Here is a 72,089-nt window from a genome sequence, read left to right on the forward strand (position 1 = left end):
ACTAACCTGAGTGTTTGAAATGGAAAGATCGTCACACTGTCATGCTGTTAATAACATTCTGAACTACAGAAGAGTCGGGTTCAGAACAAGAAACAGTGGAACATATATTCAACAAAGAAACACATTAAACAGAAAGTTAAGGGAAATACAAACTGAAGTAGCAACATTTCCATTTTAGATGGCATGCACCAACAAACCCTAAAAATAAGTAATTTGTTCTTTGTTTCTTCTTTTGTTCTGTGCTGTTTGATGTTGTGCAGTGTCTACAAACTGAAAGCCTCAAGGCTGTGTGTCGAAACCAAGGTGAGTGAACCGAAGATACAACCACTGTGTGTTTAAACGGGGCTTGTGACCAAAACCAAGGACCACTGAAGAACGACTGTGTGTACACCAGGATTCTTTGTTTGCAGATTATTACTGTGTGTTTAACCTGGATAACTGCCATGTTTAGGTAGGGATTAATTTCGGTGATTTTAATCCTACCAAAGTTTATTTAGTTTATGTTAGGAAGGTTCCTGGTGCAGGACCTCCCTGTGTAGTGGGAGTTGCACAGGGCCCAGAGTGGCCACCTTTTATTTCTTAGCTGTTTTTGAACTGTTTTATTTTGACTTTTTGGTTTATGTGTTTGTATATGTACTTCTGCACTAGGGCGACTATTGCTAAAACCATAGTGGCGACCACCAACCACTGCAACTGCCTGTGATTTGTAATAAAACCTGGATGCTTGAGCGGCGTTTTCAATTACACACTCTCTGTGTCTCTCATTTCTAAGCAGATACCCACACAGTAACAGTACACCCCTGTTAGTTGGAAATTCATAATGTAACATGTTATCAGGTGCAGATTTCCTTAATGGTTGACCTTGTGATTGTCTAAGAGGAACTGAGGAAGATAGCTGACAAGGGAAGCTGGGTCCTTAGCCAAAACTGGTTTAAATTATGATAATACTGACATGCACATTGTTTTCCATCTTGCATTTCTGCTTGTTGGCTTTAAAGAACATTCAGATACAATATTTTCCTTACATAGCTATTGTTAATTAGTTTCCACTACTGTTTTATCACCCATTTATCAGTGCTCTTGGCTAGGGCTTTTCTGGCATGGCTAGTTGTGAAGGTAATTTTAATCTCCAAGGATCTTTTACACATTGCCTCCACCCTGTTAAACAGTAAACTCTGGAGAACATTTAGTATGCTCAAGTTATTCATAACAGTTTGTAACTTGTAATACATTTCTTTGACAAAGGCATTGAAAAAAAACACTTACTTTGTTTGTTTGTCTTAGTTACTAAAGGTCTTACTAAGCACAATTTATTGATGATTGCATTAGTTTTATTTGGCTATGGTGAAGAGACAGTTATGGATGTAGGATGATTCCACTCTTAACACCTATGCTTTCTATTTTCCGTATATGAGATCATTTTATAAAGTTGATACCTTTTATTGGACCCACAATTTAATTCATCCTTTTGATTGTCTTCTCATATTAGCAGAAAAAAGGTGACTACAGAATCATCTAATGATGTCAAGATTTGCTTTGGTATGAAATGGGAGTATAATATCTTGGAAACTAAAATGCTGGTTTAGAGGTTTCTAAGTGTTCTGCTTAACTTAATTTAGTTACACTCATACAAGTTACAGTTCAGAACTGACCTCACAGCTGCATATATATATATATATATATATATATATATATATATATATATATTGTGACAAAGTTAGTCCTTCTTTGCGTACTTTTTTCACAAGTATGAGCGGAGACAACACAATAGACACAACGAGTGTAAGTTTATTTTAAACAGGATGTTACCTGCATGTTTATTTTCAAGGGAAGTCCAATAATCAGAGTTGTAATGTTAATCCAGAGTGTGCCAACAATCAGCTAGTCATCCAAAATAGGGTCAAAACAGCCAACAGGGTTATCCAAACAGTCCAGGGCCATACACAAAATTGCAATCCAGAAATCAATAGAACACACCAAAATCTTCTCAAAACACAACACCAAACTCCTTCTACTCCCCTCTCACTATGGTGCTGTCAGTTTGCTCATTTTATAGGGCTGGTCATTACCCTTGATCACCTGCAGGTGTGCTGACATACCTTAATTACCTGGTAAGGATCCTGGGTAGTGTAGTTTGTGGTGGGCGACCATTTTGGGAACTGTAGTCCTATTGGGACCTCCATTTTGTGAAAGGACAAAGTCCTAACAAAATCTCTGCCCTCACATATCTCCCATTCAGGACCATGCCCTGAGGTTTATCACAATATATATATATATTGTGAGCGAGCTTGCCACTCACTCGGGTTCGTGCCCCTTTAAAAACTGCGACCCAGGACAGAGAAATGGAGGTTTAAAGCGCGGCGGCGCTATTTTTATTAAACAGAAACAAAATAAACACAAAACAAAAACCTAACTCCGTTTTGGAGCGCTTACTAAACAGGTACTTTCCCTGGCTAACTTGCAGGACGGCTAAGCCGTTTACCTGGCACCACAGAACACACACGCTAACACAGCACTTACTTTTCTGACTGCTCAGAAGCAGAGCACCTCATCTGCCTCCTTCTACTCAGCAGCCTTGAGCAGACTGACTGCTCCTCTTAAATACCCTGCACCTGGCTCTAATTTACAATAGCTACCAGGTGCAGGGGATAATTAATAATAAAACAATTAACAAAACTAATTAACTAAATACAAAAAAGGTGCCATTTTTCCTTCAGGGAGGTTTTAACCCCCTCCCTGCTGTCTCACACAACACACTGCCTTACAATATATATATATATATATATATATATATATATATATACTATGACAGAACAGGGGGAGAAAGAGGAAAATTGTAGTCCAAGGTGGGAGCTGCAGGACTACAACCCCCAGAATGCCATGGGAGGGAGCCAGGATGGGGTTCACCTGGCTCCAGTCTGTAATGATTATCATCTGCCTGCAATTAGCAGACAGGTATTTAAACCAGAAGAAATGCTTGTTATAGGTAGTCTCTAGCCTGTGTGAAACAAGGCTGTCACAGTGAAGAAAGGTACTGTATGAACCGTTGTAGTTTTGGTTTATTATCAATGATCAGTTTCCTTTACTCATATACTGATGTTTTTCATTGCTGTTTAAATAATAATATTTTTAAATTTTCTTTTTAAATAACTTGAAATTGCTGACATATAACAAAACATTCCCTGAGTAATGGTTATACCCTCCATAATTGTAAATAATATCATTTAAAAATATATGTGGTTATTGAAATAAAACAAAGCTACAATGTTACGGGTCTGCAGTCGCTAGCTATCCAACAGCACATAGTATCGTACTTGCAGCGATCCTGAATTTCAAAGAGTGCTCAGTCGAAACCGACGGGTTTCATTTCTTGTTGTATTGTTGTTGGCTGTAGCAGAAAAACTACAAGAGTGTATTTTGAGAAGTGAAAACATGTTTAGCACACAGGTGGTACAGTACAGCAGAGTAGATGCACTTCTGTGATACTGGAACTCATTTTGACAGTAGATACAAGCAGTGGTGTAGTGGTAATAAAATAAGTGGGTAAACTCCCCTGTTTGGTGGAGTTGAAGAGATAGATTGAAAAGATAAACATGAACAGATACATTGTTATTGACTCTCAGCCAACCAGAGACCCCCTGTAACAGGGCGAGCAGCCCTGTACATTGTTTTGTTTATTTTTAGAACGGAGTCCCCTCCGCCCCTGTGCAGATTATTGTTTTTTGTTTATTATGATTTATTGTATTTATGTCGGCGAGCGCCGTATGTTTTATTGTTTGTATTTTGACGGCGTAGCCGATTTGTTTTGTTCAGCGTGGATGGGTAGCCCCATCCACAACATAATTAAAACTCGTGCAGAAGGTGGCCATCTCCCGAATTAATTAGGTGATTTAATTTGTTGCTAATCAGGAGATGGTCACCTGTTATAAAAAGCCTGCAGCTCTCTAGATCGGGGTGGGTGTTGTAGGAGAGAGCGAGAGCGATCGTGTGAAAACAAAACTAAATTATAACATACAGGAACAGTGACAGCGACTGCCCAGCCTGACCTGTATGGTTTATTTATTATTTATTGTGATTTTGTGTTCGAGATTTGTGTTTGTTTACTCTTTTATTTTGCTCGGTGAGCAAGTGTTTGTGTTTAAATATTTTATTTATTTTTGAATTAAAACGGCGCAAGCCTTTTGAACTGCAGTTCTTCCCTGGTGTCAGTTTTTGTTCCTGCTTCTGCCTGACGTCAGACCACTCGTCATCCCTGTCACACCCCCATACAGTTATTTCCCCTCTCAAGTGCTGTTCACGTGTGAACAGTCACAGACCCGATGGTGCGCTTCACTGAACAGTTCTGTGAACGTCCTTTCGCAGGCAAGGATGAAGGCAACTAGCACCACCCTACAGGTCCAGTGTGCCTAACAACAGAACATTGACAGAACATAATCAACCAATCACAGAACACGCAGTCCAGTGGCCATGCCCCCTTGCTCATGCCACAGTTCTGTCTGAGAGCTCTTAGCTGTCAGTCTCGCGAACAGCAACACAACAAAGACGTTCACCATTAAAATATCTTGTCTAACCCATGATTTGCATATCACAGGAGAGTAGAAATGAGTAAACTCTGTATCCCTTAAATGGAAGTGGGTAAACACTATATTGCCCAAACTGGATACAGGTAACCCTCTTTCTATCCAATGACCTGTGCAACCAAGCCTCCCGGCTCAGGTTCGTTTGGGCTCTTTTAAAGTACTGACCCAGACATAGAATTGCATTTGTAGAGCAGTTGCGCACTTTTATTAAACACCAAAACAAATAAACAAACAAAAACCTAACTCCCCTCGGAGTACTAACTAAACATTTGGTTCTCGTAACTAAAGGGTTGGGACAGCTAAGCCGTTTTTCCCCAAGAAAACCACTCTAACCAGGCTGGGCAAAGCCTTTCAGCACTTCCTCTGTTATCAGCTCCCTGGTGGTCGTTTCCAATGGAGCTTCAAGCTCCCATTTATTCTGTGTGACTCTTCCCAATCAACACCAATGACCTTGTTTGAGACCAGCTACATTCTGTATTTTGGCAGGTTGGGGATTAATCCCATCCCTACCAACCACCACCAAAACACACATAAACCCCACATTTACATCCTGCCACATATCCTCCCCCTTGTGCGCAACAGACCTGGCCATTCCAAGGCCACCTTCCTCCCCTTTTCTTTTAAAACCACAACCATCCCTCTTTATGTCCACCATTGTCCATCTCTTTCCTGTTATGGGGGTGGATTAAAGGGTGGGTTGTCCCACATTGTGGCACATCCACAAAGGGACCGCAAACCAGTGACAGGGGACCCAAACAGGGTGTCAGGGGTGACTGAAGCACAGGCCGGTGACCGGGAGGATGCAGCACCTGGCTGAGGTTGGAGCCCTCAAGCCGTCGCAGCAAAGTCTGATCCTCCAGGGGGAACGAAGAAGCAGAAAGCAGGGGGGAGTGCAGTAGGAGTCAGTGCGAACGACTGTGCCTGGTGGTGCATCGACCTAGGAACTAGGTCCAGCGTCACGAGGTCCCGACACAACGGCAGGGTGTCTAGAATGACCACGTTTCTAGGCATACCTAGAACAACCATAACACATCTACACAACCGAAACATTGTAAATAAACGGACATTAAATTAAATTAACTAATATTTGAATATAAATTTGTGTATATACAGGTATATCATATACATACAAAACTGTACAACTGAAACAATGTACATAAAAAATAATTGGGTTTCTATTGCCTACATAACAAAGCACATATACGCAACTGAAACTATGCGTTTATATACAGACATACTATAATCGAAAAGACATGAATAAATAAACATTTGAACAGAATGGGCTTCATTGATAATAGTTTACAAAGTCTAAGTGCTGGCACACAGAACCTGCATTTTTCAAAATATGCAGTGCACTTACCGCAGACTGTCTTTGTGCATTTGGCACAGCTATCAACAGTAACCCAGGCTTCTGGCACCAAATGCTCCACAGGCATATAGTAGTACAATGAAAGCGTCTAATTACTCCAAGGGCATTGACCACGGATCATGTTGGTGTCCCGTCTGCTTCAGGGCCAGATTGTCATTGTAATCTTTGCTGCCACAGAATCGATGTTTAGTAAAATGTGCAGTAATTCCAAACACTGCTTTGCTGTCCTGTGTCTTAGCAATCCATTTGGAATGTGTATTGGGGTAACAGTTAATTTCTTAGATAAACAAGTGACATAGTAACCAGTGCAGACAGACAGCCTGGTGCCGTGAGCTATCAGGCTGATTGATGGGCTATGAGGAGGCTCATTGAAACAACAGAATTAACAGACCGCTCACTTGAGGAATGCAGACTGATGTAATCAAACTTCAATACATGGCTGCCAATCCTGACTGATAAATACAAATAATAATATGTTTTATATGTATTGGTCAATTTGACCGCTCCAGGTCAGAATAGGCATGACAGTGTTTTATCTCACTAATTTTTGTAGCTATGTGATTCTTTCTTTGTCAGGGTAATTGATACATATATTTAGGAAAAGTCAGGAAAGCATAGCTCTGTATCTTAAACACAGGCTCCGCAATTTAAATTTAAATTTCAAAAATGGTCATATATATATATATATATATATATATATATATATATATATATATATATATATATATATATATATATAATCATTGCTTATAATATTTAATAATAATAATAATAATAATAATAATAATAATAATAATAATAATTGTAATACTACGACGACTTATACAACTACGTATTTTTGTCTCAGTAAGATGATGATTGTTCAATTTTCCCCTTAAATTTGATGTTTTATTTAGCATTGGAACAATGGTGGCGTTTACATGCACAAGTCATTCCTCACGTTTTCCTCACGACATGTTTGCCGTACTTTTCAGGAAATGCGTTGCATTTGCATTTTTACATACATTTACCCATTTATACAGTTGGGTTTTTACTGGCGCAATCTAGGTAAAGTACCTTGCTCAAGGGTACAGCAGCAGTGTCCCCCACCTGGGATTGAACCCACGACCCTCTGGTCAAGAGTCCAGAGCCCTAACCACTATTCCACACTGCTGCCCTATGACTCTGTGATACAATAATTCCTGGCACCTGCGAAGTGTCGATTAAGTTGAGTTGATAGCAACCGAAAACGCTAAAATATATTACGTCTAGTCATTAGTGGGCTCAGAAAAAAAAAAAAAGGACTCTGGGTTAGGCCCCCCCAAAGGCCGGGCCTGGGTGCAGTTGCAGCCCTTGCACCCCCCTCCCCACCCCACCCCACCCCACTCTCCTGACGCCAGCCAAAATTGCTATGCATATTCATTGCATTCAAATTAAATACGTAATTCATATTTTTAGTGTGTAAAATACCCATTACGTAGCTTATCTGGAGCGGTGCCTATAGTACTAGATTTAAAATACTGCACTAGATAGAAACCAGAAAATGCTATATTATAATAGTAAACAATGGCTTGTTTTACATGCACTTGAAAACCGACTCTACAGTCAGGATGTCCTTTTGGCAGCGTGACTTTAAGGGCAAGGTCAATCGCTTTCTCACGATACAAATAGCTGTAAAAACCCATGTAAACTGGAGCAGGAATCGTGCTCACCAGGTTTCAGCAGTCAAGATCCCGTTTTTCTGACAATATCACGTAATCTCCAGCAGAAAGGCTGTACAAAATATAGACCCCCCCCCCCCCAACACAGACACAGACACACACACACACACTTTATCTTGCGTGTGTGTCACTTGCAGCACAGAATCCAGGTCGAGCTGCTGCAGCCTGCAGCTTTGCAGTTTTCTAATCGAAATGTTTCTGCTGAAGCGCTGTGGCTAGCTTCAAGATGAAGTCTCTCCTACCATGTACAAACCTAAGGAATTGATGGCTGTCAGGTACAGTGTGTGTGTGTGTGTGTATGTGTGTGTGTGTATATATATATATATATATATATATATATATATATATATATATATATATATATATAATGGAATGTTGTAGGTTATATTCTAAATAAAAACATGTATTGTAAAAGGCGGTTCTAGTGTTAATGAAATGTAACTTTTAGATGTCCCACAAACACACTCACACAAATATAAATTCTAAGTAGTAAAACTTGTAGAAATTATATTTTATATAATTGTGTGTGTGTGTGTTTGTGTGTGTGTGTGTTGGAAAGGTAACCAGACAAACAAGTTAATGCGTGGCGTAATTCAGAATGTGCGTGACAACATGTGAATTAATTTCTCTTGTTAAATGTTTTTTTTCTTCATGGCAAAGCATGAAGCTCTCCTCACGATATTCAGAGTCGTTCTTTTCCTACTTAGTAAGCAGACACAGACATTTAAATATCCTCTCCCCAAAATGACTAAGAATTGAGTAATCTGCATTGGTAAGGCCGATTTTTTTCCCCTAAATCAGAACTGCATAGCAACGCATTTTCTGAAAAGTAAGGCAAACGTGAGGAAAATTGCAATGTTGATTGTCTAAACCAGAATTAAACCTTTCATAGCCATGTTTAATGTAAAATTCACACATACTTTTTTCCCCTTCATTATTTCATGTTTGGCAACCAGAACAAACTGGAAACTTCAAGACACACCTGCATCTATAAACCTCACAACCCTCGACTATGTGGCACCGAGTTGTATCAGTACTTGCGTCACCTTGTATTTGCACTTAACTGTGCCACACTTTGCTGTATTCTACTACTGCTCTCAATTATAACTATTTTTGTATCTTGTACTTGATTTTACTCTTATAGGTAACCGTATTCACATTTTTTTGTAATTGCTCTTAATTGAAATTGTACTTACTAATGCTCTTAATGTAATTTACTCTTATAAGCAAATATTTTTTACAATAAATGTAACTGCTCTTAGTCAAAATTGCTCTCAAACGTAATTATTTACTGTATTTTTATTCTTATTTGAATTTGCTCCTGACTTTATTGTATTTTATAACTGCTCTTATCTGTAATGTGATATTTCATAATGTGATATTTTGCAATGCGATATTTTGTAAAAAACTGTAAGTTGCCCTGGATAAGGATGTCTGCTAATAAATAAATAAATAAATAAATAAATAAATAAATAAATAATAATAATAATAATAATAATAATAATAATAATAATAATAATAATAATAATAATGTGCTGCCCTTTGGTTTCAAATCCAGTTTTACTTTCTGGTAGACGATAATATGATAAAACCACCCTTGTTAACCATTTGTTTGTCGGCCAGAAAAGACACATAAACTGACTACAAAGCACATTATGAATTTTAAAATGAAATAAAAGTTTAATGTTAGCACTAGAGGCGTGAAATAATAATACAAAAATTATACAGTAATAAAGTTACATACCTTGCATACAGTATTGCTGGCTGCAAACATTTTATACAAATGTGTCTGTACTTCTGGTTTTACAGGTACATTGGTAGTCCCCCAGGGAAACCATCACAGCATCTTTCTGATAATGCCTTTTAGTGCAAATTCCAACATCAAGAGAAATGTTTTTAAAAAATCCACTTAAGCACCCAAGAATTGTAACCATTGAAAAACATCCGCTGTTTTATTTTGTGTGATATCTAAAAAATAGAAGTACTGTGACAAATATGTTGCTATGTGTTTAATGTGGTAAGAATAAATGACATACATTTCTGTAATATACCTAACAGAAATCATGTCTTCATTTCTGAAGATTAGTGTAGTGTTTGAATCTAAAGATCCAAAGTGTAGTTAATTGTGATTCAGATCATTGCCAGAATGCAGTTAGATTTGTGTTTTATGTTGATAAAATAAAAATGAGCAGAAAGCTGAGACCGTCTCAGGATGTTTGACTATGTATACAGTAGATCTCATCTGTAGTGGTTTCCATAGCACTTTATTGTAATTCTTTCTTTCCTGAGCTAACTGGGCTTCACCCACATCCCTGACCTTGTAGTGGCAGTTAAATAACTCACAGCCCGGTTGAACATCTCCGTAACAATGATCCATAGCAAAATGTGTTCCTTATAAACATCTTTTTGTGCAGATAATAGATATATTTGAATTAAAAATAGCAAACAATTGCACGTCAAAAAAATATTTTACTATACATTGTAATAACTAAACTCAGTGTGTCAGTATGTTTGAAGATATAGTGTTATTTTTGAATAATACAATAGTACATAATCCTTCAGTATGGTAACAACCTTTTTTCTTCAAATAATTTAGTGTGATTTTGCAATCTGATGTATGCTCATAGATTTGTGTTGGGCACATCTTTACTAATAAACCCACTGGGTAGGTAAAATGGGTAGGTAAATCTGAATTCTCACTGCAGACTCATGTGTAATACAGGCCAGAGTACACAGTGTATTGATTGAAATATGCTTTTTTGCAGTTGGAGAAAAGGATATCAGTTGATGCCACCATATTTAACTTGCTTCCACAAAACACATAAAATAAGTTTTATTTCAATGCATGGGTTGAAAATATTTTCTCTTATAGAAATGTGTGAATTTTGCATTTTAGGCATTAGTGTTCATTTCTTGTGCTTTCTTAGGTCAGAAAAGGAATTCGTTGGGTAATTTCCTCTCAGAAGATCATCTTTGGTATTGAATCATCATTACCATTTGCCTGGAATAGGTACTCCACACTCATACCAGCCCACATAGTAATGAGGGGTTCTACTGCCAATAAGTCCAAAGTGTACTGGCTCCTGCCGATAAGCACGGTAAAAACCTACAACATGAATTTGGCTGTTAGATACAGGAGGACTCAGCAATATGCAATGACGTATAGCGAGGCTTTATCAGCATGACACTCTGGTTTATTACCTTTCCATTATATTTATTTGCCATGTGCCAGAATGTATATGACTATGCTGAATACCATATATACAGTAGACATAAAATCAGTAAAGGAAGGGTATACAAAGATATTATCTGTTTGAAACTAGCATGGTTATATACTGTTGTGCTTTCAGACTTTTTATTTAAGATATAGAAATGCAAAGTTATATACAGGTACTGTACCAGCAACCACAACATTTTACCTGGGATAGTAGGCAGTAAGTTTGAAGTATAACGAGGCCCTGTCCTTCCCTCCATGTGTGAATCTACAAACTGACAGTGATCTTCACCTCGCCCATAGGTATCTCCAATGCTGTAGAATGTATCTGCAAAAAGTCAGGTTATATACAAGTTATGTAAATAGTAGAAATATGTATAAATTAAATAGTTTTTTTAGAGAAAATAAAGCACAGTCCATTATATTAACACAAAATATACAAACACTCAAATGAAATACTATTTAAAAATATTAAAACAAACTAAAATTCAACAACACTTATTAGGGTCCTTATTAAAAAAATTGGGAATCCTTATACACTGTCTTGCCGTCCGTTGCTTACGCTGTACCAGGTGAACATGGTAACTGTCTTAATTTTGCACCAGTCTTCACACACTTCTGTCATACACTCCTTTCAGATTTCATTTGGCTATAATCTGATAAACGTTCGAGTTTATGAATATTTTAAACCTGTACATTCACTCATTCACTTTCTTATCTTAAACAGTCTGTCACACTCCCTAAATTGTTAACAAGATAACTATTGATTTTGCACCAATCTACAACAAAGTTTGATATTATTTTACTCGCCTGCCCTCCTATGAAAGTTTCAGAATACATTTCACAATGACCTTGCGCCTGTTTTGGAATTATATGGACCCTCTATATGTGCCTTCACTGCTTTTATTTCATTTAATATGTCTAAATTCAGCACTATAGAGTGTTTAATAATTAAGGATGAAATGCTATTTATGCATATTCTTCTGTGACTTCAGAAAGTTCAAAGGAAAAACATGTAGACACATATTTTTGTACAGAATGTGCATATTTCTATTGCATAGTATTAGTAAGCTGGAGAGCAAATGCATTCTTTAATGCTCAAAAGCCCAAGCTTCCTTAAACTTTTACTCACGCTTTATTTAGTATGTATGTAAACTTTACAGATCTTATAAGACTGGTTAAATATAATTCAAAGTTTAACATCACCCTACCTTTCAAACCGTCTCCCATGAAGATTTTGTACCGTAATGAGTTGCAAAGGACAACACCAACAAATTTTTTGTACCAGGTACGCTTCACATATTGACTCCCTTTACATTCGCTGCCGGTCGAGGTATACTTGAAGGAGAAAGGAATCCAAATAGGTTCTCCTCCTACAAATTATACATATATTGCCATTCAGTATACTGTATATAGATACAATGCATTGGTATTACAGAAACTAGTCTTTACAAATTCAGTCAGAAAAAACAAATGTGATAGAAGAACAATATTTAAGGCTTAGACAATACTATGTTATACATATTTTCATTACATCTTTGGCATTTGACCTCGCCCTTCAAGGTACCCCTGCCCATAATTGGGCTTGCTGATAATGGAGAGGCTAACTGTAGGGAAGCCATGGGACGGGCGGAGCGGGGCTAGCTGCCCTCCATCTTCAACAAAGCTGAAAAACATGTGAAGGCTGGGGAGGAGGAGAACTCCGACACACAACAGGGACGAATGGATTGAGGTAAAATATAAAGCCCTTTCTATCTGATCATTGGGCGTGTTGTTTATGGAATGACGAATGAATGCTCTCAGAGGAGCCTTCTACACAGAATGAATATATGCTGTTGAAATTCCATTTAATTATTCTTTGTTGGATCAAAAAAGAAAAGAAATACTGCCTGTACTGTAGATACTTACCAGGAGGCCTGACTATCAGCAGTGGGTCATCTGTAAAATAAACAAATCCCAAATATTTTATTAGTTTCAGATGAAACTTTTCTGTCACCTATGCTCAGTTCCAATTCAATTTCAGGTAATATGACAAAGTAAGTCAAAGCTGGTCACACCAACACCATTTAGCATCTCATAACTAATGCTCATGCTTAGTCTGAATATCTGTCTATCTTCCTAAAGTCTTGCCTGGTTCAAGAGACCATGAGATTAAGCTCTACTTGTTTACTAAAAGGTAGTATTTTGCATTATTTGTTTATTATTTTCTTCAGCATGCAAGGTATTCAAATGTATTCAGTTGTATCTGTGTATGTACAAGACAAAATGTATCAAGCAAAATGATTATGGAAAATGTGAAAACTTGATTTTCAGATTAAAGTTGGGGTTGCTCGATCAGGGCCATCTATACAGCAGAATCTGATTGATTATGAAAAAAAATAAAGCCTCATACCAATATTATGAATATAAGGGTGAAATTATACCACATTGAACATATTTAATTTGCCCTTTTCTCTTAAAGGCTTATCTAGACCTTACAATGAAAATGCCTTACAATAAATAGACACTGTACTTACCTGATTCAGTTACGTATGTAAATGTGTCACTGATAGGTCCAAGACCAAAATTGTTCTTTGCCTGAACTTTGAAGTAATACCTAAAAAAAGATTAGACATTTAGTCTCTTTTTCATATAAATTAAAAATAAGTCCTAATTTAACGACTTTCTTTCCAAAACTGTGGTCAGGATGATATAAAAATCTAACATTTGATTTCAGTGCCCATAGAACAGACTGCTTGTTTTTCAAGCAGACCTGTAATGGGGCTTTAATAGAATATGGGTAACTAAATTAATTTGAAAATGTTGGCAAGAATGATTAGGTACAAAATGTAATCCCCTCAATGATATTTCATACTATATGATAGTATGAAGCCAAATCAACAGTGCAGCTCAGTTGTCATGAAAAAATATTCAAAATACACATTAAAGACCATATTTGTTTCATGACCTATTACTGTGAGTGTTGTTACTCATGGCTTGTTTGAGGTGTTAAAACACAGGCTAACGGCCCTATTGCCACCCATGTGCCCATGCACCCATGTAGCAACATGGAATGCAGTTTTAAAAAGATAGAACCTTATAATAACTTCTGGGACAAACAAAAAGGACCAACTGAATGCATGAAACTGGGTCACTGTCCAATATCAAGGAAAGGCTTTCATTTACAATGGATGGACAAGTAATAAAATGGAAGAAACTACTGTGCCTATTCCCAAAGGGCATCAACTTTATTTATTTATATAACTAGAGCTTTGTAAACATGGCTCCAGTCTGAAGTGTTAACAATCTTTTCTGCTGTGCAGTGTTAGCTGGGCTCATGCTGTGGTGAGATAATAATACTATATACATTTTAGTTCACTACATTTTATTACTAGCACAAATTAAATAAAGTCAACAATTCTGGATTTAAATTGAAAGCACATTACTGAAACTCCAGGAACCCAGTAAGAAACAGTCCAAACTAACAATAATATAAACATTCTTTTTTATAAAATCTTTTAAAATGATATTTGTTTGGGGCAAAGTAACCACTTCTAAGGTATTTAGTTCAATTGGAAAAGAATTGCCTCTGTTGGCTCCATCTAGTGTGCTGGCTTAGCTTTTTCAAACCACACCTTTCAAGGCTGACTTGAATTCATGGTTTGTCTTTATTGTGCAGCTCCGTGTAGATACATTACATTGGGTTTAGTTCCTACTTAGAACTCTGCAACACACATTAAACTGGTTTCATAGGCTTGTTTAACAACATGCGACAAGCCAAATGGAAACAGCTGATTTTGGTAAATAAGGACATAGTTTTGATGGGAAACGCATTGTGCATTTTTTGGTTGAGATTCCCACACGATGCATAATGAATATGCAGACATTTATCGAAGACGGGGGAAAAAATAGAAACAGGCTAGCGTGCAATTTTCTTTCTGTACTTTGGATTTTTATGCAAAAAAGTCTCCATCACACCAGAAGCTCCAACCTACAGATGATCTTGCCCAGAGGTCTGCTTGCCAAAAATAAGAAGCTTGGTTTACAAAGTCAAAAGTTAGAATGACAAATTAAAGTGTCGTGGTGTTTAAAACAATGCATTACTTTTGCTAGCTTTCTGCTTTATTCCACATATCCACTTAATATCTTTTTCAACATAATCATGATTGTTTTGATAATTGTATTTACATATCCATGGTCATAAATCAGTTTTGACCAGTTATTTTCATTTCACATCGGTTATGCATCGGGTCTTCCTGTCAAAATGTCTTCTGAATTCACATCATCAGCTGTTTCAATCCAACCTGCTCAATCAGAAACATTTAATTGGTTCAGCATTTTGAATAAGTAATAAGGACATAATAGTGTCTCAGTGATCTAATGCTTAATATTGTAATTAAGAATTTAGGGGGAAAAAAAATCATGCTTAAATGATTTGCTGTATAGCTCGGTTTATCTGGCATGCAGTTAGCAAATGTATCATACAGGTGGCGATGTCGGATGGAAAATCGGCACGGAATATACATGGGTAGCATATGTATAATTATATGATCCGGAAGTTTGGAATCTTAAGACACCCAGAAGGGTAGGGGCATCTGCCATTATGTCATCACAATGGTCAAATACTACACTAAAAATAGGTTTTAATGGAAACCTGTTTCTTTCCTGATTATGCGCACAAGCTTTGCTGATGTTTTTTGATTTGCATAACTGCTAATTTGCATTTATGTTTTAACTGAAAATTATTCAACAATGTGCCATCCTGCTTTACTGGAACTGTTGAACAGGTACATGTGAAATATTGCGAGGGAAAATAATGCAGTACTTGCAGAAAAATACAGTAGAAGAGAGTGCAGCTATACAGTAGTTTTACTTTTGTCAGTTTTCATTTTAATGTGGATTATCTGTAATTAGAAATGACAAGTTGAACTAAATAATCTTAAGGAGTGATGAAAAGGGCACATTTTTTATTCTTGGACAGCTATATGTTTTTCTCTGCCATTTTTATCTTAATTAACAAAACTGACCTGTTTCTGACATGTGCCATCAATTTGAGCTCTTATCTGTTCAAGTTAGTATACAATTAACTGCGTTGTTGGTTTGAAAAGTAAAATAAAATCAAAGTTACAAATGCATTTTCATCATTAAGTTCTTTCAAATTGTTCTACAGTTTCATGATAAGAAAGTCCAGACATACTATAATTCACTCATTATATCGAAAGTCCACAAACTTCAGTACATCAGGTTTCAATCTTAGACCTCTTCTCGGATCATGCTTTCTAGATTGAAAATAATGTGCATGTTCAACAATAATGAATTCCGTTAAATAAATCACCATAATAGGGATCAGACTGTGGGAATTGGTTTTATTACCGTGTGTGCGCTATTTGAAGAAATACAATCTTCTAAATCTTATTGTTGTCACTTGCTGATTCATACTGTATGTTCTAAGGTTCATCTTTCCTTGCTCTTGCAGGGTATCAAACAAACATATTGTGGAAACCTATTATCATGGAGACTCTCCAGCTTCATTTTTTCTGTCTCACAAAATATAGTAGTTCACCACACACTACAGTATGATTGGTTTAGCCACAATCTACACAAGGAAAACTGCTTAAAGCTTGGTTTTGCATTTGTCATTTTTTCTACAATTCTCAAACACATTTTTAACTAATTATTTGCAGAATAACTGCACAACTTCACCTTAATTTGAAGTACCCCAGTCATTCTGATCTTGAAAAACAATACCCTCTGAGGAGAGTACAGTAGCTTTACTACTGGACAACTGTATGACTGCAAAATATGATCTAATTTCTTAAATATGAAGAGGTGCTGTGGTGTATATGGGCAGCTCACTCCTATGTTGCAAACAGGATCAAGCTGTTCATAGTTTCAATTCATGTTTGTTTTGCTTTGGAAACAAGGACACGTTGCACATTTTCAGAAAGGACTAAATATTAAATAAAAATAAAAATGTAACTGCCCCTTCTTGTAAGAAGTTGTTTCTTGCTAGTTTTTACAATGACTTAATTCCTCTTCTGACTTTGATTTTGGTTTAGATGGACATCCTATGGGAAGAAGTTGACAGTTTCAGGTAAGAAAATAACAGTCACTATATTATTATGGGTGATGAATGCCAGACCTGTTTGTGTTTAGTCCATATTGGGCAACATCAAAGCACACCCATTTATCTTCCGTTTTTCACCTCGGGATGAATCTCCTGTATTTGGTTAACTATTTTTCATGGTCCATGCATCGTAACTACCTTCTCCTAAACATGACTCTGCCTTAGATTGGGGCTTGGCAGCATCACATGTGCTTGTGCTCTCCATGATTACATACAGCTGCTAAATTCATCACTGGATCAGACCGCCATGAGTATAAATATAGCTATATAATCCACTTTATTGGTATCATACATTTATCTGCCAACGTTAGTCTCATCGTCCAACATTTTTCACTGTGGGCAAATTGCCCACTCCATAGTAAATGTACTGCATGACGTGGGCAATTTCCCACTGTGTAAAATGGGGCCCATTGTCTCTTTGCAACCCAAAGCCTTTTCATATTATGACATGCTGTTGTTTAGCATGTTTATTTTATTGTAAACTGTTTCAAATGTGTTCATGAAGTAGATAAGGCATTGCAACAAACCTTGAGTTTGGCTTCAAGTTCTCCACAGCTAAATGGGTCTCATTGGAGTTTTTGGTTGACCACCTGTTATTCAGAATGTCATCATAGGAGGCGCTGTGTACCATATACCCTGTTGATTGAAAAAAATGGAAGTCAGACTTTGCATTTGTTTCTAATGAAGTGTAGAAACAATAACTGCTTTAACTATATCAAACATCAGGAAACATTTTCTATCAGGTAAGAAAATCAACTTTCATCATATGAATAGTTTAAGCAACAGCAATATCCCTAATTTGAGAAAATTCTTTAAAAATGAGTTACTTGTAAAGTCGCCTTGTAGGTTGTGTCGACCAATGAAATGCATCCAACTTAAACACATAGCAGTATTAAGGTTGAAAGGTTGCAATACGTTTACGGGTAAAGTAAGTTTTAATGGACATTAGGTAATATCTTGTTTAGATGGTAACCTTATTAAATAATGGAAAATACAGGAATTAGCATGACATAATAAATCTCATCACGTAATACATTATCTAGAAAGTTTTGCATGACATTTTTCCACTTATCTAGATCAATCAATGTTTTAGGCTGGCTCGAATCCAACACACCTGGCTATGTTAGTTTAAGTTTAAATACCATTCTAAACCCAGTAAAAGACAGCTTTACTAATTGGGACATGTTGGCTTTAAAATATAGACAACGCATCAACACTCGGTTTATCAAGAATGGTAACAGCATCTGGAAAAGCTTTGCACCTTCCACTAACATTACTTAGATGGGTAATAAATACAAATAAATACAAGACTCTGGATCAAAAGCTTTTTTGCCTTTGTGTGAACTTCTTTTCATCTGCCAAAGAAAATATGTTGCACCATTACTGCTGTATGAACTGTGCATTCCATAGTCTGTGTTGCTGTTTTTGTAGTGTGGAAAGACATATGTACTGTGGGATCTCACCTGGTTCTGTGAAAAGTTTTGTAGAAGGGTATTTATTACCATTGTTGTTTATAGTAGGTATTAAGAACTACATTTATTTTTACCATTCTCATCTCAGTCATAAGTATTACACAATGGAGCAGGTTGAGTCTCACAGCTAAAGGAAGGAATTGGGAGCCAAGAGAGCCTAGTGTAGCTATAGGAGCAAGTCTTTTGGTCCTCCAGGCTGCAAAACTGTGTAATATTATGCATTCAACCAAAGCAAAGCCTGGTTACATTTGCACTCCTCATAAAGAAGAAGTCTGAAGACACTGAGAAAGACTTCTAGTCAAAATGTTTGTCATTGAATGGATTATGTTTTTTTTAGTATTTCTAAATTCAGCACTTGAGTGTTTGTTAGTTATGAAGAAGACTGAAACCAACAAAATGATTGTCTTGGTCATTGTACCTGATACCATGTCGCCTTTCACAGGGCGTGCCCAGTCCAGGATGACGAAGGAGTGGCAGCCTTCCATGGCTACCACAGTGATATTGTGGGGCTTATTTTTGGGTGGCTGATTATTCCTATCTTTTGAAAAGAGATCTTCCAGGATATCCACTTGAAGGTATTCCAATGCCTCAGTTAATGAGCAGGGGGCCCCAGGGTCCTTACGGATGTAGTTCACATATGGAGCTGGAAGAATGGAAAAAACAACGAGTTCTTTCCAGTGTATTAGTGGAACCAATTATATGCCTCCTATGTATGAATGCGGTAGATGATGCTATTATGTTACAAAACTAGTGTGAAAAATCAGAGGGTTAATTCAGTTGTTTTACAATGTTTAAACATAAGCAGTATTTTTTATATAAGATAAATATGGACCTTTAGGAAATCATTGAACTTTCATCACATTTGACTTGTAATACAATTGCACTTGTGCCAAAAAACTGTTATTACTTAAAACATAAACTAACAAGTGTGAATAACTGGAATTTTAAAAATGTTTATTATCTGAGACCTAGCATTGACACCAGAAAGTCTTGGCCTTGTTTCGGAGCTCGAAATTACATTGTTATGAATGTCAGACACATGTCGGCAGATCTGACATTTACCATAACAAACAGTTTATAAGTCGCACATGTGTAATCTCCCGTTCCATTTTTTTCCTGGAAAATAACAGCTTGTTCAAAACACATTATAAGCAATACTGATACACCAAAAAAAAAAACCAAAAACACTTGATTGCATTGGTTTGCATGATACACAAATATATAAATAGGACCATCATTTTCAATAGCTGCACATTTGTTTCATTATTAAGCACCTGGATGCTTCATTCAGAAACTTCAGAATTACACTATGTACAATAGCCTGACTCATGTCTTCTAAAGTCTTCTGAAAATCCATGGGTCGTACTTAATGTAGGATGAAGCAAATTGGTAAATGCAGGATTTACACCTACTTTCTGAAACGCCGATGCAATATGATTATTTGTTTCCATATTGTCTCCATACAAAAAGTTGATTTAATAAACACACTATGTAAGAAGTGTAGCCTAATAAAAGGTTCACAAACCAAAATAATCCCAACACATATGTTTCATCAAAATAATACATTAGTCTGATACAGTACTGTAGTTTCTGAATTCTTTTTTTTTCAGTGTTTTCAAATACAAAATCAACCAAATACACTTTTTCTTTCAATCAGCCGGGATAAAGAAACTGAATGTGACCTGTTTTTGATTACTGAGACACTCAATAGATCTTTCTGTCTTTCTGTGAACTATGCCTGCAACCTGTTTCAGATATGCACATGCTGACAGGATTTACTGCTGAGAGGAGCCACTAGAAATAATCTAGTAGTCTGACCTGGCACTTTTCAGCAGCATGCATTGATTTTCACAGGTTGAAATTCCTTTTATCTATTTTAAGATGAATTTATTTGTTGCTTCTGTGGCTGAGCAGAACCCTGTGTCTAAATAATGTTAGATTTGTGTGTTGGTGGTGGTGGTTGGCAGGGATGGGTTTAATTCCTATCCCTGCCAATGTGAGAATGTGGCATGGAGAAAATGCGGAACACTATTTATACTGCAGAACTGGTTACGAAATGGTATGATCTTCACTGTATGATCAACATCCAGTTGTTATTCCCACAAAAACACAGGTGTGCATTTATTTATTTGATTAAACATTAAGAAGATGGTCTCCTCACCTATAACAAGTGCATAGAGACTGAAATAAAACATGTACACTAATAAGATACTGTTGTTCCAATCACCAATCAGACTGTTTAAAGTAGACTATGATAAGGAGACCCTGTTGCTGGTTCTTGTGTGCACGTGTGCCTTTATGGAAGCAGCTGGGATGTGCAACAGGAGACGCGTTGCGAAGGAAGTAAAGAAGCAGCTGTAATTGAGCAGGTATGCTCGTCTGGTGCTGAGCTGATCGGGAGGTCAGGATTAGCTGGGAGGCGTGCCCGAAGCTCAAAAAACTGTGCCACAGTTTGAGGCTACTTCATGGCCATAGCCATACAGACGGGTGCTGAGTGAATGATGGTTGTGTTTTGTTTCATGTTGTGTTGCAAACTCATATCAACCCGGCAGCTGAAGCTGGAGCCAGCACTAACCCTTGGAGCATCTACCCTTGCACACGTTACCACAACCCAGGAGAGTGTCCGCTCTGCAGTATTAACTACTACGAAATGCTTCAACTGCAAGGCGGTGCTTGTGAAGGCATTGCCCAGCCGAGGCCATGTGAAGAAGCAGGAGTTGCCGTGAGAAGGCTGGGACTCCAGGGGCCCAGAAGTAGGTCAGTTTGGAGGAGGCTGATCCCAAACAGTGTATAGAATGAAAGCGGGATGTTTCTTCTAGCGGTCACCATTTGACTGCTTGATTTGTTTTGTTTTGTTTTCTTTATTAAATGTGACACTAGGGCTACCATTGCTGGTACCCTAGTGTCAGCACTTGTATCAAAATTAAATCTGCGCACCTGTGCGGCGTGTCAACACCCAATGCTCTGTGTCTGACTCAGTATTATTCAGTGACGCCCACGTATGTAACATCTCCCTATTACATAGACAAATAAAAATCCACTGAGAAATTTAACCACTCTTTTCTGTCTGTGATTGTTTTAAGTCTGACCTCTAAAACAGGGTTCAGATTCCAGACTGACAGAATTAGCACAAGAAAACATCTACATGAAGGATGTTGCACCACTGCAACTGTTTCTACAAATTACAGAAACCTGAATGCACAGATTTTCAGATATTTGTTCTCAGTCAATGGAAAATTGCTGCTTTTATTCAAATATTTTAATTAATTTCAGATGTGTGGAATGTAGTAGCTACATTTATGTGAATCGTAGGAGCAATCGATCATCTCAGGAGGCTGTGTGGTCCAGTGGTTAAAGAAAAGGGCTTGTAACTAGGAGGTCCCCAGTTCAAATCCCACCTCAGCCACTGACTCATTGTGTGACCCTGAGCAAGTCACTTCACCTCCTTGTGCTCTGTCTTTCAGGTGAGACGTAGTTGTAAGTGACTCTGCAGCGGATGCATAGTTCACACACCCTAGTCACTGTAAGTCACCTTGGATAAAGGTGCCTGCTATATAAACAAATAATAATAATGATTCCTTGCCAACTTGTTTTGTCTACATGCTGGTTTTCTTTGACATACTGAACAGCAAATCAGAGCAAAAAAAAAAAATAATAATAAAATGTTCCTGAAATTACTTCAAATTGTAGTTTTAGGTGCACTTGCCTCTTTTAGTGAGCCAGACTATTTTTATCTTAAGGTTTTTTTTATCTGTTTTGCTAATTCATGAAATGGGTTTGGACCAGTTAATTTATGCTTGTAGTATCCATTTAACCAGGTCACCAGATTCATCAGTCATTTTTTATATTTTTAAAATGTAATCATTAGGAAATTTATATTAACTCTTAAAACTCGCACTGAACATTACATGTATATTACCCAGGCACCATAAAAGCCACTAGCACTTGTTTAAAAGTACAGACTCTGGGCTTACCTACAGTGGCCCAAAAGTGCAAGTCAGTGACATGTTAAAAAGTGCAGGCGAATCTACAAAGATGCATGTCAAATTCACAGAGAAGGGTGGCGAATACAGAAAAATGTATGACGGAAATAAAAATGGGCAGTATCTTCCATCATACATTTTCATTTCATTTTATTTCTTTTCTGTATTTGCCACCCTTTTAAGATGCTGCCCATTTCTATTTCCGTCATACATGTTTTTTTGAGCCATCTATGATTACAATATATATATATATATATATATATATATATATATATATATATATATATATATATATATATATATATATATATATAGCAGTGACCAAACATGATTTTTCTGGAAAAGCATTTATTTATTTATTTATTTATTTATTTATTTATACCTATATTCTCATCTCTACCACATATAGTATGCCTGATCCTGCTGAAACATGAAAGGACATTTTGTGGCCTTTCATTTGATATGTTACATGCATGCAGTACAAACTAACCAGTAGTTAAACATACGTAAACGAAAACAGTGAAAAACAGGCGGAAATAGGACAGAGTGTAAAGAGTTTTTTAAAAAATTGTCGCTATTCCCTAGTTCTAAAGCAGAAAATAAAACAGTGGCACAGAACCTAGTAAGGGAGACTGGGCTAGTTCAGATATGGGCCTTAAGGGATGTCAGGGGTAAACTGAAGCATTGCTATTGGGGAAAGTTGAGCCATGAGGCAAAAGGGTTTTAAAGTTTGCTAAGACTGTACTCAGAAACAACTATTAAACATAGTAAATAAGTGTTGTTGATTTTTTCATAAGTTCTATGCACAGGATGACATCTATATATAGGAAGTGAAGTACTGGAATTTAGACAAATTGGTTGATTTCTTACCTACATTTGTTAAACACAAAACAATGATTGATAAACAGAATTGAAGTAGTATTTGGATTTTTAATTATTTACTTTGAAGCCTATTTATACCCTTCTAAATCCATAAATCCAGGATTTATCAGGCCAGAAATAGGCTTTCAAGTTAATATTTGTAGTATATTTCTCTAATAGTGTGCCTTAGTATATTTCACTGGTAGGGTACTATATTTAGCTAGGTCTCTATATAACATATTCTACAATTTAAGTTGATACGCAACACAACAGTTTTAAGAACATTCTAACCAATACAATACATTTAATGATAAAGCAGTTGTTATAATCCAAAATAGAAACGCCTGACACAATCCTAAATCAAGATTAGAACCTACAAATTCAGGGGATCATCCATCGTGTTACGTATTCAATACATGTATAACAAATACCTTGGTGCAAAGCTTAACAATCATTACTGTTGTGGCTTTCTGGTAAATGAGATTGCATAATACCTTTCCTCATATCTCCTAAAAAACAGACATGCCAAGACCAATGTACTGAGTCATTCTGAACATACCTGTAAATCGTCTTTTCCCAGCTAGATCAAACTCTGACGAAGGACTTGTGTTAAATGGTCTGGTTTCTGGATATCCTTCCTCAGCTTCAGTTGTGGGGGCTTCTGTTGTTGGAAGGAGAGTGGTCTGGGCCTCTGCAAGGGAAAAATGAATCTGTCTGGTCTTTTAGAAATATTAGCATTTTTTAAATAGGGGATGCATTTTCAATTATTGATAAAAAAAGATCATTCTGCACCTTTAAAGGTACTAATACAAGATAGCACCTAAACCCTGTGGATCTATGAAAATGGTTTTACCCATTCCACTTCCCCCAGAGATTATGGACACCATCTAATATGTGTACATTTTATCATTTCATAGCTATAGCCTTAGCACCAAGATCAATACAAAAAAGCATTTGAAGCACGAGCTGTGCTGTAATATAGCGGATTTCCCCTATTCCAAACACCACAGGCACTGATAAAATGAGAGAGAACCTGATGTCAGTATTTAGTTGGTGCCTATGTGTTTGACTAAATACAAAAACCATTTTTTCATTACATTTTTTTTTACATTTTAGAAACACAAATATTTTTAAAATACTTTTAATTAACCAACCATCGTTTACCCTCAGCTATTTTAAGACTACAGACACAAAAAATAAAAGCCAAAGGCATAGAAAAAAAAAACTGTACCAACACGCCAATTAATTCCTTAATCTACTTGCAGAAGAACAGTTTTTTGTGAATAAACAATAATGGCACAATCTTATTCGCAAAATTAAATTCACATAAATTAAACGGATCTTAAGTTGTTGTTCATTATCCTTCGCTGTTTATTTTTAATTCCCTTGATACGTTTGTACTCAACTAAATATAATATTGGACACGATGTGATTCTTCTCAGTTCATGATGAGACAATGCACTGAGTATCAGTTAAATCAAAGAGTTCTAACACACTTCAATTTCTAGCCAAAGCACTTAGCTGCTGCCAAACCCCATTACTCACGCACATCTATATATTATATAACCATCTGCACTTTTAAAAATATCATGGACATAACAGCAACTTGATGTCAAATTTCCATCCACTAATGACTGCTTTATATGGCAGAGCTGCTGAACTGAAGGGTTCTAAAATAATAAAATAAAAGTTAAATGAAGATTCTTTAAGAGTAGTTTACACATTAGAGCACTTCAATACTACTGTATTTCAAGTTTCTGTTTTCAAAACACACAACTATATGTACAACAGTCTGCACTAACTGAAGCAAGTGGCAGAAATCTCAAAGCAGTGTGAAAATAGGCAAATCAGAGGCCAGTCTGAACCATGAAACCAAACAAAATTGTGCGTCTCCGTGATACCAGAGGGCAATAACAGGCAGAGAAGCATCACAAAGCCATACCCAGCCAGTGCCTTATTCAGTAACTAAAGGAGCCATTCAGCAAACCTCAGTTGAGGTTGTTACCATCGATTCAATCTCCCTGAGGAGCTCTCTGTTGAAGAAGCAGCAGAGCCATTGCACATATTGCAGTGCTCCTATTCGCATTCTAAAATAACAAATTATATAGAAATAAAGATTCCAAAGCCTGCTAAAACTAAAATAAATATGATACACAGTTTGTTGGTTTAAGTTTTGTGTCTCAGAGGAAAATGTTTATCAAGATAATTCTAGTTTGTTAGCATGAATACTGACAGGCAGTGAAAAAGACCCCATCAAAGCTTCTCCTTCCACATTGTTTTGGATCACAAAAAGTCATGAATGAGTTAATGAAATGCAATTGCTTTTGCATCTGAGTAGATGCTTTGGTGCTCATTTTGGAGGTGACAATACCAGATCAATTTTACAGTTGCACAATTCATTATTACTATTACAGATACAGCAGCACAAGCTATGGTACTGCAGCAAGCAGTGACCTAGTCTTGATCCGCTTGCTTTCACCACTGGGGTATCAATGGTTCACAGGAAACAGGAAGCTCATTATAGCATAGCTCTACTGAAAGTCATGTGTCAAGTATACATCTATGTCTTCGTTTGAAAGTATATAAATTCCAAAGACGAGTGATTTCAACTGAAGAAACAATTAATTGTCACCTGTACAAAGATCTAACACATGCCAGGAAATTATTATGTAGATGGGGTTTGTTGTTGTAGGATCATGACCCAAATACATATTTATTTTACTGGTTCAGTAAAATGTTGTGTGATAGATTGGCATGCCATTCACTGACATCAGGGTGTTTAAGGAACATATTGCTTAGGAGTAAGTCAAGTTAAGAATGGTTTTGTGCCAGAAGTACTGTATATGTGGTCCATTTGTTCAAGGCAGCAGGACGCACACATGCATTACTCATAGATGTAAACTTTGACACAGACCAGTTTCATTTTATATCGTACTGTATCAAAATAACAAATCATAACAATAGTTTGTTATAACAAGTCAGTGGTAACGCTTATAAAAAATTGAGTTGATGGAGGGGGATAAATTTATTATTACCAAGGAAAGTATAGAGTTATTATTATACTTGTGATATTACAGAATTCATGTGCAAATACAGCTTGTTGACCAAAATCTTTCCTCCCGGTAGCTAATACAATTCTACATTGTGTTTCCCCATCAACCTCAGGTCTGTGTCAACCTTGGTTTTCTTCCAAACCGCTTGAACAGCTTACTTTTTAAAAGAGCCAGGGTATAAAAAAACATGGTCAAACAATAGATATAGTATAAAGACATGTAGGGGAATCAAATGTACATTTTCAATGTGTTTCAATATGTTTTAGTCATACTACAGGATTAGGGGTTCAGATTAGATAGAAAAAAAAAAAAAACCCTACAAACTTTTCATTCCTACCTTCTGGGTAGCAATTCAGTATGCCCTGTCCTCCAAATACAGGTTTTCCATCTTCATCTACTTTATAATAGGTGCCTGGAGGGCATTCGGGTAATGCAGGCGTTGTAGGGACATCTGTGGTTATCTCAATTGTAGTTGGAATAATAGTTGGCTCAGGAGTAGTTGTGGTAGTAGCTGTAGTCGTAGTTGTGGTGGTTGTTGGTGGAATTGTTGTTGTTATGCGAAGTTCCAAACCAACCAGTGGCTTGCCTCCTACTGACAGTACAGACTTCCCCTTAGGACTAATCACAGGACTGCTATCGCGCCGATGCCCAAACAACGGGAGCCCATCAGGGTTTAGCAATGGAGTTCCTTCATGATCTTAATAGCAGAAAGAAACACATGAGCACAACATTGGCAGTAATCCATTTCCAAGATGCTGCTGGGAAGACATGGGGCTGATGTGATTAGTCCTTGTAATATATCATAAATATTTTTTATGGTATGTATGGTAATGCCTTGCTGAAAAAATAAATACATGGTGAATCTGGGGGAAAAAATCTGGATTTAGCATTAAGCTTTTTCAATAAAATGGATAACAAAGATAATTTAGATGATGATAGATGGAGGAAATCTGAGATATACTGTACACATATCTATATATGTATAGGGTTACTTTAGAAGAAACATTACTACTAAATTAACAGATGAAATCTTTAGGTGTGTTAGTGGCAGAAAGTCAATCCATTTTACTCTGGATCATCTCTTAAAATACCAGTACAAACCGATAACACTACGCCCATCTGCTCCAAGCTGTACTCTGAGGGGGTTGCCGTGTGAGTCTTGGAGAATTTTTTCTTCCTGATTCATTAGCACCCCACGGTCCAAGTCTACTATCTGTCACAAACATAATCGAGAGCATTAGTATACGATTTAGCTGAACTGAAACTGTCTAATCTTTATTGCATTTAAAACAATCTTTCATTAAATACTGGGAAACATTTTCATACAGTACATTTTTAAGTGGTATTTCGTAATAGAATTAACAAATATAGAATAATTTTAAGAAAATTCATTCCAGGGGGCCCCAATTAGTAAAACTGTAGTAGTTGCTCCAAACTTCCCAGTGTAATGTTCTAAACATTTGCACATTAACTTTACATTCACACATAAAGGGATAGGGAAAAAACCCTACCCTTTAAAGTGTTCACATCATGAAGGTATAGAGTATGCTTCTTTAAGAAAATCATCATGTCTACTTTCGCAAAGTGTCACATGTGTTCAAGTGTATTAGCAGTACAAAAATAGAAAATACCTGAATTATAAATTAACCTTGTGTTGCTCACTTAATAATTTCCCCTGTCCTATTTATCTTCAAAGTATGTCTGTATTTGTAGTTGTTTTAAATATACTTTGCTTTCCAACTCTGTGTTAAGAAACTATAGCCCCTACTGTTTGTGGAATATATTTTTGTTATAGTGCTTAGCATTTACATGCAACAAATGATTTTAACTCTATATATAGAACAAAGAAAATAAAGCCCAGATGTTGCTATGAACATGCTAAGGTCTTCCAAATGGCCAATTGGAAAGCCTTGCTCTACAGGGCTAATCTTGTTCAGGGCTTTAAACCAGCTGATTTCACAAGAAGGGAACTCAGATCAAGTTCAAGCACCAATACATGTTTTAGGAACAAAAGAAAACTCTTGCTGCTTACTAGTTTTTATCACACTGAAACTTAATTTCGCATGCAACACGAGAGCCCAGCTGCACAATATGCCAGGGACCTGCAGTGCAGCAGTGAGAACAAACAAAGAGCTATAAAAAGTAAAGGTAAACATGCCTTTCAGATATTTTAATTGTGATTGCTAAATGCATATGTTGTACATTTATAATTCATCTTTCAAAGCCCCAATGAGACTAAATTTAATGCTCTGCTATGCATTACACTTCCCAATTACCGTCATTTACTGAGTTTTTTCACATTACATGGTTATTACAGAAAATATTTGTACTGATTATTAATACATTTAGATTGTTGTTTAAGTGGCAAGATTGCAGTCATGGAATTACTGAATGTTAGTTGATGTGGAGTTTTGTTTGTATTTTTGAAGTTTGAAACCTCAAGAAATTAGTTTATTATAAAATAGCCATAATGTACGGTATGGTTTTAACTGCCTAAATGAGGAATAGCAACCCACCCATTTTGCACCTTGAGGGCCAGTTATTAATCTGCGACCTGTTTGTTTGACTTTGTCTTCGGGTGTAGAAGAAACTTTTCCATTTGCATCTGTAAGATTTGGTCTACCATTTTTACCTGAAATACATATGTTTATGTTTATTATATATATTAAAAACAAGAATCTTTCATTTTATATGTCATAAAAACAATATATGGAAACATATTTTGCCTGAAACGGTATACAACTATGGGAATGTTATTAAACATCTGTAACTGAAAGAGATGATTCATATATCATGGCACTGTACCAGGCAAATTAGAGTTATTTTTGTATAAACTTGCCAACTGATAACTCAATATAGATAACACCTAAAAAGAATTAGACATAAGCCTTTTTTTTAATTATTCCACAATAAGTAGATAAACCAACATTAATCAAAAAGTGGACATTTGAACTAAAAATTCTAATGTAATAATAAGCTGTTTTAAAATGCTCAATGAGTTATATTGGACTTCAGGTACTTTTACTGATCTACTTACAAAAACAACAACATATTACCTTGATTATAACTGGGTTTCACAAATGTGCCAGGTCTTTTCTCTCGTGTAGCGATATCCACTCGGCCAGGGTATCGGGTCCTTGTCCCTTGTATTGGTTGCCGAGATGAATGCAAAGATGGTAGAGAGGAAGAAGAGGTCTGACTGGAAGAAGAATGAGTCAACTGAGAAGATGGGACCCGGGAAGAGCCTCTATTTGTAGATGAAGCAGACTGAGAAGCACTGGAAGAAGGGGAGCTTGAAGAGACAGAGGACCCACCCAGCTTTGTGTTTTGAGATGGTAGGACCCTGCTGGAAATCCTAGGACCAAATTGACGGTTTGTTAGTTGAGAGGAATGGGACCATCCATTGGAGCCTGAAGTAGGCAGCTGGGAGGATGACTGCACAGAAGGGGAACTTGATTTACTGTGTGCATCATCTTCCTCTCTGTTCTCAGTAATACTAGAGCTTGTCTGTTTAACTGAAGGTGAGGTAGTTGGATCAGGTGCCACAGACTTCGATAACGCAGAACTCAGTTTATCAACTTTATCATACAATTCTTTGCTTCCATAATACTGATAGTCATAGTCATCATCCTCTGAAACAGTTTCTGGTAGACTGGGAGTATGTGAACCTCCTTGGGAAGATGAGGGTGAAGTATTGAAGTGTGAAGAGGTAACAGGCTTTCTGGAGCCACTTGAAACAGAATGACGGTTTGGCAAAGAGGATTGAGAACTTGATAATCCATGGTCATACTTTGATGGTGAAGAGGAAATTGGTGTTTTTTCTTTTTCATCAGTCTCTTGGTTTACAGAATCAACAAAACCTGATTGTGTGTGTTTTGGTGTTAGTGACTGTGAGCCACTAGACCGTGCTGAAGGAGTTGCTATGTTTTGTTGGGTAGAAGAAGAACTTAGTTTTGTTTCCTGTCTGGGCCTACTGAACCTGTGGTTACGGTTTGTTGTCAAAGACGAATGATTACGCCCAGAAGGAAGTCGTTTCGTTGAAGAAGGGTTAACACGAGATGTTGGGGATAAACTATGTTTATTAACAGAATCATCAATTTTTTTGCTGCTGCTAACACCAATGTGTGAGTTTCGGGGACTCCCTTTAGAAACTTCTGTCTCGCTACTTTCATGATCATAATCCTCATAATCATAATCCTCATCTTGTGGTTTAGACGACTGCTGTCTAGTTGATGGCTGAGCTATTGTGGGCAGAACAGACTGAGGCCTGACTAAAGAAATACCAGGTTTTTGTTGACCACCTACTACCCTGGTAGATCCTGGTTGATTTGGTACACCTTTTTGATGGACAGAACTTGTAGAATCGGTAGAACCAGTTCCTGCTGTTCTGCGGCCATTAGTAAAGCCAGTACTTGAATGACGGTTGGATGAAACAGGTAACCGTGTCCCTCCTGAAGTCAACACTGAAGAAGAAGGGTGAGTCCCTGATTTAGATGCTGTGGATTTGCTGTTAACACCAAGGTGTGAGTTTCGGGGACTACCTTTAGGAACAGAGGAAGAAGGTAAGTTTGACAAAGCATAGTTTAGTTTTGAAGAAAGAGTTGGCTTCTCCGCCTCAACTTCTGTCTCACTACTTTCATAATCATAATCCTCATAATTATAATCCTCATCTTGTGGTTTAGATGACTGCTGTCTAGTTGATGGCTGAGCAATTGTGGGCAGGACAGACTGAGACCTGACTAAAGAAGTACCAGGTTTTTGCTTACCACCTACTACCCTCGTAGATCCTGGTTGATCTGGTATGCCTTTTTGATGGACAGAACTTGTGGAATCGGTAGAACCAGTTCCTGCTGTTCTGCGGCCATTAGTAAAGCCAGTACTTGAATGACGGTTGGATGAAACAGGTAATCGTGCCCCACCTGAAGTCAACACTGAAGAAGAAGGGCGAGTCCCTGATTTAGATACTGTGGATTTGCTGCTAACACCAAGATGTGAGTTTTGGGGACTCCCTTTAGGAACAGCGGCGGAAGGTAAGTTTGACAGAGCATGGTTTGGTTTTGAAGAAAGAGTTGGCTTCTCCGCCTCAACTTCTGTCTCACTACTTTCATAATCATAATCCTCATAATTATAATCCGCATCTTGTGGTTTAGACGACTGCTGTCTAGTTGATGGCTGAGCAATTGTGGGCAGGACAGACTGAGACCTGACTAAAGAAGTACCAGGTTTTTGCTTACCACCTACTACCCTCGTAGATCCTGGTTGATCTGGTATGCCTTTTTGATGGACAGAACTTGCAGAATCGGTAGAACCAGTTCCTGCTGTTCTGCGGCCATTAGTAAAGCCAGTACTTGAATGACGGTTAGATGAAACAGGTAATCGTGCCCCACCTGAAGTCAACACTGAAGAAGAAGGGTGAGTCCCTGATTTAGATGCTGTGGATTTGCTGCTAACACCAAGGTGTGAGTTTTGGGGACTCCCTTTAGGAACAGCGGAGGAAGGTAAGTTTGACAGAGCATGGTTTGGTTTTGAAGAGAGAGTTGGCTTCTCCTCCTCAGCTTCTGTCTCACTACTTTCATAATCATAATCCTCATCATGTGGTTTAGACAACTGCTGTCTAGTTGATGGCTGAGCAATTGTGGGCAGAACCGACTGAGACCTGACTAAAGAAGTACCAGGTTTTTGCTGACCACCTACTACCCTGGTAGATCCTGGTTGATCTGGTACACCTTTCTGATGGACAGAACTTGTGGAATCAGTCGAACTAGTTCCTGCTGTTCTGCGGCCATTAGTAAAGCCAGTACTTGAATGACGGTTGGATGAAACAGGTAATCGTGCCCCTCCTGAAGTCAACACTGAAGAAGAAGGGTGAGTCCCTGATTTAGATGCTGTGGATTTGCTGTTAACACCAAGGTGTGAGTTTCGGGGACTCCCTTTAGGAACAGCGGAGGAAGGTAAGTTTGACAAAGCATGGTTTAGTTTTGAAGAAAGAGTTGGCTTCTCCTCCTCAACTTCTGTCTCACTACTTTCATAATCATAATCCTCATAATTATAATCCTCATCTTGTGGTTTAGACGACTGCTGTCTAGTTGATGGCTGAACAACTGTGGGCAGAACAGACTGAGACCTGACTAAAGAAGTACCAGGTTTTTGCTGACCACCTACTACCCTGGTAGATCCTGGTTGATCTGGTGCACCTTTTTGATGGACAGAACTTGTGGAATCAGTAGAACTAGTTCCTGTTGTTCTGCGGCCATTAGTAAAGCCAGTACTTGAATGACGGTTGGATGAAACAGGTAATCGTGCCCCACCTGAAGTCAACACTGAAGAAGAAGGGCGAGTCCCTGATTTAGATACTGTGGATTTGGAAGAAGAGGAAGATGAGCCATTTTTCAAATCAATGTATGTTTCCTTTATATTAGGAAAGCTACGTGCTGAATGTTCATTCTTTAAAGCAGTCGACTCCTGATTGCCGGATAAGGTGGAGGAGGACACACCTGATGAGGAAGACTGAGTAACTGATGAGGGTGATACAGATTTTCTGTTGGAAAAGGATATTGGTCTTCTTGGCTTACTGGTCTCTGAATTAGGAAATGTGTGAGGCTTTTGAATAGAAGACACTGATCTATTTCCTGATGTTCTGGAGAATTTGGGCTGGGATGACCCAGAAGATGTTTCTGGAACTACTGATAGGGAACCAGTTTTATGATTTGGACTTTTAGAATGTTTTTTATTTGCAATATCACTGTGTCCATCATCCTTCAATTTTGAATGCACTGTATTTTTTTGTCTTAGAAGTTCCTTGTGTTTCTCCTCAGTATCTTCATCAAGTTCCTCATCTAACTCCTCATTCAAATCTGTCTGTCTTGAAGAGGAAGTATGTTGTCTGCCATTTAAATCTTTGTCTTTAAAATAGGGAGATGATGTAGTTGTGTCTGGTCTTTGTTTGATGGCTGATTGGCCAATCCTAACAGGAGATCTAGAAATAGGATGATTTTTTCTCCTGGAGTTCAAAGTGGTGGCTTTTGATGGTGAGGGAAGCACAGGTTCAGAAGGATATAGTTCAGACTCATCAGGTTCCTCCTTAGACTGAAAAGCTGTCTCCAATTGTGACCTATCATGAACAACTTCATGTGAAAATGTGTTTGTTGTTTTGGAAGCAGGATGCTTTAGATCTTTGGAGGTAGGACTAGATGAAGGCAACTTTGCCGAAGATGTTAAAGATGTCCTAGATGGTGGTACAGCGCTCTGGTCATTGTTGCCAAAATCAGGATTCCTGGATTGCTGATGTGAACTTGATGCAACAGTACTAGCTGGCAAAAAAAAGGACATTTTGTTAAGTTTGCAATGCATTTAATTAAACATTACCATCATAGGAATAAACCATTTTATTAAACATTTTGTCTCATCATGCAGCACCACTATAAGAAAAGACAGATGAGTGATATAAATGGAATACAAGGCAGTCATTAAAAAGAAATTGAGAAGGGTGATAGCAACAGAGCAAGCACTGAACCACACAAGACAACTTTTTAAAAAATATAAATAATACTAAATGGATAGTCCAAAGATTGACTTAATTTACAAACATGCATTAAATTGTTACATTTGCACGTGTCACATAAACTAAAAAAATAAATATACTTACATAAAAAATGGGGAAGGTTCAATAGTGTATTTTTAAAATGAAAATTACCAGTCAAATCATTTGCTAAAGCTGGAAATAATTCCAAGAGTTCATTGTATCAGCATTAGTTGTGTTGTTCTGTGGTCAGTAAGGCTTTATGATGCAGCCAAGGAATGCAATAAAGAAGTTACATGAAGCAATGAGAAATTCTGAAGTTATAGAAAGCAGGTCTAATGCTTACTTGTTGGCATATTGACACTGAAGGCTTTAGACTGAGGACCTTGTCCTCTCCTGTTTGCTGCACGAATTTTGAAAATATACCGGTCCCCAGGCTGCAGACCTTCAATTATGGCAGAAGTAGTATCTCCACGATAGGTAATGGACTTTGCTCCAAATGGTTTGAGAGCCGGGGCGTATGAAAGAATGTATTCTGAAATGATTTGGCAGACGGTTGGAAGGAGGAGACTGTATGGGTAGGATGAATTAGAGCGTGCATTACTAACAGTTATAAATTAGCAATGCACGTCAACAGATGGAATCTAGTATAAGACATGTTGTAAGCTGGCAAAACCTCAACCCAACTATGAGACAAAACTGTTCAAATAATTAAAAAGCCCCAATTAATGCAAATTAATGTGTTATATTCTGTTAACCCATACAAACCATTCTTGAAAAGCTTCCTCCAATACAGTATGTTTGACAGCTGAAAACAAAACCACATTAAACACTAGGAATAATTCACATAAGTAGCATTTTGCATGCTTGTGCAAAAGATATAGATGAACTCCGACATGCTGAAAGGGATGAACAGAACTATTTACAGGGCTACTCAGAAGCTGTGAAAACAGGACCCCGCGTTAGTACACATGTTCAATGTGTTTGTCCAATGAACGTAAACCATCTGAAATCCTCCGAATCCAGTTGTCTGTATCGAAGGCGGTAATGTAGGAAATGTCACCTTGTATAACATAAAGCCACTGGACATTATTCTAGAAAACTGAAACAATACACTATAAATAATGTGCCTATAATGACAGCGTGTGAAAAAAATGTCCTGAAATGAAATCAGCTAAGTCACGGGTTAGAGTACAGTAATTAAGATTAAGTATATTAAAACTGAAAATCCAAATCTACAGAGCACTGTGCTTTTGAACATTCTAGAAGTGTGGTTGGCACTGTAAGTATTAGATTTATGGGTTGCAGTCACTCCCTCAAACATAAGGCTAATTTCTCATTTGAAAATAAATATTATTCATCTGACATGGTCATTTTTTAAATGATAATAATTATACAAAAGCCAAATCAAATAAGTACGTCTTTAAGACGAGTTTTAAAAATCACTAAAGTGTCTGAATTTCTTACAATATTTGGGAGGGAATTCCAAAGTTTGTAAGCATAGACACTGAAAGCCCTATACCCTTGAGTGCGCAGCCTAGATTTGCGAACAACCAACAAACCAGCCTCTGAAGAACGTATTTCGAGAGGGAGTGTAGGAGACAATCAAGTCAGCAGCGTATGCAGGTGCCATGCCATGTAAGGCATAAAGCAAACATAGATTTTTAAATTTGGAGGTTTATACAAAAAATACTTTAATAAATATTTGCAATCGTAGTTGTCAAAGCTCAGCCATTAACATAAACACGGTCTGAAGGGAAACAGAAGCTCTGACTAGCACTTGCGCAGATGTATAATTTGGAGCGAGTTGTTTGGGAATTAAAATTGGAAGAGAAGACATGTTTGTTTCTAATATGCCTAAACTGCGCATAACACTTAGACAACGCAGCAAAGAATCTGAGCATGAGGGGATGTATGCAGCTGGAATGGGAGTGGAACGATACCGTCGTTAAGCATTGTCACTCAGTTGGTCACATTGAAAAGAAAATTCAATCAGCCGCTGTTACAAGCAAAAGAACCATCCAAGCTATAATCGGTGAAACACTGCAACGAGCCAAGAAAGTTTGGGCTCAAATGCCAGAATGCTAGTTTTTCCAATACCGTGATTTATTGTCTCATGAACCCTGTGGTTTCCGTTGACTGTGAAGGTTTTTTTTTTTTTTTTGTTTTTTTTTTTTATTCACCGATTGTAAGTGACAGACTACAAACCATGAAAACGGAATTTGTGAAAAATAAAACGAAAAATTATAAAAAATTAAAATAATCATAGGTTATTGTTTAACACAAGGAGCCTATTTTTTTTTTTTTTAAAAAAAAGAAAAACAATCTAAAATGGCATTTCTATTTGCTCATCCAGTATTTACAGTAAGCACTGTTTTAATATACTGACACACTTATTATTTCAGAATCATGACTAACTTTCAATTATATACGGTACACCTGCAATTCTCTAGTCCTAGTGGATGGATTAAATACCACATTTGTTTTCATCCCCATTCCAAGCTCTTTAAGTCACATTCTTCATGAACACAAAACAAAATTGACTTATTTTCGTATTATTTTCATTATTTATTATGGCACAGATACTAAGATTAGGTTCAAGGTATTAAAGAGAATTGAAATAATCAGAGTTTTAGGCTTGATCTTTTTTTGTTGTTTCATGTACGAGTCCTTAAGAGAAATACCATATGCATGATGAAGCCAAGTCATACTAAGGTGAATCACTGAAACTGTCAAAATAGTTTTTAACACCTGTATCCATCTGTGAGTGATCGCCATTTCTTTATATTCTTTTTTTGGGATGTATTAACACAGCATTTTAGAATTACAGTAAAAACAATTCTTTATTATTTAGAACAGACAATATACATTTCGAACCCAATCTTTCTTATAGCAGTTATATTTTAAAACATGTTTTATTTTATAGAAATACTTCTATTATATTAAATATGAATATTAATCAAGCAATGTACATAACTAGGACAAGATTAATGGGACACACTTTAAAATACAGGTACTTTAACTGCTTGTAATTACACTACTGTCACCATTGACAGATAATTACACGCATTTCCGTAGCACACACTTATGTGCTTTTCAGGATGGCACTTCATACAATAACTGCATAGCCAATATTTTCCTCATTATTTTATTTTGTTTTAAGTACCAGTACATGCTTTATTCACCCTACCTCTAATTTTTCCATTTGTGTCTAAAGGTGGCTCCCATGTTGCAGTGACAGCGGTTCCTTTCCCTTTCAATGGCTGTACTTCAAAGTTTTCAGGTGAACCTGTGGGAGCTGTACAATACAATGCAATACAAGGTAATTAACAAACCGTGTTTAACGCACATATGTTGTCATATATATAAGCTTTGTCAGAGTTGTGTGTAACCATCACCCAGTAACTTTATTAGGGGCAAGGTAGTGGGGGTCTGTTCTCGTCCCTCAGCACAGTGGCTGCATTGACCAATGTGTTAATAAACAACGGCAACATTTTCAGTAAACCATCATCAAAAAGCACAGGTCATAACGGACCAATTCAGCAGATTTATGTAACATTTTGTGACAAACAACCGACCTGCTAATCCAGGACCTGTTAATCACCAAATTACAGAAACCATTACCACTGAACAAGACACACCTGGTTCCACAATGCACCGAGAGCTGCGTATTATTGGCTTCAGTAGCAGGTCACTCATATTTTACGTCCAGTCAGTGCAGAATAGCACATCATCTTTAGTACCTTTTATGCATAGTTTGTTAAGAGAATCTTTAAATCATAAACATCTCAGTAAGCTTCATGAATTACTGGGTTTTAAAATGTATACAAGCACATAAAAAACAGAACGGTGCTGGCCATGCATCACTGCACATTAAAAAAGTTACTTTTAGTCGCTGTATATTATTCCCATATTTATTATTACTATGATCTTTATTGAACAGCAGGGAATTTCCTTGTTGTTGCTGGCCAAATGCCATTAGATAGTTTCCTTATACAGTATATCTTAATCAACATTTTAAATGAAAACGGAATTATTGTAGGCTCATTAACAACTCAGATGAAAGGTAAGGCAGGGAAGGTAGGCTTTCCATATATCTGTAAATAAGCAAATAAATGAATGTAGAATTGTATTACGATCTGCCACTGTTTAGATCATTAAAACAACCCCAAGATAAAAGTTAAGGTAAAATCTACAACACACAGCGATAAAAGTTGCATAAAAACAGTATTTTCAGATTGTCCTGGTACTTTACTGTACTGCCACCAGCACAATGCTGAAATTAAAATGCCAGTAACCCATTTTTGGAATAGAAAAAAGCTCAACATGCCAGCAAAAAACCTAACCACTTTGGAAAACCAGACAGTATGTTTTACGTATAACCAGGGTGCAAACAGCATACAATGTACAGCATTTTTTGTAACATTTTGTAAATTTTAAATTTCAATTACTTATTTAAAAACAAATAAGATTCAGAACAAGTTTGACTTTTAGATATTTTCTTTTTACAAACGTTTTAAATGATCACAACATTACTGCGAAACCTGATTTAACCATTTCACAGAACTGCACATTTGAATAGGCTATTGATAAATAAAACTTTCTTCAGTTTATCAGCAGCTACATACAGTTTTTACACATTTACAAAGCTGAATTCTACCCAGCCATTACTTCCTATAAGATGTTTTTTTTTTTTACCTAAGACATGGAACAGTTGTAAAACCTGTATTCACTGTGTTTGATTTATTTTTCATGTTGTTGATTCAGTTCAGACAATTATGTTATAACAATATTAAATAAATCAAAAGCCCTTCAATACCTGAAACAAATAATCATCTGTAAATTGGAACAAGCAATCACAATGATCCCTATTGGTCAGTTGGCTGGGTGCCCACAGAGTGTGGTTAATGGCCTCTGGGCCACCATGGGTTGGGTAGGGAAATCAGTTGGACATCGTTCATCTAATTGCACTTCAGTGACCCCTGCAGGTCATGTGCCACAGTAGGCCAGGATGGGACTTGCAAGGCTGGGCCTCACCTTCAGGGTTCAGTAGCTTGGTAATATGTGTTGCTGAGGTTGACCAGATTGCCCATGATCTTCAGATGAGGAAGTGGCTTTCTCTTAATTTTAACTCAGAACCTATAAAAGCAAACTGTATACGTCAATGTAACTTCTCAAAGTTGTGTTTATAGTTCCTCTAAACTTACCAGATTCTGGGGTTCTCTGAAAGACTGAAACACTCCATTTTCCATCCCTCTCCCCCTGTGAAATCTGCACAGAAAATTCATACATATTGTCTGGTGAAAGTTTGTCCACTAACACTCGTCTCTGGGTGGCATGTTTGTAATCCCATCTGGCCGACTCCCCCTTTTCTCTGTACCGAATGGTGTAGTGCCTACAAAAACATAAGCAAAATGTTGGAACGGATTTCAAAACATGTGCCAGGCATATAAGATATGCAATAAACTTCACCACTTATCTGACCTATAAATAAATAAATAAATAAATAAATAAATAAACTGACATTCATTTTACCTCTTTATTTGCTTATAAATCTTTTTAAAAGTATAGTGATGGTGGACATACCTGGTTGAGCTGATGTCGCTTTTCTTTTGTTTCTCATATACAGGATCCACCCAGGAGACAAATACTGATTGGGGGGACATTACTCGAACACTAATGTCCTTAGGCTCATACAGCTCATCAGGCTCTGAAGAACAACAATGATTTGGCTTTCAAGCTTGCTTCATCAGTACAACAATAGAAAGTATGTAGTAATCCTTAAAAAAAAATAATTCTGAAACAGTTTTGCCTATACTCTAGAACCACCTTTTACCCAGACGTCCCTGTCTGTTGATGGTGGGGCCATAATACTAATAAAAAAAGTTCACTCTTCTAAAATATATTTTCCTGCATTTTCTAACATTTCTATTTCAATGAAATAGACTACTTGCACAGATGGTTTCACCCAGTACGGTTCTCAATACGTAAACCTGAAACTGAACATTATCTTCATACCAGCAAACTTGTTTTACTTGTACTCTTACCTACAGTAACTTTAAACACCTCAGTCAGGGTTACAGCATGCCAACAATTTAAAAGCAATCTATTCAGCACTCCCTCTAGTTGGATCTAGAAATTATTTACAATTCAATTACACTTGTATACTATCATCAGCATTTTAAAATATGCATTGATTTAAGGTAATTCTATGGTTACTTTCCCTAGATTCCAGCAGATGGCAAACTTGAAAGACAATACTTTTAGCAATGGCCATCTGTCATTGACCATTTAATTAGTAAAGCTAGATAAAATGTTCTCATCCACAGCTGTAATAATAACTATAAAGCTGTGTGACTTTATTATAATTGTTTTTTTTAAATATGTACTTCCTTTAAAATGTACCAGCTGTTATTAGTTTGAATAACACTTTATCTTATACTCTAATAGCTCATCACAGTTTTTGCACATACCTGAAGGTTTCTTTTTTGTCATAACTGCTCTATAAACAGGAGGACTCTGTCCAAGTGCGTTCTGTGCCTGCAGCGATACCACATACACGGACTCAGAAGCTACAAACAAAGAGGAAATATATCTGTAGCATATACTGTAGCAATGTACAGACGGAACTGTAAGATCTACGGCCCAGTATTTAATCCAAAGAATGTACAGGGCTGTCATAACGTCAGTTGGCACACATTCTTATCTAGCTAACGAACAGTGCTGAATTTTGGTAATTATTGCAATAAATGAATTGCCCATATAGAGTAGTTATATAAAGCGGTGTGTATGAAGCCTGGGCTCATTTATTCAGCTTTGTTTTACTCATTCATTCAGCATTCTTTAACAACACCCTATGAGCATTTTTATTGTGCCATTGTGTTCCCCACAACCGGTGACTTACCAAGCTTCTGAATTTCATGATTTCTCTGGTCCTGCTGTAGAGGTATATAGTGCATTTTCCTGCCACTTTCTCCAACACCAAGGAGGTAGCCCCTCACTGCGACTGTGCTGTTTTGGCCAGATAAATGGGGGGCTCTCCACTTTAGAGACAGACTATCCGCTGAAGGCCGTGCCCTTAATCTTAAAGGTTTTCTTGGCACATCCTTTTCTAAAAACATCATATGATTAGATACATTTCAATACCGGTACTATGATGTATTTACCGTATATCACTGTTTTACATTTACAGTTAATATACTGTACATCTTTCAATCAATTCTTTATTTCTGCATATAATAGATGTTTTTTAACACAAATATGGTTAATCACTTATAATGTATATGAATGAGGGATTAGGAATTGTTAGTGTAATTGTGTCATGTGACTGAAGTAGAGTGCTGTCATTAAATTTGACTGTATCTTTGAACATCCTTTAATGACTGAGATAACAGAGGCTTTTCTTCATAAACTGTATGCTGGATTAAATAATGAAAACATCTGATAGGCTGTCACAATACAAAACTCAATTTTGTAAATTCAGCAAATCAGCATTAAAGAAATTGTACAGCTCCAGTGTCCTATTTATTTTGGACAGTACTCAACACTGTGTATACACTTATTTTGTTTTGCTATGGAAAGCCATTCAAGTTGAAGCCAATCACAAGATTGTATTATTTAATGCACAGATTCCAACTGTGGAACCATAAATATAGCTTGGCGTGGTAAACAGCTTCTATTAAATAATGGTAATAAAACATTAGGGGCTCTCGAGTGGCACATCCAGTAAAGGCGCTTCATGTGGAATGCAGGATGTGCCCTGTAGTCTGGACGTCGTGAGTTTGAGTCCAGGATATTCCTTTGCCGACCGAGGACGGGAGCTTCCAGGGGGCGGCGCTCTATTGGCAGAGCGCCGCCCGAGAGGAGGGAGGGTTAGGTCGGCCTGGATGTCCTCGGATCACTGCGCACCAGCAACCCCTGTAGTTTGCCCTGCGGGCTTGTCTGTAAGCTGCCCGAGAGCTGCATTGTCCTCCAACGCTGTAGCTCTTGGGTGGCTGCATGGTGAGTCCGCAGCGTGAAAAAAAGTGGTCGGCTGACGGCATACGCTTCGGAGGACAGCGTCTGTTTGTCTTCGCCCTCCCGAGTCAGCGCAGGGGTGGTAGCGGTGAGCTGAGCATAATAAAATAATTGGCGATTCCAAATTGGGAGAAAATAATAAAAATAATTTATAAAAAAAAAAAAAAAAAAACCTAGTTCTATTTGTCTCTCTCTCTCTGCTACTTTCCTATGATGTCAGTCATTAGAGGCCAGTTATTCCAAGTAATTAAAAAAAAAAAAAAATAATAATAATAATAATAATAATAATAATAAGCTGTATTTTTATGGACTACATTAAACCATGTTTTTAAGTGAATCCATTTTACACTGGTGTTACAGCTAGATACAAACAATTATGTTTTTTAAGTGCTGAGAACAACCTTGCTAACATGATGTCCAAGCAGGGATGCTTAAGGAACTGAAACAGTTCTTCCTGTGATGTTTTATCACAGAACAGAGGTGACCCACACCACAGGAAGCTTCCGCTGATGAAAATAATGTTATATTATTTAAAAGCAGCTTGCACTTTCTCTTTTCATCACAGCTGTTTAAACAGCTGGATGACCCTTTCAGCACTGAATGGTTTCCTGTGTGCTCTTCCTACTTTCACTAGGCCCAATCATAGGTAACCATGAGAAAGTAACCTGTTATTGTGTGGCTGGTTGTATTAAACTCACACATTTGTATGTTATATTATAAAATGGCTTGGATAAATTAAGTTCTGTGATTGGCTGAACAAGATCACATGACCATGTGGTAATAATTGTCTTACCGCACGGCTATGACATCATAGACCAACTTACTTACCTGATCTATTACTATTACTACGTCTTAAAAGTAACAATTATCTAAACAGTGTTTCTGTAGGTAAAAATGTCAACATACAATTGAAACAGCATTTAAATCACTCAACAATTTGTTTTTTTTTTCATCTCTGTCACTAAGAATTACAGAATAACCTTTGGTGATGTAATCATGTCTTTTTACCCTGCTGGAATCAACATACAGTATCATACATGCCAACTGTCCCAGGTCGGGACAGTCATGATTTCCTAGCAAATGTCCCGCATCCTGATGCATAGGAAGAAAATCCTGATATTTATCCTTGGAAATTCTTCACATCTTTAGGGTGTTCACTCTTGTGCCGTACTGCCTGGCAGGGATTGTGTTCACATGACCAGATCTCAGTTTATTGTCATAAACAGTAATATTAGAAAAGTGTATTGTTTCCTCGCTGCTGCTGCAATATGATTTGATGTGTATGATTTTGAGTAAAATGTGGGAGCCAATGAAACGTGAAGGACTGGAGTTAGCTACACCCTTCATTTTTGTATGCAACAGCATTTGTTGATCACAGGAAGCATAGTGTATGGTTCTGAGATATATATTAAATAAAGTTTATAGCATCTATGAAAGCAGAAAAAAAAGAAAGTGCTTGTTTAACAGTGACTGGAGTAAAAAAAAAAAAAACATTTAGTCTGAGTGGGGTTTTTTATGCATATGAACCAACCCCCAACCCCACGGGTGTCCTGCTGAACAGTTTCCAAATGTTGGCAAGTATGCAGATTGTACATATGCAGAAACTTGCCTCACTTTCAAAAAAGTCAGAATTACGCCATTGTGTCTTAGTATCACATAAACAAGGAAATGTTTATTTTACAAAATGCGCCATAATGTGTTTGGAATCAACAGACTTTCTTTTTGCTTTGAGGAGGCTGGCAAAACACATTTTTTTCAAATACTGATTCATGAAGTAAACAATTATTGCATACCCATTAAAGAATGTCAACAAGAAAATCAGTAATATCCACATTTAAAATGCATTGATCCCTCAGCGGTTGGTAAAAAAGCTTTTTCTTTTTTTAGCATTAACTATCACATGGGGGACATACATCTTCATTTCTTTGTTTCATGTTTCCACCCATTTAATTGTTTTTTTATTGCAAATTAGCCAAATCTGAATCCATTCAAGTGGGATGTCCAAAATATTAAAAGGACGACTTTTAAAAATAATTACCTGCATATGTGTGGCATTAGAATTGTAATACCTGTTAAGTGGGGATGTAGCAAAGACTGCAGCATATTCACAAACAACAGTCAGCATTTATGCAATACAATACATTTAACTTAGATAATGAAAGGTAAAGGTACCTGTCATAGGCCCTTTAAAAGCTGCTGGACCCATGATAGCAAATCCATCTAAGTTGACCCATTCTCCACCTACAATTACAAAAAAAAAAACAGTACAAGTTTCAGTCATGCAAATGTCTATTAAAGATCGCTCTGTCCAGTACAAGAAGGGGACATTGTGTGTTATTTTTACATATATTTATGTTGTTACTTTGGTTGACAATTCACTGATGGTGAAAACAGAAAAAAGATGGACATATAAAGCGAAATATTGTCCAATTTTGCATCTACTGTTCTCAGGTAAGCATTTACATATTTAGGAACATTTGTTGTATAATAACTCTGGAGAAAATGATCAGTTGTGAATGTTACAACTCTCATTTTTCTGCTTTAATAAATATTATGTTTTATCATAAAATATCTTGAAATACCTATTTTTAGACCATAAAATGCTGTGAAATAAGCAATTTCTACCATGAAATGCACAAGCCTAATGTACATACACAACTTTGACAGTGGTGCGGTGCAAGCGAGCATCCAAATTCATGACCAAGGAAAGCAAGCCCTTTTGTCAAAAAGTGAGGGGGCATGCCCCCCCCCCCACACACTTTTAAATGTGGGGGGCCATGGCCCCTCTGTTATGTCGCTGTGTTCCCCCATGGCCCCGGCGCTCCTGATGCAGTATCAATTTTTGGTGAGAAGTTTAATAACAGCCAAAAAAGGGAAAATGTATTTCAGCCTGCTAAATCTTGAAACATTGACAAGCCTTTTGGGATAAAAACACAGTTGTTCAGAACATGTACAAACTTGTGTTCTTGGCATGGGTTCCAGAAATATGTAATACAGCACTTTTTTTTTGTAATTAAAAACAGAATAAGAAACATAGTTAAAATGTTCAGTAGAAAAACTTTGGTCAAACGTGCATGAAATCAAAATTTAAAAATTACAAATTATTAAAACTTTAATCTCGTGAGGGTCTGTGTTTTAGCTCTTTGACAGTGTACTGGCTAAATGAGTAATGGAACAGTAAAATTCTACTGACCTCAGTTATAAAAGTTTGAGTTTGGAGTTTGGACACATTTTTTAGAGCATTAATAGTGTGCCCTTTAAAGGACCAACATAATTTTTTTTCAACGTAAAATATTAATACTTATACTTTTGTAAATGGACACCTTTGTAAACCTGATGGTACATCTCAAGCTTTTTTTTTATTTGAATAAATACATAGTTAAACATAAGTCTTTCTGAACTTGTTCTCATAGAATTACAGCAATATATTATTAAACCATTGGAAATAATATTGCTACAGTTGCCCAACAGGAAAGGGAGCAATCAAAAACCTTCAAGGCTGCTTGCTAAAGCTGAATTGCATGTCTGTATGCTTGCTTTCCACTTAAACGCACCCAACACGTACATCAGGGACAGCGGAGCATTCTACACTTGTATACACCGGTGCCAATGGACCCGGTGCATAATGCCATAATGCAATTCATTACTTACTACTCACTAGTTTTCTCAGTAGCTTGCTGTAGCCCAATGTATAGGGAACTTGCTGCTGGTCCCTGAGGTACTATGATCAAATCCTACTTGTGGATTTTTTTTTGTTTGTTTGTTTAAATAAGCTTTAGTAAAAAATAATTATTCATACTCTATTTTACTGATAGCCTTTCTTTATTAATTGCGTCGATCTTTGAGAACCGTAAAGCCATTTTAAAGTTTTGCTTCAAGACATTGTCATTTATATTATGTGTATTACACACCAGCGCTCGTGTAACTTTGGAATCTGGTGAAGAACTGTCGCTGGTTCACAGTAAGTGAAGCAAGCAGCAACAAATTAACATCCAACTTACGGTGTACAAATAATACAATAAATGAAAATATTGACCTTTAATTAATAGAGTGGATGCTATAGGTTGCTCCCCTGTCGTTTCAATAGCTATAAATGAACGTAAATTAGGGTAAAATATATAAGATCATTCTAAGTTCTATTGACCAGGAGATCAGCCCCACCCTATAAAGTCATGTGCATGCACTCCTGTTGTATTAGTAGTATGATTGAGCAGCAGTGAGATACCATACCTCCTGAGGTCTCTGCTCTGTATACTGGATGGCTCACTCCATTGTGGTTCTCAGCAGTCATCTGCACAAAGTATAGCACCCCAGGTTCTGGAAGATTATGTTTTGCATTAGAATTGATCAGGAACATTTGGAAATACATTTTGCCCCATTTAACTTAACACACTGTAAACAGCCATCATTTTACAAACCCCAAAAGTCCATCCATTATTTTTAATAAACCCAAAAGAGTATTGTTTCTAATAAAACAAAATCATGTCAACGGTATTTAGCCAACTCAAGTGTGGCTCCAAATTCTGAAAATATTACACCAAAGGAGTAAATGTATTATAAATTACAGTATCCGGTCTTGTCCACTGCTCTGGGATGTATATAGTGGATTTTTGTTAAAGATTGGGGAGGGGACAATGACAAGAATGAAGGTTATTATCATTTTTAATAATGATTTAGTTGGAGATAATGAAAGAACGTGGGTTATTTCTTATAAAACAAACTACCTTACCATTACCATTGGAAAACAGTGCCAAATGTTACATTATTTTGTAACAAAAAATAGGACCCTTCCTGCAATAGGGTAAATACTGTAGGTTATTCTTACCTACACTGTTATTTTAACAGAGCCACCACCACATGGATGTGCTGCATACATTACATGCAATGCCTGATAACAATATCTCTCTTACCAACATCCTCAATTATGTATGAGCGAATGTCTTTTTCCACTTTAATAAACCGGAGGTGCTTCATGGATTTCCCATAGCCAATGCTATAGTGTTCCACCGGCCTGTTTTCCGAGTCTTTTGGAGACTCCCAGGTAACCTTCAATCCATTTTCAACAGGCAGCAGCCTCACATTCCTTGGCTTTAGTGGGTGGTTGGCTATAAAACACATGGAAGATTTTTAAAGATTTATATTAGCATGACTTGTAATTTAGCCTCTTTTTCAAAAACATCGGGGGAAATCAATCACAGTTTCGTGCACCATGGATTACAATTGGTATTGCTGTCTGTGGATAGTAGTCAAGTCTTTGGATAGCTTATCATCAACAGCCTCTGAAAGTTAATTCATGGAACCCCCGTCAACATCCTTTTACAATAGCACTCGAGATTCACTTTTAAAATGTAAACAACATTTTACCACACATGTACAGAAATGTTTAAAACCTTTAAAATTATTATTATTATATTTGGGGATGTTCTTCACAACAAAACTGAAATTGGCATGTTATTTTGTGATGTGTTTGTCAGAGAATTCAAAACTATTCAATTAGAATGATTAAATGATAATTAAACATAAAACCCACTTGTTAAAAATGATTAAATTCATCCAGTTCATAACTAAAAACAAACTGAGCAAATCCAAACCTTGTCTGTTACAATAACATCTCTTTCTGTATTAGAAACTCATTGTGTTTTCTTTTGGCACTACAATAAGATATGAAACCAACCTGTTTCATTCAAAATAATTTAAAAAGTCATCAGCAACACCTAGGCTCGCTCCTATGGTTACCACTAATACAGGCATTGTTTCTGAGTGTATTTTAAAATGTGTTTTTAGATAAAGCTTTTACATTGTCACAAAACTAATACATTGCTGATACTGTTATACAACGGAGTACAATACAGTGCAGAAGACAAAACTTAGTCAATGGCAACTGTAATTGTAGTGCAGTGGTTGATAGGGAAGTGGCTTGTTTGATATCTGACATACTGTGACAGAGAGCGAATTAATCCGAATCAACAATCTCCCTCTCGACCTGTGAAGGCGCTGTATAACAGGAACTGAGTGCCTCGTACTGAATGGCTGGGCAGTTCATTCCAGGGTCAGTCAGGAAGGGGTCGAGTCACGGTACCAGGAGCCATCACCCTAGTACAGTGAGCGAAGTGTCAGTCATGAATTGGAGGAGACGTGATTGAACTAGCTATCGGAGGGGGCGGGGCTCAGGGTGCTTTAGGGGGATGTGACGCCGTAATCAGTTCCTTTGTTATAGTTAATGAGAGGAAACGAGGACTGTGGGATTGTGAGTGTTTCGTGTTTTGTTTGTTTGGTACATGTCTAATTGTTACTGTTTATTCCTGTTAGACGGCTAAAACATCCAGGAGCTGTCGTTTGAGGCCAGCACGCAAACCTGGACTGCACAAAACACCATTGGCAACCTGCAGCCCACTTGCACTGAGAGCACGCACTGTTTCGTCTACGTGTTAGTGTCTGTGTTAAGTGTGTGTATTTTTAGTGTCATTTATGTTCGGCTGTAGTGCAGAGTTGGTATAATTGGCAGGTTTGGGTGCTCTTAAAGAAACATCACCCATTTGTAATGGTTAATATTTCTGTTTCAGGGAACCAGGGTTATGATAATAACCCAACATTAGCTGTCTTTTTAAAGAAATGGAAAATACCAGGGAAGAGTAAACAAACACTACAACAACACATCTGCTTTCCAGCTACACGTATGTTTAACACGAGAATAACACAAATTGTGCAGACATAGTGCCTTGCTTTCATAATGTACTGTACATATTGCACCTACATTGCCAAACATCTCCCAAAATAAAAATGGCATTTGGTCATATTGCATGTTGCATGTGGGAAGTTGTGTGATGTTTACAGGAAGGCAGTTGCAGGCAGATTGAATAGAAAAATCTGTCCCCTGGTTTTCAGTGTTGGTGTCAACAGCCACGGATTACAGTTTATATGCTGCCAGTTTTCAGTTTGTGCAGGTGCACCTCTTTAAATCTGGGGGAGGAAGTGCAAAGCGTCTTTTTGAGCTTTGCAGTAGGAAACCAAAAACATTTTCCCAGGAGCCAAATATAAATAATATGTAATTGAAATGCATCCTTTCACACACTCTTCGTCAACCCTTAGCACAGTAAGACTATTATGCATTCACCATCTATCAGTGATGTGTGGATATGACCTCTGTACAGATTATGATTACCCCGTTGTGGCCTGTACAATATGGCCGGTCACAAAGGAAATGTGTTCCAATTAATTTTAAGACATGCAAAAAGCACAATGTCTCACACTTTGTTTCACTACAAATTCATTTTAGAATAGAATAAAGAGCCCCAATGAAAGAATATGTACCATACTGGATGTTTTTAACTAGGCAAAAAGGCAAATATCATCAAATAACAAAAGAAAATAATTGTAAAAAATAATGATACGAGAATGATTCCTTAAAGGCACACTAGAGCGATTCTAATCTAACTTCAGTCCATCTCTGAAATCCATACTATTACAATATAACTAAAATAGTGTGTCTGAGCTGTAGTATGCCTATAAAAACAGTAATTCTACCAATTGCTCAATCCGTATTAGCTGTATTTGCTCTACCATTGTCCTGCTGTGCATTGTACAAACCCATGACATTGAATTGTAGTGTTACTTCATTGCCTGGTAAGGATTATATTAGTGCTTTTGCCATTGTTTTAGGATTTTCATAAACAGTTGGGTTTTCATTCCAAAGAAAAGTATTCACCAATATGTCAGTGGTTTAACATGAACTCATCTTTGTTCTAACTGTTATATTAATAGCATTAATATCTCAGTAGTTTCGGATGGTGCGACGCGGTAGCCTTCCAGCCCAGATGGTAATGCAGGGACAGTGATCCAGACACAGAAAGCTGCATGGTTACATTGCGCTAATATGCTTTTTAATCAACAAATAAACAAAAACAAATTGGTACAAACACTAAATAAATCACACTGGTCAAAATAAAAGGCACAAGGGCCAAAACAAAAGGTTTGACAAAAACTCATGAAAATGTAAATAAAACAGACAGCACGGAACACTGAACATGGAACATGAAAAACTAACCTTCACCACCAACACCGACATTAATTCTTAACACTAACCTCGCTAACACCTGTGATCACCTTATTTATACACCTGTGGCCATATTTAACTCTCTCTGCACCACCCAATAAAACGCACACACCCACCCACCCATGCTTCGGCAGGGCTTTTGCCTTGCCACAGTGCCACAGATGGCCACAGAAAACAAAATTGATAACATGTGATATCATTGATAGTCTTCCACATCAATACCATGACATTGTTTAATAAATAGCTGTATCAGTGTGCCCCGCCCATGTGTGTGTTATGTCATTAAATGTTGTGTGTCTGTGTAACACGAGTGATTTAAATATATATAGTTGTATTTAGGCACAGGGATTGCACAATCACTTCACGTGCAGATAAAGTAGGTAATAGTATGTGAGCACGGGATTGCACAAATTAGTTCACGTGCCAAAATTCAAGTGAATAATTAATCAGTAATTGCATTCCAGCACAACTGTATATATATAGAGGCACGAAGCACTCACTCGGGGTTGGGTGTTCAGGGAGAAAGAACGGGAGTAAGAAAAGAAATGAAAAGAAAAGAAAAGAAAAGCAATTGCTATGACGTGCTGGAGGACCAGCACGGTGCTTACTTGTTTTGACTGTTCATGCTTTGGTGAAGGTTGTGTTATGAAACCAGGAAGGACCCGTATCGTATTGTATGGTGAGTGTTTTGTTTGTTTTGTCGGGTCTAACTGTTTGCTTGTTGTCATTGTTAGATGACTAACACGATCCGGAGCTGTCGCCAAGGGCAAGCACAAAACCGGACAACACTGCACTGTGTATCACGATTTTAATTGTATTTGCACCACAAGCACTACAGCACACACTATTGGACTGGTGACCGTGTTTGTACATTGTGGGTCTTTTATAGCGTGTTATTATTTGCGGGACTGCAACCCTTTATAACTACTGTGCAATACACATTGCTGTATTGCCAGATCATAGTTCTTTTCTGCCTGGTCATCAGACCATCCATCTGGATTAAAAATTAATAAACAAACCATTTCACTCGTACTTTGTTGTCTGTTGTTTCAATTGGATTACTGCACATGTTCACCTGCAGATCACTTACCACTTTGCAACAACAGCAAAGGAGACTTTTATTACATTAATAAATCGAATTTCACACTATGAAAATGATGGCCAGTTACTGGCATTATACCTAAAAGTGGTGCCTTTAATACCATTAAAACAGTTATTAGGTGCTGCAGGCAGTTATAAAACAGAACACCTCCAGCTTCCAAAATAATATTTACCAAGTCCATGAAGTTTCCATGCATGTCATCATTTCTTAAAGCAAAGTAATTGTTATCAACGTTCATGGGGAGATTATAAATGATCAGCTCCAATTCTTTGGCTATCTCATAGGTGCTAAAAGAACAGTCACACAACCAAGGCATCTTGTGGGACTGTGTTCATTACCTTCAGCTGTTACAAATTACAGTCTAATTTATTTGCAGAGTTCTGGCTTGTAAAACAGCAGTGTGTTTTGTAAGTACCTCGTGTGTTTAGTTTCCAGCGAGTCCTAAATTCATATGTGCTCCTTATTATCTGTAAAATTTCAGATTTAATGCTGGTAGTGACTTCTGCCAAATCGCATTCATAACAGTTGAAGAAAGCCCAACTAAAAATGGATGCGTTCAGGCTAAAGAACCATGGGCTAGATTCTCAAAGTTATTTATCTAAATCGACACTGGCAGGTTTTTTTTCAAGTACAAAAACATACCAATAAAGTTAACAAACCAAACAACTCAGACATGTTGGGGTTGCCTCAGGTTGTTTCTTAATAATTTTAACAGTGGCAGCTCATCAGAGGAGGCAGAGGAGGCACAGTCTACATAAAATGCATTTATTTAATTATGTATGTGTAATAGGCAACAATAAATATATAGCTTTTATGCTGAGGCAGCCATTCGATCCAAATTCTCCACTCAGTCACTACTGTATGTCCGGAGGAGGTAGACGTGCTCTTGTCTCCTCTGTAGCACTTCTATTAGCCAGTCATATTTTTCCATTTCTTCAGTAGGTTTTCATTGAACGCAGAGTAAAGCCATCTACAAAATACCCAAGGGGGCATGCCGCCCCTCCCCTTTTGCCTGTTTTAGCCAATCACCGGATGTGTGCCCACCCAGATTGATGACCTCGGATGCTAATACTGACGAGACTGAAAGGAAGGATGTAGCGAATGACAACAGATTAATTAGTTTCAATAATTTGTAATTATTTGTTTTAAAATATATAATTAAGAGTACTGTTTTTGTTTGTTTCTTCGAATTGTAAAGTATCTTGCTCCATAATTAATGTTTGGCTAAATTGCTTCCTTTTTATAAATATGTTTTTTTTTTTTTATGTACAGAATGGTATATAATTATTCTGTTGGTCATTTACGTTTAGCAAAATAAAAATGATAGGATGTGCTTGATTTTTGTCTGCCTTTCTCCTGCTTAAAAACTTTGTTTAGAAAATATTTTATGCAAATTATTTTAAAGTGACGTGGTCTTAAAATCTAAATGCTGTATTTATATTATATACAGTGCTAGCAGTGTGTAACAGTTAAGTTTATTCTTACATTCAGGCATGTACTTGGCTCCAGACTTACAACAAGCTAAAGCTACTGTAGTGTAGCTTATGACCAAGCTCTGTAGTCAAGAGGCAAGTATGTTGATGTCAGTAACACATCAGCCGCTAGTAGGAGATTTATTACACAGGACAGATACCTTTCCTAAGAGTCCCAGGTTGAACTAACTAGGCAATTAAACACTCCCCATACTGGAAGTTATGGTTGTTACTCCCGCCAAGTCAGATTAAAGGAGGAAAACTTCTGTGACTAACTATACAGGACTGAGATTTATGGGTGTCTGATACATCTGGATTCATGAGTTCAAATCCCATTGGAAGAAAAAAAGCAATATCTGTCCAAAAAACATTTCACATACGAAAATGGTTAGAATAAAGGGAACAGCCATATAAAGACGTGATATCTACCAAAGTTGCCATGGTAACACATTACATTAAGTGTCTCTAATTATTGTGTATTTACATAGTAGTTACTTAGTGAATACATGTGTACTGACACATAATTACAATTTTATTATGCATAGTTACAATATTCTTAATGTGTAAATTATTGTGCACAACATAACTCTGACCCTAATTCTAACCCTAACCTGATTCCTCGTGCATCCAGCGCCCAGAAGGGGGGGGGGGGGCGTGCGTGCATCCTGTGCCAAGAAGGGGGGAGACTGTGCATCCAGCGCCCAGAAGGGGGGAGCCTGTGCATCCAGCACTCAGAAGGGGGGAGCCTGTGCATCCAGTGCCCAGAAGGGGGACGCCATTACTGCCGTCTCCAGGGCCAGAAGCGGAGGAGTGGCAGGCTCACCACCCTGAATTTTTTGGGGGGGGGAGAAGGGCAGGATGCTGTTCTCACCCAGCATCCTCTGTTTATGCTGCCGAAGGAAGCACGGCACACATCAGCCCTACCACCGCTCCTGGAGGAGCCGGCAGCCTTTCCACCGCTGCCAGAAGAGTCGACAGCCTTTCCACCACCTCCACCACCAGCAGCAGAGCAGCAGTAGATGTCTCTGCCTCCACCACCTCCACCACCAGCAGCAGAGCAGCAGTAGATGCCTCTGCCTCCACCACCTCCACTGCCAGGAGCAGAGCAGCAGGAGATGCCTCTGCCTCCACCGCCAGAGGGAGACGGGCTACTGTTCCCGCCTCCACCGCCAAGGGAGGAAGCAGCCTTTCCACTGCTGGAGTGTGCCACCCCGCTGTCAGCACGTCTGCTGACAGCATTACCACCGGCAGCATTTCCGCTACCAGTGGTTCAGCAGGAGGAAGAACTCGCCCCGCTGTCAGCAGCCTGGCTACTGGCAACATTGCTGCCCATGAACCCCTTGAAGTCCCTGTTCTTGGCCCGGGACTTTTAAGCGGAACTTTGGAGATTTTAAGGGGGGAAGTGGCCGTTGGGGCCATGTGTGCTGCACACAAGGGGGGAGATATGTGGCAGTGTGCCCCGCCCATGTGTGTGCTATGTGTTATGTGTTGCATGTGGTATGTTAATTTTGGTGTATAAGTATTGGTGCACGGGATATAAATGTTATTATTATTATTGGCAGGTTACATATATAATTGGGCCCCATCATCAGAAACAATAGCATTAGACTCATATTATTTATTTATTTATTTATTTATTTATTTATTTATTTATTTAATTGTATGCTATGTTTTCTTTATCTGTTTGTGTTTATGTGTTTTTGTGATTTTTGTGCAAGAAATTAAACAAAGTTGTTCACAAAAAATAGATAAGCAATATATACTGTACAAAAATGTGATATTGTAAGTACACAGCAACAATCATTTTACATATGGTAGGGGTTTTATCCAGTATGTTTACTGAACATGTTACATTTTGATGTTTAAAAACAAGGCTTTTAAGTGATTATATTATATATATATATATCTCCTAACTGGGGTCTTCACTCCCCCCCCCCCCCCCCACCCCAGTCCCTGGGCACCATCAAAAATGTTACAAATGCCTATGTGTGAGCTATGTACCTTTACTCCTATCCTGGTATTCTACTTACAATGAGATTAAAGTTTCACTGCCAACAAGTGTTTTAACAGAGTTACAAACCAAGCAGCTGCTATTCAATCTCCAGTCCTGTTGTTATATGTGATCTCATTCAACAAATATTCAAAGCGTTTTAAAATCAGACATAAAGACAGTGGCAACGTGGCAGCTGTAAACACTCCATTATAGGGCTATACTGTTTTGCTGCCTTCTTTACTAACTCACAGATCACTGACCTAAGCTCATCACAGATGTAACACTAGGGCCCAAGATAAGAGATCATAATTTTGAGGTCTTCTCTAAGAATGAGAGAATGTCTTAGTTTTTAGCACAAGTCCCAGGGTTATTTTCATTTCACTGTGGACCAAATTTTCTGTTAAACTCCAATTTGCTAATTCTTTAAGTATTCCTTTAAAAATAGCTTTGCAAGGTATAAAATGCTACCCTCTTTTCTGTAAGGAAAAAAATAATTGTCAGAAAACAGTAAATTGGAAGTTATGGGACCGTGTTTTCTTTCCTTAAATATTCGTTGTTTGGATTGTCTTTGAAACATACATTTTTGACTCAAAATGGATAGATTAAAAAATAAAAATATTTTTTCCATATTGTATGGCAGCATTCAACCAAATCTGGCAGTAGTACGATTTACAATCGCACTAGTCAGCCATTTGTGTGAATGCAGTATCTTTCTAGAAGTTTGATTATAAAGTGTCATAGAAAGGGAAAAATTATCAAAAAGCAGCTATATTCATTGTACCTATACAACAACATGTGTGTACAGGGAAATTATATAAAAAAAAAAAAAAAAAACACTACCAAGTTTGTTATTACACAACACAGCTAAATAATATCTACACTATAACTGCGTAACGGCAATGTAATTAATGCCACCTAATGTTTGGCTTCAGTAAATTATTCCATGTAGTTGTTGTCTAGAAAGAGATCAAATAAAATAATTGTACATAGAACAAAAGAAAAACAAAATGCAAATGGCTTATCCAAGCTGATAAAAATATCACTGCAAGTATGAACGCTTCCCATCATCCTCCTGCCCACATATGTAACTGAGATGGATTCACCAGTGAGCAGGAGAATGATGGGAAATGTAGTTCTAAGAGGTCCATACTCTAAGCCATCTTGATGCAGGGAATGCAATTTAAAAGTTTAAAAAAGTGGAAAAATTAACACAATACACACACCTTACATAAACAGTTGTTGCAACACATGGGAACATGTAACACAATAAAATAAAAAGGTCCTTATGTACCTTTTAAGAGATGGGAGTTGAACATAAACACATCCGCCAATTTTATTATTTTCTCCCCAATTTGAAATGGCCAATTATTTTTTAAGCTCAGCTCACCGCAACCACCCCTGCGCTGACTCGGGAGCGGCGAAGACAAACACACGCTGTCCTCCGAAGCGTGTGCCGTCAGCCGACCGCTTTTTTTGACACTGCAGACTTACCATGTAGCCACCCAAGAGCTACAGCGTCGGAGGACAACGCAGCTCTCGGGCAGTTTACAGGCAAGCCCGCATGCGCCCTGCCAGACTACAGGGGTCGCTGGTGCGCGGTGAGCCGAGGACACCCTGGCTGACCTAACCCTCCCTCCCCCCGGGCGACGCTCGGCCAATTGTGTGCCGCCCCCTGGGAGCTCCCGTCCACGGTCGGCTGTGGAATAGCCTGGACTCGAACTTGCGACGTCCAGACTATAGAGCGCATCCTGCACTCCATGTGGAGCGCCTTTACTGGATGCGCCACTCGGGAGCCCCAACACATCCGTTTTTTAATTAATAATTGCACAGCATATTACAGAGCTATTCTGGCAAGTGTATGGAACTAATTTGCCAAACTTTGGGACACAGTTTATATTCCTCTGAAAATAATTCAACATTTTCTCATATTTTATTCTTAAAATAGTTACAACAGAGTATCATTCACCCACATAATCTGTGTCAGGTACTGGGTGATTTATACAGTAAGTGATGCGGTAGGTAATATGCATCACATAACAATATTTGTAAATATAAACCTGAAGATTACATTTAAACACAGAAAGAAATCCAATTACCTCTAACACCTACAGTAAACATAAATGAAGCATGTTTATCAGTCTAAGGCTTTGGATTTCAAAGTTTTGGATCACTTTAGGAGAAACATTGCCAAGTTATTGGAATATACTTTCAGATGCACTTATTCTGTGTTTTATTCAACACCATAGACATGCATATTGTAGTATTTTACATTTTGAAAAGTTGAATTTTCTGTAACATATCTAATATAGCTTAAACAGCAATGCATATTTAACTCTTCCACTTAGTGTTAACCAGTAAGAGTCACATACAGAAAATATATTTTCAAAATTATTTAAACAGCACGATAAAATAGCCGTTTATTTAGTGAACTAATCACTCGCCCCCCCCCCCCCCCCCGCTCAGCTATGAATGTGTAAACACTGTTCCCATGCATGTCAAATTAAAACACTTTTATAATGACCCTTCTTAAGTTTCCCCCCTCTAACTGTCCAGGAAAGCATATCACTCCTCTCAAATCATGCATGTATTTTCCAGTTCAACTTAACATGCACTTAGATGTCTAGTTAGTTTGTCAGTATTTTCCTGAACATTCTTTGCCTACCTTTTTCTGCTGAGGTGAGTTCTAGAAGTGAGATAAAAAGAGCTAAGAGAATCCTTGCTGTAGTTGAAGACATTGTGAATCGCATGAGAATCCTTTAGTTTAGTGCTGGAGTAAAGGGGAGCCAGTCTGTCTTAGCAGTGGCTGGAGCCACTCAGAGGATAGCCACATCTTAATTCTCTTGAATGAAGCTTCTTCTGTCTCCCCCATCTGGAAAAGTATAGGATTACAACTCCATCCTGCTTATTTGTTGGTCTGGAAGGTATCAAGGTGGAAGCTCATGTGGATGTTGGAGTTATCTGTCATTATTTTTCAAAGAGCATCAGTTACAGCCTCTATTTCTAGAACAGCACAAGATACCGGCAATAATTTAATTCACAACCTCTTATGAAGTCTGCAGCCACTTAATTGCTTCGGCGAGGAGGTTTACACAATTCTGTTAGCTACAGGATATGCAGCTTATTTAACAAAAAGAGAAAACCCTAATATACATTAATACACCTATCTGTTTTGATTGTTGCTTTGTAGCGAATGAACACTATTACCTTGTTGTATTTATTAAGAATTTTTAATAGATTCCAAGACAAATGTCTTCTACACATCAGAAACAGAATTGAAAATGTTTGCCATTACATGTATTACGTTTCTTTCATAATTTCTAAATTATATATCATACACTAGCTGTCATTGTTGCATACTGGTAATTTGTGAATCTATAAACAAATTACTTGATCCACCATCTTAACTTGTGCAGTAAATGCGTCTGTATAACTAGCAAGTCGTGTGAAAGTTTAATGAACCTCCCATTGGTGGCTAATTAATATAGTGTGTATTAACTGGGTAAGAGGTCTTGATTTATTAGAGGGCTTGCTATTTCACTGACTGTTATTGAATATTTGATTTTAGGAGATAATGTAGAATGCCAGGGATTGGCTCCTGGTACCCTATCACTTCTTGAGTCAGACCGGGGCATTTGTTATCACTTATAGAATGGTCTGTTAGGGACACTTGCTTTAAGAGAGTTTTGAAATTTTATTAAAGTTACATACAATTGTCACTTAAAAATATATATATATATCAAAATCAATTTTAAAAAGCCAAAATGACAACAAAAATATTACTTATCACACATGAGTTGGTCATACAAATCCATATTTGAAAAAACTCAATTTGCAGCCATTGCACTGATAATGCAAGTCGGCCATTTTGAACCTCCAGCGAGGCAGCTCAGAGGTTGACTCACTGCTGTTAGGAAGCGCTGGCGGCGTGCGCATCATTCAATAGGAAAAGCCACGTAACGCCCTGGGGCACTCTGCTCATTGAACGCACTGGGAGACCTTTAGGACAGGAAGGTGATGGATGAGGAAGATTCAGACAGTAAGTAAAAGCTCACTGAAATCATTTGTCTAGGATGTAACTGTTTTGTCGAAACACTGATTTTATATGGCTGTAGTTGTTAACAAAAACTATATTGTGTGAATGTTGAACAGATGTTTAAACTAGCCAAATTAACTGCTGAGTTGAGTGAGTGAAAGATTAATAAATAACCACAGTATTTACTTCTGGTATGTAATCTTATTGTTACATTGTGCAAGAATCAAAAAATGCAGATGTTATATCAAATGTATGACTTCTGTTCTGGTAAAAAATATATTATTTTGCCCTCTAGAGGGAGACATAGTATAGTACTTCAACATGCACCTAATAAAGTAAATCTAAATTATTGTTGTAAATTCATCACTGTTACAGTAAAAATAGCGCTGTCTTATTTGTATGATGTTAAATCAATGTCCTGTTGTAAGTGACTCTGCATATTAGGATAACTGAAGGATCGGGTGAGACAGCAGGTGGCAGATGTGAAATAGAAAGAGCAGGATCGGGAAAGCTCACAGCAGGGGAGGAGTGTTCGCTGACAAGCCTGGTTCGCTGAACAGGCGTGTGAGGAGTAGGTTGAGCTGAGATGGATTGACAGTACATTGAAGGAGCTGATGTATCAGTCTTGTTTGCAATTTCCAGGGGAAACGAGGGGATAACAGTTTCCCATAGTAAACGCACAACAAAGTGTAACAAAGCATAGCGAAGCACAGGCAAGCACTGCAAAGCCAAAACAGAGGCACAGCAAAGCACAGGAAAACACAGCAACAAAGCATAGAGCACGGCGAAGCACAGACGAGCACCGTGAAGCCGAGAAAGGTATGGCAAAGCACACTATAAAACAAACTGCATATAAAAACAAACCAGGGCAAACCATCCCTATAAAAGTTTTTCACAACAAAAGCACATAAAAGTTTAACAATGCAAAGTGAAAGCCTGGCAACGCGTAGGGAAGCACAACGCGTAGGGAAGCAGAAAATGGAAACTAAATAGTAGGGATCTGCAGTACTGTGTGACAATATGCAAACAATAAAGCAAGACAAAGAATAAGGGTGCGCCCCAGGGCTTAAATAGGGAAGGCTAATTGATAGATTGGTTGGATGAAGTAGGGGGGAGCCCCTGCTCCTGCCCCAAGAACCAAGAGGATACAAGAAATCAAGAGGATACAAAGCACAATATTGTTATGTTAAAGGAAACAGTATGTTGAAATACTTTATTATAGGTTTGTTCTGGATGTTATTTTTAATTAAATTATGAGAACATTGAGGGAAAATAGGACCCCAATATGGCAAAGCGTGTAAAAAAAAAAATGTAGAATACACTTTTACAAAAGACTTGATAAGTGTGGAAAATGTTGTTGTACAGTCACATTTTTCCCTCATAATAATAATTAGTTTTTTTGAATTTCCAAGAGATTAATGCTCTTTGCTGTAAAATGTTTTACAATACCAGTATGCTACTGTGGGTTATAAACTGCAATTCCCAGCATAAAGTCCAACTGCAAGCGCTTGTAATTTTATAGATACTAAAACAGTATGTGGCCCCAGTTAAACAGTAAGATTGAAAAAATGATATCCTTCATTAAAAATTGCAAGAATAAAAGAAATTGCAGAGCATTGTTTAGTATATTTTATCTGCAGAAGTCTGATTGGGATGGTGTTTCTAAAAACTGCACATCATTTTAATCCATTGACTTTTTGCAGAACAATGCCAGAACATGTATCAATTTCTTATATTAAACATCTTTGACCAAACAAACGTATGCAGATACACTAAAAGTCCAATCAAAACAGCTACAGTACTGTGACGTCACAGGTCTTTAGATTGGAAATCAATCGCAAAACATTTCTTTTAAGAAGTAAATGTGGTTTGCAATATAGTGCACTGCAATATCAGTATTAATGGTATTATTAGCACTTTTGTAATAAGAAAAACTGTGCTGTCTCAGCAGTAAAATTATACAAATCCAATTATAAGTGGCCTATGAGCATATCTTTTTAAAACATGAACAACTGTGGCAAGGATGGCTTGTGGTGACATCAGACCAGGAAATGGACACTCACAGTACTACAGGGATGGAAGCGCTGATGCGCATATTTATTGTAAATGAAATATTTAAACAAAACAATTTTTTTAATAATGGCCAATACAAACAGACAACACACAGTGACCAAGTATTGTGCTGGTTTAAAGCCAGCATAAGCAGCAGTTGTTTACTTAAGTATCTCAGTTCTTACTTGTCTCGTTCCTCCTCTGAACACCAACCTCGTTCAGCCAAAGCTGCAGGTTTTTATACATGTGACCGTCTCCAGATTAGTAATAAATTAATCAATCTGGAGATGGTCACATTCTGCACAAGAGTTTTTAATTTGCGTGGCCGACAATTTGTCAATAATCATTAACTGCCAACCGCGCATACTCACGAGCTGTCTGGCAGAGACGAGCTGCTAACACTGCCCCTATCAGACCACATTTAAACCAAACCATAATGCATTAAATCACCCGTGCTACATAACCCAAACAAGACCTTTTAATTCATAAACACAATAATAGAGAAAACTAAATAAAACAAAATACACACAAGGGCGGTGTGTACCCAGTCACAACAACATATTAACTTCTGGGGATCCCATGCAAACATATATGTCCACATCGCATTGTTGTTCATTCCAGTTAAATAATTTTCAGACTCCCAAACTAGCTGAATTTCTGAGTTCTAAGCTTAATGTATGTTACTATTATACAGTAGGTGCATTAAAACTTCCAGTTTTGGTTGCAAAATAATTATTTAGAAATTAACCAGCTGACGTTTGGATTCAGTCTGACTTTCTACCACTTTTCAGATTGTGTCATGAAAATGCTTTGTAGTAAAGTCGATGGTGGTAATAGTGTTGACTATAAGGACACTTGCATGAGTGGTCATAACAAAAATCGCACTGCTGCTTCCTAGTAGCTAATAACATCCGGTGCTGCATTTAGACCATTATATTGAAAGTGACGAACAATATAGAAAATGAGTAGATACCAAGCCACCTTTAATCCAAAGTGTTATGTTTTGAAATATCTGCATATCTTACATTAAAGTATATTTAAAAAGCAATAAAATAATGAGGAATGAACAGTTTTCATTTTGCTAATGCAATATTGTTACACAACTGATTAAAAAAACACTTCCTGAAACAATAGACCTGACTTTCGTACAAGTGTTAGACATGACTAATGACTGTAAAGTTTTAATGGGTTATACACGATTCTGCTGGAGGGTACCAGCATTTATTGTATGACTTCTATTAAACCTCACTTCCATGAAATGCTTGCCTGTGCGGTGTACCTGGTGCAAAAAATAAGTAACATTTTCTGTTTCGATTTTGAACTGCTTAAAACTAATTCTAAGTGTTACATTATCCAACTGTAAAGAAAGAAAGAACACAAATGGCAACATCTATGACATTTCAGGTTCTGACTGGAACAGTTATGTACAGTGGCTCTCAAAAGTATTCACCCCCCTTGGACTTTTCCACATTTTATTGTGTTACGACATGGAATCAAAATGACGAGTTTTTGCCACTGATCAACACAAAAAAAGTCCATAATGTCAAAGTGAAAAATAAAATCTACAAATTGTTCGAAATTAATTCCAAATATAAAACAGAAAATAACTGATTGCATAAGTATTCACCCCCTTTGCTATGACACACCTAAATAAGCTCTGGTGCAACCAATTGTCTTTAGAAGTCACATAATTAGTTGAATGGAGTCCACCTGTGTGCAATTAAAGGTGTTTCACATGATTTCAGGTTAAATACACCCGTCTCTGGGAGGTCCCACAGTTGGTTAGTACATTTCCTAACGAAAACTACATCATGAAGACGAAGGAGCATTCAAAGCAAATCTGGAATAAGGTTCTTCAAAAGCACCAATCAGGGGTAGGATATAAGAACATTTCCAAGGCATTGAATATCCCCCGGAGCACAGTAAAGTCCATTATTAAGAAATGGAGAGAATATGGCACAACTGTGAATCTGTCTAGAACAGGCCGTCCTCAAAAACTGAGTATCCGGGCTAGAAGGGGACTAGTCAGGGAGGCCACCAAGAGGCCTATGGCAACTCTAAAGGAGTTACAGTCTTCCACGGCTGAACTGGGTGACACTGTGCATACGGCAACAATAACCCGGGTGCTTCACAAAACTGGCCTTTATGGGAGAGTGGCAAAAAGAAAGCCATTGTTGAAAAAAACTCACATCAAATCTCGGATAGAGTTTGCCAGAAGGCATGTGGGAGACTCTGAGACCAAGTGGAAGAAGATTCTATGGTCTGATGAGACCAAAATAGAGCTTTTTGGCCTCAACGCTAAGCGCTATGTTTGGCGCAAGCCTAACACCGCACATTATCCTGAGAACACCATCCCTACCGTGAAGCATGGTGGTGGCAGCATCATGCTATGGGGATGCTTCTCTGCGTCAGGGCCTGGAAAGCTTGTGAAGATAGAGGGCAAAATGGATGCAGCAAAGTACAGAGAAATCCTGGAGGAAAACCTGCTGAAGTCCTGGGACTTGGGAGAAGATTCAACTTCCAGCAGGACAATGACCCCAAACATACAGCCAAAGCCACACTGGAGTGGCTTAAAAACAAAAAGGTCAATGTCCTGGAGTGGCCCAGTTAAAGCCCAGAACTCGAATATGTGGAAAGAGTTGAAAATTGCTGTTCACCAAAGGTCCCCATCCAACTTGACGGAGCTTGAGCAATTTTGCAAAGAAGAATAGGCAAAAATTGCAGTGTCCAGATGTGCAAAGCTGGTAGAGACTTATCCAAATAGACTCATGGCTGTGATTGCTGCCAAAGGTGCCTCTACCAAATATTGACTCAAGGGGGTGAATACTTATGCAATCAATTATTTTCTGTTTTGTATTTGTAATTACTTTAGAACAATTTGTAGATTTTATTTTTCACTTTGACATTATGGACTTTTTTTGTGTTGACCAGTGGCAAAAACTCCTAATTAAATCCATTTTGATTCCATGTTGTAACACAATAAAATGTGGAAAAGTCCAAGGGGGGTGAATATTTTTGAGAGCCACTGTAAGCTAATCAATGTCTGCAGCGAAATTTCATTGATGGCCACTATTTATTGTATACATTCTTAGATCAAAAAGCAGTTAGTCTAGTCACAAAGAATTGACATAATTAGGAATGGAAAGGGAACATCATAACAACCCTACTCCCTGGGAGGGTTTTGAAAAGATAGATAACTCCATATATAAATGCCCTATTGTATTAACACATGGAAGACACGTTTTTGCAATGATTTATAAAACAACAATGCTGCAGGAACAAGACTTACTGCTAGCATAACTAATGACAGATCTTCCCTTATACATTGTTCAAACACAGGGAAGAGAACATTTAATTATAATCACCTGTGTGCAATGTAAGTTTGAATATTTTTGTATTACTTTTGACAAAAAAGACATTATAAAATAAAACTCATGACTCCATCTCTTTAGATCCCTCCTACCCCCATTGAGTGCTGTAGCAGTCTTGGAAATCATCATAGCAGAAACACATTTTCTGGGGTGTAAAATGAAAACAAAAAAATAGTTTCAGTATTGGTAGTAAATAGATAATACCTGATATGCTCATAAAAATATTTTGTAATTTTCTAACTATTTATGGATACGAAGATATTCAGTAAGAAATGGGGATACAAGGGGAAAATCATGAACTCATGGATCGTCTAAGCTAATTAGTTCTGAGCAGGAAGATGCTCTTTAAAAATGAACAGGACTTTAGAATCTAAGAAACAAAACTACCTGTAAGACATATTTCAAGAAGCCTAAGTGATCCATACAAACATTAACATTTTTGTTATCATACACAAAAACGTTTGTTCTGCTTTTAATAGCTTTAATAACTGTTGCCATGGTCAATTATCTAGCAAATAATGACGGTTGCGTCAGACATGAATTCTTTATTAATCCCCCCCAGTCATTCTGAATTTGTGCCTCACAACACCCCTCAATTGTGGGCCGTCCAAGAACAACCCATGCATTCTAGTCTTTATTGTGCTTATAGAAATGGTCTTTATAATGTTTAAAAAATCATGCAAAACAATATATAAGTATGATGAGGCTATTCCACTCTTGTGCTAAACTCATCATTGGAGATTTGGAGATGGCATAAGCTGGAATCCTTTTCAGCCAATCAAATAAAGGACCCAGTCAAATCAATCAATCAACTTTTTTACACATTTCTGAAAAGCTGTTGACGTTGCCCTACATCCCCTTTGTAGGAGTTTCCACAGTACACAGAAGGGTTCCCATCAATGTTTCCATTATTCAAATACAAGACCTGTATTGAAAAGAAAAATTGTCCTCATAATTGGAAGAGAGTGTAAACATTTATTATATAATCACGGACATTACTGCACGTCATACATTGTGTATGAATGTGGAGCTATTAACAAAGTCAATGCCTCTTCAAGAATGAAAATATTGTAATAATATTGTGAATATTGATGTAACAGTATGAGCCCTATTCACAAACCTTGAATTATTTAAAGGTTATATTTTGTTTGTTGACATTTATGATGTCATTTTATTATTTATTTAATACAGTTTTATATCCATTAAACTTCTCAGGACTGTTGTTACAGAAGCCAAAGATTATTGACTACATTTAATTTATCAAAGCTAATCTAATAATTACATTTTGATCATTTTAATCTCTAGTAAATAACAAATGAAACAAAATAAAAATACATCTTATGAAATCCAGCCAAGTATTTGTCTGCTGAATACATTTAACCAGTGCAGGCACATACAGAGGGTATTCATAATTGCGTAATAAAATAAACGCACAGTGAGTTGTAAAACTTTGGGGAAGTGTATACCATGTAAAACGTGACAGACATGATGGTTAGTTCAAATTACTTTATAAAGACTGATTCTATCCATGTAACACTTTCAATTTAGATGCATTATATATTTTGTATAGTTATATTTCTATACATTTGTGTGTCTAATATATATATATATTGTAAATGACACTCACCCACTCGGGTTCGTTGCCCCTTTAAAAATTGACCCAACACACAGAAATTGATTTTTACAGCGCGGTTGCACTAATTTTTAATAAACACAAAATAAACAAACTACAAAACAAACACCTAGCTCTGTACGAGCACTAACTAAACAAACAGGAACCTAACTAATAAGCCGGACAGCTAAGCTGTTTACCGGCTAAAACAAAACACCAAACAGAACACACAGTTACTTCCTTTTTTTTTCCCCACAATACGATTGACTACACCAACAATCGGGCTTCTTACTTCGTGACAGCCCCGAACAGACTGGCTGTCTTTCTTTTAAACCCTGCACCTGGCTCTAATTTACAATTAACCAGGTGTGGGTGATAATTAAACTAATAAAACAATTAACCAGGACAAATGTGCATTCCGCACATGTTTTTACTGCAGAGAGGTTTTAACCCCCTCCCTGCTGTCTCACAATATATATATATATATATATATATATATATATATATATATATATATATATATATATATATATATATATATATATATTCTCTCTTGCTTTCCATGCTCTTTAAGCCTGATATCTGCTATTAGCGCTGTGTTGTTGCTACTATTTCATGTATTATGCACTTTCCACTGTATTTAATGTATTTTTCATTTTTATTATTTTCTTTTTACTGTATTTCATGTATTATGCATTTCTCTGTATTTAAAGTATTATGGATTTTCTTGTTACTGCATCTTGTAAAACGCTTTGTGATGGTGGTCCACTATGAAAGGTGCTATATAAAATAAAGATTGATTGATTGATTGATTGTACTGTACAGTTAACTGCATATAATATTATTGTTACACCACGACTGAAAAATGTCACTTTAAATGCTGCTTTATCTGCTTGTTAGCCTAACATCGGCCATGTTCAGAATCCAGGCAATGACATGCACCCGTTCTTTAACATGAACTGCCCGAGTGGGATACAGAAAATGTTACAGGTCCTGTCGGTAAGTGATGATTATCTGAAATTTTTAGGGTTAGTTATACTGAGCAACATTTTGCAAAGCTTTAACCCATGAGTTATTTCATTTTTAAGTGTTTTTTGTAATATCAGTTTTGGACAGGTTTGAACAATATATATGTTATGTATATAATTTACTGTACAACTTTTGTCTGATTTATGATATACACTTTGTTCAAATTAATACAGAAACCTAATACACAGAGCACATTTTGCTGCCTGGGTCACGGCCTTGTGAATAGTAACTGTAGTCGTCTGATTTACTGGAGCTTTCCTAAAAACTACTCATACCCTAACTATTTTAAAAAATAATAATAATAATCTCTGATAGAAAATTTGTGTGTAATATGTTTTTATCCAAAACAGAAACATGCAAAGCAGTTGTTGGTTATAGATTAGTAAAGTGCCAAAAGAATCTTAGATACAATTACATAACTGGTTCCTGAATGGCTCTTGGTGACAATGTTCACTTCATCTTTGATTAATAACCCATGAAAATAATTAAGAGTGCAGGATGTTCCAGATAAATAATTTTGAATGAGATTTCAATATTGAAAAGATTGGCAACACAAATTGCCGCATTTGACCTTTTTCATTTAGTAGCAATTTTTTAAAGCGCTATTCATAAGATGAAATAAGGACTGTAAAAAAACACAATATCTGGGGAGCCTTATATATATATATATATATATATATATATATATATATATATATATATATATATATATATATATTAGTCGAAAGTTTACATACCCCAATGCAAATTTATCATTTCTAGAAATTTCTCAAAAACAAATAATTTTAGGAAGAATCTTTTGTAGCAAAATTTTGCTTTTGTGGCTGAGGAAAAAATATTTATTTCAGCAATTTTTTTGTAAAACTCCAAAAATGCTAATTCAGAAGTATTCATACCCTTTGATGCTCTTATAGTATTGTCTACAACATGCTAGAAATTTCAATATGATAATGCAGAACCTAATTCTAGAAAAGTCTAGAAAATGCTGGATTGTAGGTGAACATTCTTAGAGAGTATAGGATGATTGCTGTCATTACCAATAAGGCAATATGTGAAAAAGTAAAGAGCTATCTGAAGACCTTAGGCAGAAAATTATTTATTGTCATAAAGCTGGGGTAGGATACAAGAAGGTTTCTAAGCATATGAGTAAACCAATTCCAACTATTATTTCTATTATCAAGAAATACAAGACTCATTGTACTGTCACAATGCTCCCTCAGTCTGGAAGAAAGAAGGTTATTTCACAAAGAACAAGTAGAAGAATTGTGAGGAAGGTTAATAACAATCCAAGATTGACTGCCAAAGATATTCAAAGTGAATTGGCTGCAAGTGGGACTTGGGTTTCCATTTTAATCATAGGTCGAGTATTGCATAGCGAAGGTCTCAATGGTCGCAAGCCACAGAAAAAGCCACTCTTAGGAAAACTTCACAAGGACAATCACTTAAAGTTTGCAAAACGACATTTGAATGATGGATATGAGTTCTGGTCAAAGCTTTTGTGGAGTGATGAAACAAAAATCGAGCTATTTGGTCACACTGGTAGTCGTTATGTTTGGAGAGTCTGGTGAGGCATACAAAGAAAAGAACACCATACCTACTACAGTCAAGCATGGAGGTGGTAATATCCTTCTTTGGGGCAGTTTTTCCTCTAATGGCACAGGAGATTTAGTTATAATACATGGTAAAATGGATTCCATAGCAAAATTATATAATCTGAAACCCTCCGTTACATTGAAACCCTCCTGGACATTCCAACACGACAACGATCCAAAGCACACATCAAAATCTACTTCTGAATGGTTAAAGAAGAATAAAATCAAGGCTCTGGAATGGCCTAGTCAAAGTTCAGTTCATTCAAGATTACACTACACTTCAATAATTTTCTTTTTGACACGCACAGCAGCAGTTTAGCTGAAAGCTCATCTGGTGCTGCAAACAAGGGCACTTTTTTCCTTTGGTTAAAAAATAGGACTCAGCACATTCAAGTGGGTTGCCAGATTTTTGTTGTTGTTGTGAAGTACATGTGCTTATGTGTCAGACAGCTGAAGCAAAAAGACCATTCAAACTGGATAAGAACTAGTTTTTTAGATGCATGTAAAAATGCAAAAAAGCATAGAAAAACATGTACTGTATAACATTGTTGATTTGTGGTCAGTTAGAAATATAATATAAAATGATACTGTAATAATAATTTTCAATTATTATCCAAATCACTGTCAACCAAAATCTGTAATCTGTAGTATTTTGTATTTAATTATATCCTGATGTAACTATCACTGACACTGTTATCTGCTTCGTTATAGAATCGTACTTGTACTTGTACTTTTTTTTTTTTTTTTTTTTTTTTTTTAATTTAGTCGTCGCCAAATTTTTTACGCCGTTTTTTCTCCCCAATTTAGCACACCCAATTATTATCTGCATCCTCGGCTCACCGCTCGCAACCCCCCTGACAACTCGGAAAACAGAGGCTGGAACAACGTGCTCCTGCCAAGCCGTCATTTTTCGCACTGCAGATCCACAGCAATGCCACCAGACCTATAGTGCCGGAGGACAACACAGATCTGGCGGCTCCACTGCAGGACCATAGACGCCCTATCGGCCACAGGGGTCGCTGATGCACGGTGAGCCGTGGATTCCCCTGCCGATGTTGGTGAGGTTGGGGGGAGGGGGGGGGGGGGGGGGCATGTGCTGATATTGACGGCATATAAGTAGAAATCTTTGCTGTCTCTATCAGACCAACAGGTAGGATCAGCAGAGTTGAAAGGCCACTGCAGCAACTCAGAACTGCAGTATAACCTCCCCTCATGCTGGTAACGCTAGAGGAAAGCCATTTACTGTTATAAGCACACACAAAAAACCGTGTTAGCCAGGCGGGTCATCTGCGCCTCCGCTGTGTAGGCCCTCTTCAGATGTGTTTCCGTAACCCTGCACTGAGGGTTCGGGCACATCTGGTGCCTAGGCAATCCCCCCACCGGCGAAGCCTTAACCAAGGCCGCAAAGGTGGAGTCAACCAAGCTTTTCCGCACCTACCAATGAAGCAAAACACTCGGTGCTGACGCCGGTCGATCCCAAGAGGAGCGCTCCTCCGCCATAAAGTAAGGGAATGGTGTTTGACAGCGTCGGATGCTCTCTCTCTTCCATCTCCGTGGGGAAGGATCCCTCACCCCAGGAGGCCGCTATAGACAGTGTGTCCTCCTCCGACATCAGACTGTGATTCCGGCTCTATTCCATGGCCCTATTCAGCCTATTGCGACGGACTCTGGGCTGAAAAGACATGCAGATGTCACAAAAGTCCTCGTCCCCGATGGCCTTGGTGGCGTGTTGTACACCTAGGCACTGCACGCAGAGAGAGTGCCCATCATTATGCGGCATGTTTGCCTTGCAGGACGTGCAGGCGTGAAACCACGGTAGATTCGTTATGGTTGGAGTCACAGGTGTGTCTCCAGTAACAATGCTGGCGCTATGCGTCCGCGTTACAAGACACACTGGGTACCGTGAACACCTAGTGCACCAAGTACTGTTGAGCGCTTTGTGCGTCAAATTCTACGTGCACCGAGGCGCTATGCACATCGGGTGCACCGAGCACCTTGCGTACCGAGTGCACCGAGTACTGGGCGCACCTAGTGTCCCTAGTACCGAGTGCACCAAACACTGCGTGCACCAAGTGCACCGAGCGCCGTATGCACCAAGTCGTTATCTGCACCAAGTGCACCAAGCACTGTGCGCACCGATTGCACCGAGCATGGCATGCACCGAGCGTCGCTTGCACCGAGTACCCCCAGCACCGTATATACGGGGATGCTATGCGCACCGCGTGCACTGAGCACACTAGAGCGTGCACCGGAGCACTATGCGCACTGAGTGCATCAGGCAATGAGCGCACCGAGCCTACCCTAACCGTGTGTAGTCACACACCTGGTCAGCGCGTAGCGTATACCAGGGGACACATCGGCCAAAGCTGCGGCGGGCGAATCTGTGGACAGAGTACAACACAATAAAAACAATACAAGTGGGGAGCAACAACTGTTGTTGTTGTTCGATTTTTAGAAGGCCCGATGCACCGAGGTGGGCGGGCTGAGGCAGCCAGCGAGGTCTACTCTACAGCGGGTCTAGTAAAAATACAGCCCCGTGGAGGACAAGGCCTGCTGTTGTTGTTTTTTTTGGTTTTCTGTTTTTAACCTAGCTGCTGCACAACACAGGCAAGCGGGTATTTAGTCAACAACAATAACAATATATATACGTTTTTAATATATTTAAACTGCCACGCCGCAGCTAGCATAGTCGCTCGACAGCGGGGGTATGGCAAAGCCTAGCCCCGGTTGAGGATGTGCTCCCACACGAGTGAAGGTTGGAAAAAACAACAACACTCCTTTAACAATGCTGCACAGGCAGTTGACTCACGTACCACAGATAGGAAAGCAGCAGCCTGCACCGCGAGCGCAGGCAGGTTGCTTAATCAAGAAAAAGGCTGAATCAGGAGTCACTGATTCTTTGAAAGCGGCAAAAATACATACATTTGGGATTTTATCTGTAAGGCTTATCCTTTAGAGAAAATGTTTTGTCCTTATAGCTTAGTTCTGCTAGTGAAAGCACTCCTGCTATGGAAATTGACTAGCCTACGGCTGAAGCCATAGTAAAGGAAACCTGTTTTTTCTGCTTTTGAAAGAAGTTCAATTAAAACGTAATTTTAGGAATGCCCTCATTCATGCGTCAATGTAAATATGACTTCCATGTATCTATAAATGCCTCTACAGGTAAACGGTTTGACAGGAATTAGCTGTCATGGGCTTCAGAGAAAGTACCAAAAGAAATTTTCTGTGTGACTGCGAAGAGATTCTTGACAGAGGGCCTGGGTTTTTGAATGACTTACAGATTTGTTTTGATTTGTTTTCAAACCAATGCCAGTAACTACAGCAAGTGTACATTAAGTAGCCTACACTTCATGCGCAGTGAATAAAACATTTTTTTTTAAAAATGTATTATTGACAATACTGTGTGGGAAATAAGAGACACTAAATGCATGTTAATTTTGTATGGCAATGTTGCAATTTAACTGTGTTTCCCTGTCATCTACTATACCATGTTAAATATATTATACTATGCTTTACTTTACTTTTGCTTCTTACACTTTTACATATTTTAAATTTCAGCAAAACTTAGCAATACTGGTATTTTACCACCAAACTATTATGTGGCAAACATGTTAATTTAAGACAAACTTGGTACTGGTAGGACATATTATCTTAAGTCTTCTAGTTGTTTTAGATTCATAATTTTCTGTTTCAGTCATAACATCCTGAAGATTTTTTCAAAATCATGAGGAGAAACCCCTGTGGCCTCAATGGAGCTCTCAGAATTAAGTCAGAATTCTAAGTAAAACAACCACTCTGCCTAGCAGCAGTAAAACATACTGTGCAGTACCGCATTCGCTATACAAGGCAGCAAGTGGAATTTCTTGCATCCACTAGGGGCAGAATGTTGCAAGAAGAAAGGTTCATG

General features: G+C 37.6%; 1 protein-coding gene across 2 annotated transcripts; it reads right to left on the reverse strand.

The window, feature by feature from the left end:
• Window positions 1-9,302: 9,302 nt before the first annotated feature.
• Window positions 9,303-57,295, reverse strand: LOC117411378 (fibronectin type III domain-containing protein 1-like). Of its 2 annotated transcripts, XM_034018784.3 has the most exons (22): window positions 57,156-57,295; window positions 46,784-46,978; window positions 46,104-46,190; window positions 44,046-44,114; window positions 40,762-40,968; window positions 40,331-40,429; window positions 39,444-39,567; window positions 39,065-39,252; window positions 37,048-37,155; window positions 34,204-34,392; window positions 29,395-33,648; window positions 28,855-28,970; window positions 27,440-27,551; window positions 26,676-27,035; window positions 23,845-23,976; window positions 18,860-19,084; window positions 17,497-17,605; window positions 13,380-13,459; window positions 12,772-12,801; window positions 12,075-12,236; window positions 11,069-11,191; window positions 9,303-10,755 (listed from the first exon to the last, which is right to left on the reverse strand). In XM_034018784.3, exons 1-22 carry the CDS (start codon window positions 57,238-57,240, stop codon window positions 10,640-10,642), a joined length of 7,170 nt encoding a protein of 2,389 aa, XP_033874675.3. In that variant the 5' UTR covers window positions 57,241-57,295; the 3' UTR covers window positions 9,303-10,639. The 2 variants fall into 2 exon arrangements, with proteins under 2 accessions (XP_033874675.3, XP_033874676.3); XM_034018785.3 differs by lacking the exon at window positions 34,204-34,392.
• Window positions 57,296-72,089: the final 14,794 nt, after the last annotated feature.

This window comes from Acipenser ruthenus, chromosome 6 (genome assembly GCF_902713425.1).
Source record: "Acipenser ruthenus chromosome 6, fAciRut3.2 maternal haplotype, whole genome shotgun sequence".
NCBI classification, from domain to species: Eukaryota; Metazoa; Chordata; class Actinopteri; order Acipenseriformes; family Acipenseridae; genus Acipenser; species Acipenser ruthenus.

Coding starts and splice junctions, on each gene's coding strand:
- LOC117411378 (XM_034018784.3), bottom strand. CDS start 57,240: ATGCGATTCACAATGTCTTCAACTACAGCAAGGATTCTCTTAGCTCTT. Junction 46,191..46,783: donor ATACATAATTGAGGATGTTG/GTAAGAGAGATA, acceptor ATAATCTTCCAG/AACCTGGGGTGCTATACTTT. Junction 23,977..26,675: donor ACTGAATTGCTACCCAGAAG/GTAGGAATGAAA, acceptor TTTCCCTTGCAG/AGGCCCAGACCACTCTCCTT.